The sequence below is a fragment of the Numenius arquata genome, chromosome 8 (genome assembly GCF_964106895.1).
Source record: "Numenius arquata chromosome 8, bNumArq3.hap1.1, whole genome shotgun sequence".
Classification (NCBI taxonomy): Eukaryota; Metazoa; Chordata; class Aves; order Charadriiformes; family Scolopacidae; genus Numenius; species Numenius arquata.
In genome coordinates, this window is record NC_133583.1 from 56,551,635 (window position 1) to 56,611,463 (window position 59,829).

The window sequence follows — 59,829 nt, forward strand, 5'->3', positions numbered from 1 at the left end:
GGGGGAAGGGAACGTTGAGGGGGGAGCGGGGACGGGGACAGCGCGGGCTGCGCTCGGAGTAATGGCGCCCCCTGGCGGCGAGCGGCGGGGCGGACGGCGGCGGTAACGCGCGGACAACCCCCCCCCTTCCCCGCTGTCCCTGTCCCCGGGTGCCCCCCCCACTCCCCCCCCCCCCCCTCCCCGGGTGGCCCTGTTCCTGTACACCCCCCCGGTGTCCTGTGACCCCATGGGTGTCCCTGTGTCCCCTCGGTGTTCTGTGCCTGTGTACCCCTGGGTGTCCTGTGCCACCCTCCCCCCCCGCCCCGGGGGTGTCTTGTGCCCGTGTGCCCCCCCCCCCCAGCTGTCCCTGTGCACCCCCTGTGACCTGTCCCTTTGTGCCCTCCCTGGGTGTTCTTGTGCCTATATACCCCCGGTTTCCCTCTCCCCATGCGCCCCCTGGTGTCCTGTGCCCATGTGCCCCCCCAGAATGTCACAGTGTTCATGGATCCCGGGAGTGTCCCCATCCTCAGGGACCCCCTCCCCAGGCAGTCCCTGTCCTCACATACCCCCTGGCTGTCCCCGTCTCCACACACTCCCTTGGACTGTCCCTGTCCCCATGTACCCCTGGGTGTCCCTGTCCTCATGGCCCCCCCCTGGGGACTCTCCCTGCCCTAGTGCACCCCTGGGGCTGTCCGTGTCCTCACTCCCTGCCCACACGGGCCACCAGCAGCAGGCCCGTTCCTGGAGACCTCCCAAACCTTCTCCAGAAGGTCCTGCTCCCCGCTGGCCTTTCCCCCCTGGTGCTCCCCATCCCCGTCACAGCCAGACACTGCACCGGTGCCCCATGTCACACGCTGTCCCCTTTGCCGACCAGCCTTCGAAACAACCGGTTTTGAATTAAAACCAAACTAAACCCCCCGGTGAAGCCCGAGCCCGGCATAGCCTCACGGCACACGGCCTCTCTCCTCCTCTCCGTGGCGGGGCGGGCGAGCCGCCCTTCGGAAATTAAGTAAATACCACTGGAGGAGTTGAAAAATAGGTTACCTTGTAATTGAATTTTTTTGCCTGCAGCTAAAGAAAAATTAGCCTTCCTGCTATCTTCTGCAGCCCGTGTGTTTGAGAACTTACCGGGGTGTGTAGTAGCTGAAAGGCTGGTGTGACAGCTCCTTGGCCCAGCCTTTTCAGCTACTTTCCTTCTGAGCTCGACTTTTTTTTTTTTTCCCCATTTTTTTCCTTATTTTTCTTTTTTTTTTTGCCTTTAAACTCCAAGAGCTGCCAGGGAAACGTAGAGCTTTGAGAGCTCGGAGGAGTCGAGAACAAGATTCCTGGTAGAGCGGTGCGGCCCCGATCCTGCACCAGGAGCTGGGGGACACCCCCTCTCTGGGGGAGATGCCAGCTCGTGGGTGCCACCACCCCATCCCGTCACCCCGTCACCCCGTCCCGTCACCCCATCCCATCACCCCATCCCGTTGCCCCGTCCTGTCACCCCGTCCCGCAGCGGGTGCTGCTGCAGCCACCCTGGGGTAGCAGAGGCCATTGGGGTAGGAGGGTCGGATCCCCCCCGAGTGGCCGGGGGGGGTTGTCCTCTCCTGCTCTGACCCCCAGCCTGGGCAGGCGATGCGGCCGCAGCGTGGCTCTCCTCCCCGGCGATGCTGCAGCTCCTGATGCAGCAAACCGACGCGAGGGTTTGATTTATTAAGCCGATGCATTAGTACCATTATTTTTACCCCTTTTCCATAACAGGCCATCGGCACAGCGGTGCCTGCCGGGCTGCCCTCCCTCCTTCCCATCGGCACCCAGGTTTTGGGGGGCATTTAGAATCATAGAATGGTTAGAGTTGGAACAGACCTTAAAGATCATCGAGCTCCAACCCCCCTGCCATGGGCAGGGACACCTCCCACCAGAGCAGGTTGCTCCAAGCCCCATCCAGCCCGGCCTTGAACACCTCCAGGGATGGGACATCTGCATTTCCCAGGGAGAAGAGACCTGCAGCCCAACTTTGGGTACCGCACCGTCATCCTGCAGAGAGGGAGATGGGATTGCCACCGCCGGAGCCAGGGATGCCTCAAGCACCAGCCTGGGGCACCCTCTCCGAGCTCCCGACATCGTGGTCCCCTCCCGGCAGCTGCTTGGCTCGGTCTCCACCGGCCTCATCCCTGGTGTGGGTTTCACCATGGGGCTGCCGGGGTCAGCCATGGCTACGCAGGTACCGTGTCTGCACTTGCCACCCAAAAAAAAGCCAAGAAAACCCAAGTTTCAGCAAAAATCTGATTTATGCCGCAGCCCCTTTCTCACCAAGCCAGCGAGCCATTTCTCCTTCCGAGAAGAAACGAAACCAATAGGTCACTTTTTTTTACTTTCCCTCAGCAGTAATTAATGGTTTAATTAACACTCACGACATCCGATTCCCATTGCTTTGCCACGAGCGGGCTCCACCGCAAGCTCTCCGGTAACCGGGGGTGGAAAGGGTTAGCCGGGGAGCCGGCGGGAGCTGCCGCCGCCGCCGGCTGGAGGCCGCCCATCTGGCCGGGATTTCATCCCAAGCTGGAATCTTCTCCTTCTCCCGAGCGGCGGCGTTTCCAACACGTTTCGCCACCCGCTTCGCTTTCGCACGGACTTGTTCGTGGTGCGGCGGCTTTTGAACGCCGAGGGAAGAAGCCGGGCGCCATGAGCGTGCGCTACGCGCGGCCCTCGTTATTTACCCTTAACGATTTTACAGCGTTTTAACACTCAGTCCCCGGGAAATTTTAGCTGTCCCAAGGAGAATAGCCGCTTGTACCCGGTTGCTAATTGTGAGCGCGAGTATCAATTAATTCATTTAGCTAATTATCCACTCTCCGAGCATCACGCACCAAAGAACTGTAAAAGACGGGCATACGGTGATGGATGGGAAGGGAAGGAGCCGGCGCCTGCGTGCGCTCGCTGGGTGGCCGGCACCGGGCGAAGGGATGCAGTTAGCGCGAGAGCTGGGGGAATTCGGCCGCTCCGCCAGCCGTAATTACAGCGTTATGCTAATTGGGCCCGAAAAACATCACCCCCTTCTCCTCCTTGCAACTTTTGTTCGGTGGCTCGAGCCAGGGGTCAAGCACCTGAAGTGTTTCTAATTGTGCTGCTCCCTCTGACGCAGAGCTGGGGGGAAGAATCATTTTCCCTGCGCGGAGAGCAAACCTCCTGATCCTAATCACCGGTTGCAGAAACAAACAGTCCTAAGGAGGGAGGGAGAGATCCCTGACGAGCCTCTCTGCTAAAGGTGGGGAGTATCCGCCGGAGGATGCCTGTTGCAATCTGGCCTCCCGTGAACCTTCCAGGGCACTTGGGCTGCTGCAAGCGGGTAGAAAACCATCGTGGTGAAACGTAATCTTCTCTGTTGCCCCCCCAAAAGGAGAATATTCTAAAGGAAATGTTCTTTTCTGAAATGATCAGAGTTAATCGCACCTGGGTGTGCAATGTTACCAATCAGGCATGGAAGAGATTGTGGGGGGCAGAGCAGACGCCCCCTCCTCACTCTCAGAAAGCTGATGAAGAATTCATAGAATCATAGAATTGTCCAGGTTGGAAGGAACCTGTAAGATCATTGAGTCCAGCCATTGACCTGACACTGACAAAAGCCATCACTAAACCATGTCCCTAAGCACCACGTCTGCCCATCTTTTAAATACCTCCAGGGATGACGATTCCACCGCTTCCCTGGGCAGCCTGTTCCAAAGCTTGATAACCCTTTCAGGGTAGAAATTTTTCCTAATATCTAATCTAAACCTCCCCTGGCCCAACTTGAGGCCGTAATTGTGGATGTTATTCTAGCAGCTGAGCAGTGAATCCTCAGAGGGATTACTGTCCTTGGTCAAAGTCCTGTTTCCAGAGGGAATCTTCGTCACAGTGCCGGGATCAATCACCTGGTGCCACGCTGCCTCCTCCACCTCCCCCCAGACTCCTAAACCTCGGTGGGCAAGCATCACCCTGGGCTGGGCCACCAGCTCCATTCATGCCTGGCCCAGTCTTTGCAGAGGGACCACCGAGGGGCCCCTCCTGCACCCAGGTCTAGGGTTTGGATGAGCTTTTCCCATATCCAAAATCTTCCCATGTCCAAGCCTAAGATTTGGGCCACTGAGGCCCCAGGGCTGCAAGGGGCAGCAGATACCGATGCTCAACGCCCACCACAAGCATTTCCTCGGTTCCAGTGCCTGGTTATTCTTATTTACTAAAAAAAGTGAGGCCTTATTTCCTGATAAATTTGCTTAATTGTTTCACCCCTGGCTTTCCAACGGCAACGCTTGTGCTGCCTGTGCTGGCGAGGAGCCGTGATCAAACTCCTCTACGTCGATTACCAAGGCTCAGTTAAAAAAGCACGCAAATAAGATACAAATAGAGACACATCTCCCCCCCCCAAAAAAAAAACCAATAGGCAGCATCATTAGTGCGGTGACATGGCAATTTGCATTTTATTTCCTTATTATAAAAAACAAAAGGGTTTTGTTACAAGCCCTGTTAGAGGTGCTTCAAAGGCAGCAGGGCCGGGGAGCAGCCGTGGAGGTTGGAGCGGCTCCGGGGAAGTTTGCAGAGGTTTTCCCGGCCAGCGAGCCCGGCATCGGCACCTGCACCTCTGAGGGAAAAAAAAAACCAACCATATTTTCAGGCAAGTTTAACTCGGGGGGAAGAAGATCCTAGTGCTCATGCAGGGCTGTTGGTACCGGGTGGGCTGGGGGAGCAGCCGGGCACCCCCCTGCTGGGATGATGGGGGGAGAAGAGAAGGTGATGCGTGGGGCTGGGGAGGGGACCCGGGACCCCGTCACCGGGGAGAAATGGATGGAAAAACAGCTGGACCCTGCCCCACAGAGCCGTCGGCATCGCGCCGGTGCCTCCCACTGCCATCCCCGCCTTTGACGATGTCCTGGCACGTTGGCTCCTGCGGCGTGGCATCGGCAAACACGCAAAACTCCGGAGCACCGGCCATTTTCCAGGCGAAGAGCAGATTTGCCGAGCGCTACCTTAAGAAAAGTTATGCGTGACTATATTTAAGGAAGCAGGGGGTGTGCGCTGGCCCCGTCCCAGGGCCCTGAGCCAGCCTTGGCCTTGACGCCCGCGCCGGGTGCCGGCCGCGCGCGCGCAGGTGTCCGGAGGCTTCTCCATCGAGCCAGCCGTCCCCTCGCCGCCGCCCGCAAATGCTCAGCTTCTTCTGGCTGAGGTGAGGGCCGGGGGGAGGCTGGGGATGATGGGGACGAGGCAGGGGGGGGACACCCTGGGGCTGGGTGAGCAGGAGCCAGCGTCCGGAGACTTCCATGCCTGGCAGTGGAGCGATGGCTTGTCCTGGCTTGCGTCGGCACCGGCAGCATCAACCCCCTCACCCAGGTCTTTCTGGGTGTGCCGGGAGGAATGTTGGGGGAGGTTGGCTTGAATCAGCAATTTTTCACTTAAAAGGGGCGGGGGGGGGGGCGCCAGATATTTGGGAAGTGTGGGCATAGAGCTTCCAGGAATGCTGGTGTTGTGGGGAGGGCAGAGGGATGCGCCAGGGTTGGCGGAGGCAGCATGGGTGGCCGGATGGGGTGGGTGGCACGACGCTGTGGTGGTCTCCACCCTGGTGATCTCCACCCTGGTGGTCTCAACTGAGATGGTCTCGACCATGTTGACCACCACGATTAAGACCACCGGGGTGGAGACCACCAGAGTGGAGAACACTGCACCACCATGGTGTCCGCCCTAGTGGTCTTCCCCCTGCCAGTCTCAGCTGCAGTGGTCACTATGATTAAGACCACTGAGGTGAAGACCACCAGGGTGGAGACCACTGCACCACCATGGTGTCCACCCTAGCGGTCTTCACCCCAGTGATCTCAACTGTAACGGTCACTATGATTGAGACCACCAGGGTGGAGACCACTGAACCACCATGATGTGCACCCTAGTGGTCTTTACCCTGATGGTCTCAACTGCGGTGGTGACCATGAGTGAGACCACCAGGGTGGAGACCACCAGGGTCTCCACCATGGTGGTCTTGACTGTGGTGGTCTCGACTGTGGTGGTCTCGATGCTATGGCAGTCTCCTCCCTGGGGAAGCTATGGGTGGCAGTGCTTTGGCCGGGCGATGCTTTTGTTGTCCCCACACTCCTGAAGTTTGGCCCTGGCAGTGTTTGCAGCCGTAACGGGGTGACACTTGGCTTCACTCTCGCCCTGGCCTGGAGGCAGTGGTGCCAGGGGACCTTTGTCCTCTGGAACACTCCCTGGGAGGACTTTGCCCTGGGCCAGCAAACTGGCACCAGCCTTCTGGGAGCTGCAGGAAGTGGCTGGGCAGGGGCATGGATGGGGCTGGGGGCTGCAGGCATGGCCAGGGCTGGGGATGCTTCACCCAGCGTTGAACCAAGCGGCAGAGAGGTATGCGAGGGGGCTGGAGGGGACCCCACTGCGCTCGCCCTGAGCAAAGGTTTCCCATGGGTGGTGGATGTAAAACCAGAAGCCCCTCATGAAGGGGACTGTCCTCGCAGCCCCCCGCTGCCTTTGGCCCTCGGTTTGCGCTTTCCTGGCCCCATGCCTTGCTTTGCTCCATGAAACCCTAGAGAAAGCGTGACACGTGGTCCCAAAAATACCACTCACAGGGCGCCCTGGCCTTTCTTCTGGGCTGGCCACCCTCCTGGGTTCCCACAGAGAACTGTCACAGGGAGCTGCCGCATGTCCTCACCGTGTCATGACCTGGCAATTTGGTCCTTCTTGTCCTTTGGTCCTTCTTGTCCCATCCTGATGGGACCTGATGGGACCACCATCCTGATGGCCCCTCGAAGGAGCTGGCACCCCACACCCGAGCGAGTGCTGTGGGTCTTGTCCTGGGGATGGAACTGAGCCTGGCTGGGCATGTCCTCCACCATTGCTCACTGGGGGGGTAGCCTGCTGGAGGGGACATCTCCCCTTGCACAAAACCTGCCCATCCCATCCCCAGGAGCACTGGGGCTTTGCTGGTGCCAGCAGTGGGACTGGTGGGCTGGGTCTCGGGGGAAGGAGAGCCCTCGCTGCCCCATCAAGACGGCAGAATTTCCCAAAGTAGGTCAGGTTAATTTTTTAACGCGTGCAGATTTGCTTGTTACCATGGATATTGCTCAATTATACACCAATAATCCCCCATGAGAACTTCGTTGTCGCCGCTTTCTCCCCCCCCCCCCCCCCCGCCTCATCTCCCCATTTTTTCTTTAAATACTCCCAGGGAGGGGTAAGGATGCGCCGAAGGGCTGGGGTGGGGATAGAAGACCGGAGAATGGGGATTAGGAGTTTGGGGCCGGCTCGAGGTGTGGGGCTGCCCCGCTCTGCTCAGAGCCCCCCCACAGCCCAGCACCCGGAACCCCCACCCCAGCTTCACCCTCATCCCTCCCTCCCTCCCATATGTTGCTTGGGGACAGCCTGCTTCCAGAGGGCTCAAGGATTTGGGGGAACAATTGCTCTCCTGCATCCCTGCCTGGCAGCATCCGCAGGGGCTGCAGGACCCGAGGGGGTTTTGCCACGGAGGTTCCTCGGGGCTGATGGTCCCCCGGTGATTTTCCAAGAGGCCAGCACCCAATCCAGTAGCAGAGACCATCCCTGGAGCTTCGGTGCTGTGGGACACCCCTCTGCCAGGGTATAGAAGAGCAGTGGGGTGCTGCAGGGTCCTTCTCCCCATAGTTTTGGAGCCATTTGGAGGCATTGTGTCTAACCCTTCCGTGCTGCCCCCACCCCGGTTCTCTCTGCAAGCTTCTTACGCCTTCAGCAGCGCAGGAAGCGAGTGTGGCGGGAGGCAAGAAAAATATTCTGCTGGAAGGGTTTCTGGTTTTTTTTTTTCTAAAGCAAACTTTTTTTCTTTTTTTTTTTTTTTTTTTTTGGGTAGAAGTGGGTCACTCGAGGGGTGACAGAGTAAGAGCATCATCGCCTGGGTATTGCATCCCGTTGCCATGGTGACCCGAGGGCTGCATCAGTCAACAGCTTTAAAAATGTGACAGTTGAGTGAAGCTGAAGACTTTAATGAGGACAGGCACTTGCTCGCTTAGTTTCGATAACCGAATACTCTATAAATACCCACCGGCTGAACAGTGCCGGGTCTCTGGAGCGCGTTTGCCGTGTGTGGCCGGGGTTCTCCCCTTCCCCGGGGCAGAGCCCCGCGCTCTGGGGTGGGAGCCACCTTGGAATTAATGGGGGGAAATGGGTGCAAACCAGGCAGCTCTGTTTTTTGTTTGTGGGTTTGTTTTTTTTTTTATCCCCTCCTGCTAACCCAACCCAGGGGACAAGGTGACACGATTGCGGAGCCAGGAGAAGGTTTGGGTTTCCACGGTATGGCCTGAGCCGTGTGCCCTCTGGTGTTGGCAACTGTGGCCATGGGGTGTGATGCGGCCACCCCCAGCCGCCGCCACCGCCTTGTGCCTGCAATAAAGCAAACCCGAGGAGCAAACCCAGCTTGCTAAAGAGGAGATTAAGTCTTGCATCGAGCTCTTGCAGGGGTGGGTGAGCCGTAAGCAAGCTCCCAAGCCTCGGTAGCCAGCCTGGAGAAGTCATGGCGCTGGGGAAAGCAAAGCCCGGTGCTGCCGAATCAGGGGTGGGAGGCTTTGCAAGGCTCAGCGGTGCTGTTTGCACCCGTCGGTGCCCCGAGCACCCTCGTTTCGTGCTGACCACAACGGGTGTGCTCCCTGCGGTACCCCAACGCCGGCTCCTGTGGGAGGCAAATCTGCAGCTTCCACTTTCTTTGACCCAGTGCCAAAATTGCTCAGTCCCACGCCTCGGGCAAGGGGCTGCCGCCTCGGGCTGCCCGGCTGGACCCGCGTGGGAGAGGGATGTTTGCTGGCTCAGCTGAGGGCACGCCGAGGGCCCGTCGGTGTTGTGTTTAAAAGCAAACTGTAAATATCAAGCCTTTTCCACTCGTTTTTGCTGCAGCTCCCACGCTGCCTTTCCTTGCAGTGCCACCACCGTGTCCAGCCGGGACCCGGTCTCAGTGCATGTGGCCGGGGAGCCCGCGGGGACCCAAGGGCACACACGATGCCCTTGGGGGATGCCAGGGTTTGGCGGGCAGAGGGGCCGGTGCAGGGCGCAGCGGTGTTGCCGGCGATGGACGCTTCCCATTTGCTGCCCCCGGTACCACCCGCAGCCCGAGTCCTGCCCGCTGCCAAAAATACTCTGCCGCCTGTCTTGTGACCGCGGCCGTGTCACCGTGCCGGCCGGGGGAACTTCAAGACACAGCCCTCTGTCACGTGTAGCAACACGGAAAGTATTGACAGGGCGTCACCGGCCGCGGGATGGGCCGCGTCACCGCATCCTGGGCTCCATCCAGCACCCTAAAATAGCTGGGAGCCTTTCCATCACAGCCGGCAAGCGCTGGACCTGACCCCTGAGGAATGGCAGACGTGAGCCTCGCGTCTGCCCTTCTCCCTTTCAGCTCCGGCAGCCGCCCCGATAGGTGCTTGGCGAGGGTCTGATGGCGTGGGGAGGGACGTCAGCATGGGGCAGGGGGACAAGGTGTGACAACCCGCCGAGCAGGCGGCTGCGGCAGACGGTGGTTCTGCGGCACCACAACACAGGCTGCCTCGTCCCCGCCGGGGGGGACAGCCACGAGTCCTCCACCCCCCCCGTCACTGCCAGTCCTGCTGTAACCGGAGCCACTCTTCTCCTTTCCAGGTGTCTCTTAAAAATGGTCAAGGGGAATATTGTAGTCCCTGAAGAGATCTTGAGCTTCTGTTGCAATGGCCTCCAGGTACCCCCCCCCCCCACCGCCCCATGCCGTACAACTAACCCTGGGGCTCCCCGTTGTGCCGGTGGCTACTAACCAAGGCTGTGCCGGGCAGATGCCACCCTGTGCCAGGACCTGCTCCAGCTGCATCCACTCCCAAGGCATTCCCCATCACCATCCTGGCCTCTTGCTGGCTACCACGGGGGGGTCAGGGCTGTTCCCACGGGGTGCCAGCTTTTTCCCTGAAATTTAGAAATGGCAAACACCGGGAAAACGGCCGGTGGGATCTCCGGCCGGGCTGGCTGCTGGCTTTGCAACAGGCGGCTTTGGAGCTCTTTGCGTTTCTGGCTCATGCCCCAGAGCCTGCCGGCTTCCCGAAATAGCTCCGTGGTACTCGTGTAGGCACCTCGGCACGCTGGGAAGCGGCTCGGGAGGCTCGCAAAGGGGTTCGGAGCCCACTGGAGGGGCTCCAGTGGCTGGGGGATCTGTCTCTCAGTGGGACGGGGGGGTGCCTTTGCCATAGGTTTGGTTTGCCCCATTCACCGCCGTCTCTGCTAAGCCGAGGTTTGTGCCGTTCACTGGGATGTCGTGTAGCAGTAGCTATGGAAACAGAGGTTAGACCCGCTAGAGGAAAATGCTATTCTGAGCGGCGGTGAGCTCAGGGTAGTCGGGAAAGCTTCGTTTTCAGCATAAACCCATCTTTAAAAGAAGCCGGGCAAACCAAAGGGGCAGAGCAGCGGCTGCAGCGGGGCTCTCGCAACAAGTGCTGCCAACGGGAGCCACGGTGGGAGCAGAAAGCGGAAGGAAGGGCTGTAACGAAGCCCAGACGGCTCCTCGTGTCTCCTCAATTACTCACGGGGCTAACTGAGTTCACCCCTTGTGTAACACGGCTCGCTTGACATCAAATCAGCTATTTTTCTTCCCGCAATACCGGCCCCTCTCTCCCAGCCCACCTCCCACCGGGCCGGCAGGCAGCAGCGGCTCCGTGCCCAGCAAACTGGGAAGCCCACGAGGAACATATTTGACTGGGCAAACAACCCCAAACCAAGGATGTTTCCTCCCTCCCTCTGCTTGTAGCAGCCAGGAAAAACTGCTTTTAGTGTTTCCTTTGGCAAAGGGGGGTTGTTGGTGGAAGGTGTGGAGCATCGCTGCCTGCCCAGCCCCAGGTACATGCCCTGGGAGCACAAAACCATCCTTGGCTGCGGCACCCTAAAAATGAAGCTGTGGGGAGAGCAAAATTCCTTCCCAGAGAACTGGTTGACTTTGGGAGGGGCTTTTGCACGGTTTTTGGGAGGAAAAAGCAGGGTTGGGTGATAAAGGGCCTGGAAACCTTCAGTGATCACCCACGGAGCTCTTTTTAGAGGGATGTTTTTCCTTTTGGATGTGGGCATCACATCTCTGGGGAGGGCCGGGTGGGTTTTGGTGATGCCTGGGGCTGTGAAGGGCTGGGGGTCCCACTGGCTCTGTGTGGGGTGGGAGCTGCGTGGGTCACTGTTACCTTGGGGTTTTTTTCCTCCTGTTTGGGTAAAATGGAGTTTTCATTCCCCACAGGGCTCAAGTTCTCCGCCACGTGCCCAGGATCCAGGGGAGCGGGAGGAGGCACCGGGGGCCATGGCGAGCCCCTCGCCCCCCGGCAACCCCACGGAGGTGCAGATGAGCCAGCTGGTGCTGCCCTGCCACACCAACCACCGCGGCGAGCTCAGCACCGGGCAGCTGCTCAAGTGGATCGACACGGCCGCCTGCCTCTCCGGTAAGCCGTCCTCTCCCACCGGAGCCATTATCCCCCTGGGCCGGGAGGGAAGGGACATGGACATGGTGGTGTCCCTGGGAGCCAGCTCATCGGCGGCGTGCCCAGCGGTCCAGCGCCGTCCCTCGGAGCTGACGCCAGCTGGGGACCCGCGTCATGCCGTTTTGCTGAGTAATTAGAGAGCAGGACGAGAAGGGGAGGAGACGTGCACGGCAGCACGCACGCTCGCTCGGGGACAGATCAAAATCGACGCCCGCTTCTTCCCAAACGTTGCCCTTTTCCTTGCCTGCTGCGTGGGGCACGGCGAGACCGGGCTGGCGACATCCCCGGCATCCCGGCAGTGTCCGGAGGGATCTGCCGGATGGCGCTGAGCTCCTCCTCTCAGCAAGGAGCGATGGAGCTCGCCCGATTGCCCACCCTGCCAAGCACGCTGTGGGGAGGTTCTGGCAGGAAAACGGGTGCGATTTTGCAGTTTGAGGAGGTTTCCGGTGCAGTTTTGCAGTTTTGAGGTTCCCAGAGTCCCAAGGGAAAGCCGGAATGGCAAGACAGCTTTAAAATATTTACTGTGTACGGGGAGATGGTATCGGCCGCCTGTGCATCCCCGCAGAGGCTGAAAGGGTGGAGGGAAAGCAAACAGCCGGGCAGCATCCCTTCTACCTACAACACACCCTTCGAACCCCTAAAACGTCTGCAAACCCACGCTGCTACGGGGTGGAGAAACCCCAAACTCCGCTCTCGCCCCCTGCGAACGCGGCAGGTGGGCACGGGCAGGGAAAGGGACACCAGCCAAGGTGTCACCGGCATGGCCAGCCCCGGGGACAGAGTCTCGGGGGCGGAGGAGCGTGCGTGCCCCTCGCACGCTCGGCGTGTTGCTGCAGGTAGCTGATGGAGCTTGTTTTTCTTTTTTTTCCAGCCGAGAGACACGCCGGCTGCCCGTGCGTCACAGCTTCCATGGATGATATCTATTTTGAGCATACCATTAGGTAAATACTCGGCTCTCCAGCGGGGCACGCGTGGGGCTGGATGGGTTTTTTCCCGTCTGCTGGGTGCGATGCGGATGGTGGGGCTGGAGCTGGGACAGGGAGCAGCGTGTTTGGGAGGGGAGGAGATGTGGTGGCAGTGCCAGGGACTGAAGCTCCGGCTCCGCCGCAGGGCTGCGGAGCGACTGTCTGCTCTGATTTATCTGCTGTCTGGTCGCCTGGGGAGCTCCTGCTGGGTTGGCTTCCCAGTATTTCCCCCGACCCCAGCTCCTCCCTGGCTTTGTTCGAGAAACAGCTCTGACTTGGCACTCTGGAAAACTTAAATCTTGCAAATCGTGCCTCTGTGGCTGCCGTGTGGGTGGCTGCCGTGCGGTGGGGCTCACCCACCCACCCACCCACTGGGTGCTGGGGACAGTGGGACCTCCCTGCACTTCTCTTTGTGAGATGCACCAGGCTGAGTTTTGCCTGGCCAAAATCCCCTCCCCAGCTTGTCCTGGCAACCCCTGGGTGCTGCCCTCACAGAGGTGCCCAACTCCGTGGACGCAGCCCCTGGGGACGATGTTTCTCCTGACCTGAGGGTGTTAGGGTACAGAGGGGTCACCCACCCTCACAGGGGTCTGACCTCATCTGCCACAGCTCCTGGTATTGATACCATTTCCACCAGGCGCAGGTCTTACGTGCCCAAGGTGGTCTCCTGCCCTACCACCCCCAGTGAGCCCAGGTGCTGCCACCCACCTTTACTCAGCTCTCAGAGCCCCCAGGTGCCCCTGCACAGGGCGATCTCCATCTGCTCACCATCTCAGGGGGTTCGGTGGGTGTTTTGGTGCAGGGCTTTGGTGCACCTACGAAGGTGCCCATGTGCTAGCAGAGGGGGTTTTGGCACCCCTGTCCCCTGGGGACCTGCTGGCCAAAGGCAAACTGTGATGTATAGGATTCATGCTGCCAAGCAGCTCACCACCATGGAGGGGACACGTCTGCTCGGGGGGGACACGTCTGCCCGCTGAGGACAGAAGCCAGTGCGGGCACCCAGGGCTATCACTGGGATCCCAGGCTGTTGGCACCCTTCCTTTGGTGCCAGGAAGCCTGACTCGCTCGTGGGTTTCACCATCATCCCCAGGAAACGTTAAACTCCCATTTTCTCCATCTCACATCAATGTTGTGGAGCTGGTGGGTCAGGAAGCCACCAGCAGAGGCTGGGGTGCCCGTCAGGTGGCACCACCAGGGTCGATGCCCTGCACCAAGTGGGCTCTGTGGCTGCCATGCCCGGCACCACGCGGCTCCAGCTCCCGGGAGAGCTTTGCCTGGGAAGCTTTTCCCCATGATTTCAGGAGTGGGAGGACAGACCCGAGCCGTGTTGTAGAACGTTAAATCAAGCCCTGCAAGGCATTTGCCCTTCCTCGGGGGAGAGCTGGGCACCACTCCAAGGGGTCAGGGAATTTGTGCTGCTCCCGGCTCCGATCCCGCTTGCTGTGGCTGAATGCTCTGCACAAGGGTTTTCCCACAGAGCTGCACGAAGGGAGAGGCAGCTTAGGGTGGTGTTTGCATTGGATGCTCCCCATCCCTCAGCCCTGCCGCGTGGAAGTGCAGCCTCCTGGCAGGGTTGCACGTGGGTTCATGTGGCTTTTATGGCACTGGCTTGTGCCTTTTGGTATGGAGAGAGAGGATAAAGCATTTTTGGGATGTAATATAGACATCCAGGGCTGCCAACGTGCCTGCCCTTGCATGCCCCTTGCTGCAAACCCAGCTGGAGCATCCTTGCTCCAGCCTCACCATCCCACTACCTCCTTCATCTCTAACTCTCTCCCCCCGTCTTGCTTTTTTCTTTTCGCACCAGCCAGCCGTTTATAAACCCTCCTGGGCAGCGGGACGGGAAGAGCGGTGTCTGGTACGGACGTTTGCAGCCCTAGAGCAGCCGGCCTAACGCAGCGCTGCCGTGAGTTGGGAGCATTAACCCCACTGACGCCGCACGGCCCGGGAGGTGCACGGAGGCTGCTCGCGTAACCCCGCTAACGTTTCGGCATGCCATGGTGGGCACAGGGTTGCCGCTGGGCCCCGGGGTCCGTGCCGGAGGGTGGTTGGAGGCACCGTCCCAGCCTCGCGCCATCCCTGCTCCAGCCAGAGCCAACGTGCGAAGGGTGTCAAGTAGCCGAGATGATAACGGTTATTTGGAGCCAGAAGTCATGTGTGGGGGCGAAGGGGGAGTTACGGCGCTGAAGCACACTCTGACTCTTCCTCGCGTCTGGTTTTGAGTCCTCTACAGCGCAACCCAGCGGTAGCAGTCATAGGGTTTATTTTTTCCACGGAGTTTTCTATCATTGGTCTCTTTCAGGGGACGGGGAACGTTCCTGATTTAATAACACATTTGGTAAAGACTCTGTTTGCTGTGGGTGTTGCCAGTTAGCTGCGTTTGCTCATTTGGTCAGTATCAGTCTGGAGTAGGTCAGGCTGCAAAGCTGAAGCTGTCTGTGTGTTTACTCTGAAGCCTACTGAAGGCACAGAGGAGAGCTCCTGGACTCTGTGAGCAGCAGTTTGCTGCTAGCAGATGTTTCGTGTGAGAGATGGTGCAAAATGCTCCTGGCTGGATCCTGCCTCCTCCCATCTCCCAGTATCTCAAGGTGTCTGTTGCTGGGAGGCCCTGGAGAGGAGGAGGGATGGAAGCAGTCAAGGTGCCTACAGCTTCGGGGCTGCTGCTGCCAGTCGAGGGCCCATGGGGAGGCCCACAGGTGTCCCCGTTGTGCAGGACAACTCATGCGGGGCTGGAGGAGCCGTTTGCTCTGGCGGGAGCCTGCATGCCCACATGGCGGGGAGTGCCAAGCAAACCTTGGGCACCTCTGCACCCCTCAGGTGTCCCGGCAGCACCCCAGACCTGGGCACCTGTTTGCATGCAGCTGCTCGGGGGTGACACCTCACTGCCGGGCTGGACACCTGCAGGCTCTCATGACTGTGGAGTGGCTGTCCCCATGTCCTGCTGGCTATCCTGGCATGTCCCCGCTGTCTCAGGCAGCCACCTCTGCAGTGGGTGAGGAGCCACCTCAGTGGGGAGATGCTCGGTGCCAGCACGTGTGCTGGATAACCGTGGTCCATCATCCCCCACTAACCCCCATGTGCTTTCTCCTCTTTGTGTTTTTCAGTGTTGGGCAAGTTGTCAACATCAAAGCCAAAGTGAACCGAGCCTTTAACTCCAGCATGGAGGTTGGTGTGCCACCCCCACAGCCCTTACCCCTGCCCCAGCCCCTGTCCCCCTTGGCATGTGCCCATCCCCACCTGCCATGTGCGTCCATTCACCACCACCAAATGCAAAACACCCAAATCCTCCCACAATTCCCAGCTTTGATCCCATGTCGGTCCCCTCCTGCCGTGCTTGGTGGGATGTGGGTCCCCGGGGAGCAGAGCCAGCTCTCAGGGGTGCTCTGCCTTCTCCCAGGTGGGCATCCAGGTGAGCTATGAGGACCTATGCAGCGGGAAGCACTGCAGTATCTGCAAGGCGTACGCCACCTTCGTGGCTCAGGGACCATCCGGCAGCAAGGTGAGTAGCAGCTGGTGGCTGTGGAGGCTCGGTTGGCCCCCGAACGGAGGCAAGTGGCCTCTCTGGGGAGAGTTGGGCTGGGCTCTCCATCACGGCACGTGCTGTCACTTCATGGCTATCTGCACACGATTGGGTTGGTGCTTCCTTATCCCACCTGTGTGAGGTACCAGGGCTCTTGGATTGCTCTGGGCATGAAGGGCACCCATCTGATGCTGCCATCCCCTCCTCTGTTCCCGGGGAGGGCAGGGATGTCCCTCCCCCCCAGCACTGTGGGACGGTTCCTTAGCATCAGTGTCTGTCTCTGCTGTACAATGCCTCCCAGGGGATCCCTGTGCAGCTGAAGGAGCCATTTGCCCTCTGGCCCCTCCATCGGCAGCTATAATATAACTCAGGAGGAGCATGGCTGCCCATGTATGGTGGGACATATGGGGCTGTAGGACCACGTACTGGTGCCCGAAGGAGCCCTGACTTCTCCCACCATGGAACCTCACCCTGCCCGTGTCCTCCCTTTGCAGGTGAAGCTGAAGCCGCTGACCCCGCAGACGGAGGAGGAGAAGATAGAGCACAGCATCGCCGCCGAGCGCCGCCGCATGCGGCTGGTCCACAAGGACACCCTCAAGGACCTCCTCACTCGCAGCCCCCGCGAGAACGGTACTGTGTCCCACAGCCTGGGCTTCCAGCCCCAAAACAGCCCCGACACCCACTGGTGACACCCTCCTTCCTCAGTGGGATGCTGAGGGGGGCGTGTCAAGAGTAGTTTGGGATGCTCTGGCCATGGAGGGGGGTGTCAGCCCCACCATCCAGCACCCCATAAGTCCAGGGGAAGGGGAGGTTGATGCAGTGGGTGACTGTGGGGAGAGGAGGTGAGGGTTGGTAGGTCCCACTGGCTGGCACGCTGACTCCTGGTGTCCCCCCCATGGCAGAGCTGGAGACACGGGACGGCAGCGTGGCGGTGCCGGCAGAGAAGACGCGGGTGGAGAGCGTGGAGCTGGTGCTGCCCCCGCACGCCAACCATCAGGGCAACACCTTCGGTGGGCAGATCATGGCCTGGATGGAGAATGTGGCCACCATCGCAGCCAGGTAACTCAATGGGGAATCAGGGAGTGGGGGAATGCCATGCCTGGAGGGGACACACAGTCAGGGCAGCATCCACCAGGTTGGGTTGTAGGGACCCTCCAAAGGGATAGTCCCCAACACATCACCCTTGGAAGATGCTGTACACAGAGTCCCCTGGGTGAATGGTGCTGGAGGACCCCAGGGAAAGGTTCACACTCACCACACTACTTATTGTCCCTTCTCATGGCTGGTTTTGGTGGTTGAAATCCAGGGGTGACATTTTTTGGGGTCTCCTCAGCTCTGGCTGGGACAGGGAGGGGTGTGCAGGGCTGCCAGAGTGCCATGGCCGGGGGGTGACACCTGCCCCCCACAGCCGGCTGTGCCATGCCCACCCCACGCTGCGGGCCATCGAGATGTTCCACTTTCGGGGACCATCGCAAGTCGGGGACCGCCTGGTGCTCAAAGCCATCGTCAACAACGCCTTCAAAAACAGGTGGGTGACAGTGGCAGGGGGTCCCCATCCCACCCTCCTGATGGGTCTCCACACCCTCACCCCTTCTTCTCCCCCTACTCCCCCTTAGCATGGAGGTGGGGGTCTGCGCCGAGGCGTACGGCCAGGAGATGTCCATCAGCCGAAGACATATCAACAGTGCTTTCATGACCTTCGTGGTGCTGGACCAGGAGGGCCGGCCCCGCACCCTGCCGATGGTGGCACCCGAGCCGGGGGTAAGGACGGGCAGGCCTGGCTTTTCCCCACTGCCGTGGCCCCCAGGGATCCTGCTTAGCCCTGAAAGGCTCTCGGATTCATGGCAAAACAAATGCAGTTTGATGATGGTGGAAACCAAATTGCTCGATAGCAAGTGTGAATTAAATTGATTGCTCGGTATAGCTAATAATAAAATAAACCACTTGCCCGGGCAGAGGTGGGGACATATTAGCCACGCAAGGCTTAACGGAATGTCGCCTGCAAGTTTGAGCTCATCTTTTCTACAATTTAGGGGGAAGAATGCAAATCCCTTGGGTTGTTTTTACCTTTCAAAGCACCCTGATCCGTAATTTGCTCAGATAACAAATATTTAAGAAAAATCTGTGATGTGAGCACGGCTGTGAAGCAAACAGCCGCGCGTCTCAGGGCACATCATAGCGTGAGCAAGCAGCGGCATCGCCTTCCCCTTGGCTGATCCGTGCTCCCCTGCCCGGTTTTTTTCATGCCTTAAAACTAGGGCTCTTCTCCCACCCTGCGGGAGAGCATCTCGTGGCTGGAGCCGGGCTCCCTGGAACCGCTTCTCCGCCTGCCTTAGAGCACTGTGCTATCGCTTCCTTTGAAATAAGCTGCTTTTTTGGGGGGGGGTTGTTTCTCAAGAGGGGACGTTTGCACATGGTAGGGGATGCAGTTTGTGTTTCAGGAGCTGTTTGCAGCTCCGCAGCGAGGGTTTTTTTCCTGATGTGCTGGTGCCTGTTGTGTGATCACAGCGAGCGGCAGCGATACCGAAACAGCTCGTGGTTAATCGCTAACTACCACTGATGGTGTAGCTGGGGTGGCAGCCGGCGGGCACAGGGGCTTTTCATGACTGAACGTTTTGCCCACTCCCCAAAACATATCTGGGTTTGTTTTTTTTTTTCCCCCCTTCCTTTTCCTATTAACCTAATGTGCTTCTCCCGTTTATCAGGATGGAGAGAGGAGGTACAGAGAAGCCAGCGCTAGGAAAAAAATTCGGCTGGACCGGTGAGTGGAAAAAGCAAGTGGGATGTGGGGATGGAGGAGGGAGGAGAGGGGAGGGCTCAGCACTGGGGTACAGGGACAGTCTGTGGGTGGTTTGTGTCCCACCATAAGGGAAGTTGTTCCTTTCTGGCAGAAAATACGTCGTCTCCTGCAAACAGACGGAGGTGCCGCTCTCCGTGCCCTGGGACCAAAGCAATAAGGTAGGATGCTCCCAAGGTAGGGAGTCGCTGCCTCCTGCCCCCCGCCCTTCCTTCCTGCCCCTGACGTGCTGCCCCTGCCCCAGGTTTATCTGAGCTACAACAACGTCTCTGCCCTGAAGACGCTCGTAGCCAAAGCGAACTGGGCCCTCGCCAGAGAAAAGGAAAAGGTACTAAACCCTGCCCCGTCCCCCCGAGCTGCTTCTCGCCCCCAAAGCGTGGGCAGCCTTGTGGCTTGGTGGCAGTGAACGCGTCCCAGCCTGTCCTCTGTGCTCCCCGAGGTGCGGATGTACACGCTGGAGGAGGACAAGTTCCTCTCCTTCCGCATCGAGATGTCGGTCCACATCGCCGCCGGCCGAGCCTTCTCCCTGCTCTCTGACCTGCGGCGCCGGCACGAGTGGGACAGCCACTACGCGTGAGTGCTGCGGGGCTTCCCGGGGGGCACCCGGCCCCTGCCAAACCCCACATCCTTAAATCCCTTTGGCCTTTCCTGGGAGCAAGTGTGTTGCTCCAGAGCCATGATTGCTCCTAAAGACCTTTCACCATGCATCCCCGTCCTGGCTCCACCTGGGTTGGTGGCTACACTTTGCTGCAGAAAACACCGGTCCCCTGAAATATTTTGGGTATGGCGGTGGGCTGTAAATGTGGAAGCCACCGCACTTGGGGGCCACAGTGGGGTTTCTCTGACCGGTCCCCTCTCGCTTCGCAGGAGGGCTGAGCTCGTCCAGCAAGTAGACGAAGATGACATGATCTACCACGTGGTGAGCCAGACCCTCAGCAGCGAGAACAAGCCGCAGGACTTTGTCATCCTGGCGTCCCGACGGAAGCCCTGCAGCAAGGGGTAACCATCCCTGTCCCCGTCCCCGTCCCCGACCCCCTGCTCCTCACCGGTCGGGCTGTGCCAGCTCACCAGGCTCTCTCCTCCCCAGGGACCCCTACGTGGTGGCCTTTCGGTCGGTGACGCTTCCCACCCACCCAGCCAGTGCCAGCTTCACGCGCGGGGAGACGCTCTGCTCTGGTTTCTGCATTTGGCCGGAGTCGGAGGAGATGAGCAAGGTGGGATGCTGCGGCCATGTCACCCGCACCCCATCAGGGGGGCTGCCCCATCCCCACACGTCCCTACTAACCATCTCTCCCACCTCACAGGTGGCTTACTACAACCAGGCAACACCAGGGTACCTTAACTACGTCACCACCAACGTGGCGGGACTGTCCTCCAACTTCTGCGCCACCTTCGAAGCCTGCGAGAAGTTCCTGCTGAAGAACAAGGAGGACCTGATCATGCGGCTGCAGGACCTCTAGAGCCACAGCACCCCTGCTGACAGACGGATGGACGGATGGATGGACAGATGAGGGAGCACCTCTGTGGCAGAAGGGGACATGGGATAGTGGCGCCCAGATCCTGCCTCCCTGGGGGCTTTGGCCCAAGTGAGGTCCCAGGAGCTGGGGGTGGAGGGACGTCACTGTTTCACCTCGCCCTTTGCACTGACGTGTCGTGTCTTTTCTTCTTCCTTTTCTTTTTTATTTAGAAATTTTATAAGCTGATGTACAGGACTTGGTTTTCTAGTTCACTTAATGCTACTTGAATCTTTATATGATCCAAAGTCTTCCTAAAACAGATTTTTTTTTTTTTTTTTTACTATTTCTTTATGGGGGAAACTGGTTCCCTCTGAGGCAGCAGAGAGGGAGAGGGGGCAGTGATGTGGGGAGGGTGCCATACCCCTCCCTGGGGTGGAAGCATCCTCTTCCCAGGTAAGATGCTCCTCTTCCCAGGCAGGGCTGGCAAACAGCTTCTGCCAGGCTGACATCCCACCCTACGGGGCGAAGGAATGACAATAAAAGTGCATTAAAAGGAAAAAAAAATATATCTCTATGTGCTTTAGGTGAGTGTCTGCGCCGGGGGGTTGCTGTGCCTGGATGGTGAGTGTGGGGCAGGGGGTCCCTCATCCCCATCCACTGGGTACAACCGACACCTTGAGCCGTAAACCCCAAACTGCCTCAGGGGCACTGGAAAAGCGAAAAAAAAAAAAAAAAAAAGTCAAACCCAAACCTTGTTTCCCAAAATCAGAGTAAGGCTGCGGAGGACGTGGGGAGTAGGCGTGAAACCCAGAGTCTCAAAGGCTTGGATATCGGCCCCTAATTGACCTCGTGCTAATGACCTGAGTGCCTCCAGGGGTGTTCCCCCCCTCCTCCCAGCTGCTTTGAGAGCTGTTTGGCAGATGTCTGCACCAGCAGAGGATGGGGTTAGGACCGTTGCAAAGACCTTGCTGCCATCCTGCTTCTCCCCGAGAAGCCCCGGCAAAGCCACCCAAACGCAGCACGGGTGCCGGTGGAAGTGCTGCTCATCAGTCACCCCCCGGGGGACATCTGCCCTCGGCCACAGGCCAGCTGAGAGCCCCCCCTCCCCCCCCCCCCCAGGCTGTCCTGGCTCAGGTGGCCAGAGGCTTTTGGGTGGCACTGAGATTTCTGAAGGGCTTGTTGCCTGCCGGGAAGGGAACAAGCCCCGGGAGCCCTCGGGCACGCAGAGCTGCGGGCACAACAGGTTTAACGCGCGGTAGCCGTGCCCTCGCCTTTGCCAGCAGAGCCCCCGTGTGCTTAACCTTTCTTGCAGAGCTTTCACTGAATTTCACTGAATTTTTTTAGAGTTGGAAGGGACCATATAGATCATCTAGTCCAACTCCCAACTTGCTTAACCATGAGCAAGCGATGCCGATGCCAGATGAGACCCTGGGGTACCAAAAACGAGCACAAAGTCTTTCCCAGGGTGTTTTCTCCCTTTCTGCGACACCCAGTCCCTAGAAAAGGACTTTTCCACCCAAACCCGCCCCCCCCCCCCCCCCCCCCCCCCGTTTATAAGCGGAAGGAGCCACTTGCCCCTCTCCCGTGGTTGCCAGCCACCCCCGGAGCTGGCCACAGGCTCCTCATCTCTGCCCCATCTCCGATCATAAACGTCTCGGTGCCAGGCCTGGCACGGGGCCGCCCCGGCCTCCCCCCGCTGCGCTATCGCCACCAGATAAAGCCGTCTCAAGCTGAACATGGTACAAACCCCTCAATTTTTATAGAGCCCTCTTATCTCCCGAAACTCGGAGCAATCCCGCCTTTTTATCACCGGGATGCGAGCCATCCTTTCTACTTATCGTTACAAACTGCTGCTGCTTGATTAAGTGGAGGGAATGATGTATTCGCCGGAACATTAAACTTTAACTGACCTCTCCTCTCTCCTTCTCTCTCGTGGTTTTTCCCGCTGCGAGGTCGCGGCCAGCCCTCGCTCCGGCCCGGCTGGATCCCCCGGGGAGCAGGGTGATGGATTTGGGAGCAATGGGAAACGGATGGGAGCACAATGGAGGTCTGCAATGGTGGGAAGAATCTTGTGGTTGATGTGCAGGTGGGGGGAAAAAAATAAATCACAGTCCTGCAGCATCTTCTGCTGGAGGGAACGATGGGGGAGCATCCCTGGAGCTCCATCTCCAACCGCCTCGTCCCACAGCCAGCTCCCAGGAGAGGAGGGACCTGCTGGTGGGTGCTTTGGAGCCTGTTGGGAGCAGCCTGCTCTTCCCAGCCTTTCCCAGATTCCCTTTCCCTATTTGCCCTCCCCACCAAACGCATCGCTCTAGGGCCAATTTAGCAATCAACCGCTATTTTTCTTTTTCCATTAAAAAAATAAGGGAGAAATCCCTGCAGGGTGTTACCCCCTGCTCTGAAAAACCCTCCCGGATGCCTTGCTGCTGCTCTGGGCTGCCAATTCCTGCAGGGAGGCAAATGATTTGGTATGGCAAATCTGGGAGCCCGGGAGCAGGGGGCTCCGTGCCGACTGCCCGCAGCCCCCACCGCTGCCTTCCTGCACAGGGTGACGCAGGGAACAAAGCCCCACCAAAGGACCACGGCCACCGGGCCGTGCCATCGTGCGGTGGACAGGGCAGCCGGAGGATGGAGCGGAGAATTATCCCAGAAATGCCAGGAAGCTTTTGGCAAAGAAAAGGCCGTGAAGATTTCTGGGGATTTACAAGCCAGCCTTCCAGGTGGGATCCAAACACCTGCTCCAGTACCCGATGAGAAGGTTTCTCCAGTACCATCACGAGAAGGTTTCAAGGATCTGATTTTACAGACGCCTAAATAAATACATTGGAATCGATATACAAAACTACAGTGTATATTTATCTATTTAGCGGGGGGGGGTGGGATGTAATTAGACGGCAGCGTCTCTCTCAAGGCTCTCCCTGCTGTAACTCATGCCCTGAGGCGGTTGGCTGAGGGGAGGAGGAGGAGGAGGAGGAGGAGGAGGAGGAGGAGGAATAAAGCAGGCAGCAGAATTGATGGGCTGCTCCCAGAAGCTTTGTTTTAATTAATTTCCAAAGCGCTCCTCGTAGCAGAGCTGGCAGCTCCTTCAAAGCCTCCTTCTCCCCATTGCTGCCCGTGCCAGCGTGGGGTCTGGGGCAGTGGGGTGACCCCGGGAGCCAGCCCGGCTTTTTTTAGCCCCCAGGCTTTTTGGTTAAAGAGTGCAGAAACTGTTGCTGTTTTTAGACAGAGCCTCTTTGACGGCCACAGCATGGGCAGGCGTATCGGTCAGGACTTTTCCTTTTCCCCTTTTTATTGACTTTCTGCTTGTTCCTGCTGCCAGGGGTCAGCCGGGGCTTTGGCTGGACTTTGCCGAAAGTCCACCCAAAAAGGCCAGTTACTGGGTGGTGACGCGGTGCCCTGCCCCTAAAATATAAGGGGTCTGAGAACCGGGTTTGCAGCCCCAGTGGGTGCGTGGTGGTGGGGCTGGGAAGGGGCTGCACCAGCTCCAAAGCTCTTCCTGAATAAGCGGGCCTGTGAATCTAAACTGCATTTGCCACATCCATCAAGGTGACAGTGGTAAGAGCAGCTCAGCGCCGAATTTTGGGGTGGCTTGGCTGACATGGAGGGACCCGTCCCCGGCCAGGACACCATGTCGACTGACACAGAGCCCTCCAACACCATCAAACTGCTGCACCTGGTTTTCCTCTCCACCAGCTGGGGAATGCAGATCTGGGTGACCTTTGTGGCAGGTAGGTTGCCTTCCGTGCACACCACCGTGGCTCCCTGCCCAGGGGGAGGCCCAGGGGAGGGGGCTTTGCCCCAGGACCTACCTGCTTTCCAGGGAGACCTTACAGCAGCCTTGCAGTACCTAAAGGGGGGGCTACAGGAGAGATGGAGAGAGACTCTTTATCAGGGAGTGGAGCGATAGGACGAGGGGGAACGGCTTCAAACTGGAAGAGGGGAGATTTAGATTAGATATTAGGAAGAAATTCTTTCCTGTGAGGGTGGTGAGACACTGGAACAGGTTGCCCAGAGAAGCTGTGGATGCCCCATCCCTGGAGGTGTTCAGGGCCAGGCTGGATGGGGCTCTGAGCAACCTGGTCTAGTGGGAGGTGTCCTTGCCCAGGGCAGGGGGGTTGGAACTCAATGATCTTTTGGGTCCCTTCCAACCCCAACCATTCTATTGTTCTGTGATTCTCCCCCCTTGCAGGGTTCGTGATGGGCAGCCGCCTCCCCTGCCACACTTTCGGCTTCATCCAGGGCGAGCTCTTCCCCTACTACTTCCACATCGGCTCCGCTTGTGCTTTCCTCAACCTGACTCTCTTTGCCATGTGCCACCCCAGCGAGCTGCTCAGCGACGAACAAACGACCCAGGTAGCCTCCCGCTGTACAACATGTGCTGGCCCTAGCCCAAATTCCTTCCTCGGCGGGGTCCCGCCCCGTCCACCGAGGTCGGTTTGCAAACCGGTGACGAGGTCCACACACGGCTCTGGTTAAAAGAAACCAGTTAGCATCCAGATTGCAGGGAGGGGCTGGGGGAAGAATTCGATCCACCACAGGTGTGAGATGTTCACGGGCGGGTGTTGCTTCCCTGCAGATCATCGCCTTCTTCGTTTGCGTCGCTGCTTCTGTGCTGAACACCCAGTGGTTTGGGCCGGTCACCTCCGACATCATGGTAGACCTGCACCTCGTGGAGCGCAGCCACGGCCTGGGCCAGGAGGTCGGGCTGTTGGCCAGCAAGTCCCGCGGGGAGCTGCGTGCCACCAACCCCAGCTACAGGCAGTTGTCCCGGCAGTTCGCCCTCTACCACGCTCTGTCCTCCCTCTGCAACCTCTGCTGCATCGCCTGCAACGGCCTGAGCTTGTACTACTTGGCCTCCCGACTCTCTGCCCTGTGAGAGCCAGGGCTGGCCAGGACCAGCGCTCCGGGAAAAGGGAGCCATCCTGCTGCCTTGTAAAGTCACCCTGAGCTCTGGAGATTAAATCTCAGCATCCTCAGATGGAGATACTCTTTAACTGTATTTGTGCAGAAAGTTAGGAACAGCGAAATGAAAACGCTTTCTTTAGAGCTGTCTGAATCCAGAGTGTGAAAAATCCTGCATGGTCTGAGCAGAAGGCTTTATGGCTGAAGAGCTTTTCAATGCCCTGTGCACTAGATGTGTCTAAAACTGCAGTGTGTTTCTGCAGTCACAGAGATTGCAGAAGAAACGGGAGATTTAGAATTACCTTTAATTAAATGCTGAAAGTGCAGAAGACCCTGTACATTGGCTTTACCAGTTCGTGTAATGGATAAGGTTACGTTTAGATTTAGAATCGCTGTTTGTCATTCTCTTGTAGTATTTCACTGGAGGAGAATTATCGTCTCATTTATAAAGCAGAAATCAGTCTACTTAAAATAGACATGTTTATTTCCAGGTTCTATGGGACAATCAGTAAGGTAGCAAAAGGGGTCGATAAAACACAGCGCTCCCAAGGAAAGAGCTCTGCTTGAGCCTGGCCAGCAGCAGAGCCGGGCGGTGAGAAACCAGCAGCCGCTCAAACGGCAGGCGGGAACCTGACTGCATCCATCCCGCTGCAGCGGGGAGGTACGGCCCCAGAGCGCTGCCGTTAAACCCCAGCAACTACAGCCCTCCTCCAAGGAAACCGGTGATTTTTTTTCACAGGTAGGCAAGCGCTTTCCCAGCTGCGGCTGCTGCTTCAGCTGCAGCCAGCCTTTGGCACTGCTTCAGGTTTATTTCAAAACCACACACGGCCTATCACAGAGGAGACCTTCTGCAAACCAGCTGGATTTCTTTTTAAACAAATAATCCCCTCTTGTAAGCCCTTCGCTCTCCCGTGCCGCTTTCCTGGAAGTTTCCTTGCGTGCCAAGCTTAAGCTCCCCCCCGGAGCGCGCAAGGTGTTTTTGTTGAAGAAGTTTGCCATCTGTAGCTGGGGTAACAAACAGCAGCCTCTCACACAGGATCCCTCTGCTTTCATTCTCGCTCGTTACAGTTGATGCAGCTTCTTGCCAGAGAAGTACTTCTTGGAGAAAGGAGAACGCTTTACAAACGCCAAAACCGTTGGAGTCCCGGCCTTTACAAAATACCTGCAAAGATTAAAAGGAGTCCTTCGGCTTCCTTGTAGCTGGCCAAGCGTCATGCAAAGCCAGTGGCTTCCGCCCGGCTCAGTAAAGACCAACATCCCCGAGGCCAATGACGAGCTTTTTTGCTGATTAGCAGAGCCTTTCGTAGCCGGGGCGACACACATCCGAGGAGGAGCGTTTTATGAATCAACTCCTCTCCCAACAGCTACTTCTGATTAAAACAGCTGTTACTCTCCCTCTGGAAGGAAGTTTCTTTTGTGATGAACTGCCCTTATAGCCCGAAACCTGAGGGTTTTTATGCAGGCTGCTGAATTTTACAGAGTGACAGGTCAGACGCTGCCCGCACCAGTGGACCTAGAGTTCTGCTCCCACTGGGACAGCCCCGGCCACCAGCGCTCCGCAGCAGGCCTTCTCCAGCCAGCTACAAGACAGTGCAAGTTAACAGCACGGGCTTCACAGTGATTTTTGGGCTTCACAAACAGCAAATTCTTCTCTCTCAATAACTGCACAACACTTTAAAGTCAGTTTCGGAGTGAAACTGTGCTGCATGCTGTGCTGGGGGCCACTCACGCAGCATCATGAACAGTGAGAGCATTGTTAACCTTCAACATGCTCTCTTTATGTGCTGCTTTTTTTTTTTCTTTTTCTTTTTCTTTTTTTTTTTAAAGTAGCTCTGCGTAGGCGGGATCTGAAACAGCCCTTTTGTGCTGCTGCTTGTGTGCAGCCCAACTCCACCCAGTCCTGGAAAGAGTCATCAATCATTATTTTTTTTAGGGAAAAAAAATATATAAGTCACTAGAATCAGGCACAAAATCCATGCAGTCCCACTGCTTTACACCTTCAAGAGTTAGGACTATTAAATCAGAGAAGAGTTAGGACAACCAAAGTCCGAGAGTTAGGACTATTAAATCAGAGAGCAAACCGCATTTAAAGCCCAAAGCTCATACTTTCTCCCTTCGTGCTCTCTCTGGACACGAAGAGGTACGGCCTCACCTTTGGTGCTGCAGCACTTGTAGCAACGTGTGTTCTGGGTTCAGCTCGTACATTTCTGCTCTTTCTTCGTCTTCAAAATAGAGCTGAAAAAAAATAGAAGGGTTATTAAATATTTAAGATACATGAAGGCAAACTACTAAGCTGTTAAAAGTCCACTATATATCAACTGGAGGTTTATCAAACCTCTGTGGCTGGAAGCGACATTGTCGATGATAACTTCAGAAACAGTTTTGTGTAAATTCCAATTCTTCCCCGTATAAACCAGTTCAGCTTCTCATGGCAGTGGCAGCAGGAAGGCAAAATACACTGGCTGTTCCTGTGCTTTATTACAGAGAAGCAATCCAAATCGACAGGCTGCTTTTTTTAACAGGTGAAATGCAGCAACGGTATGAGCTAAACTGAGTAGGTTCAGAGATATTTGAACAAAACAGAGTAGATTTGTTAGATTCGAATGCAGCAGCTGTGCCTTAGACTGTACACAGAGCTACAATCCCAGTATTTAACCTGGAAAAGTACACAGCCGCTGTCCTTTTGGACCTGTCTGCTCACTGCACCAAGGGCTGCGCTGTTGCCTGGCACATGTGACACTGAAGTGGAAAACTGAACATGAAACAGCTGTATGTATCTTTCTATGTACAATTTCTGAAAAATCCTCCAAACCTGCCGTAGCCACAACCAACTCCCATCTCGCACGTGCTAAAGTCTCATTAGACAGATACTGTCTTGATGGGATTAAGTGTTTAAGCACCACCGGTTAGAGCTGAAAATAACCTTTCTTTTTAAAAAAAATATTTTCTCATTTGTATTGAGCAACTTCCCAACAACGCAGTTAAAAAAACAGCAGCCTACCAGCTTGATGGCCTAAATCTTAATGGAAATGTAAGCAATACCTACAAATACCTCCTGTCAAATACAACGTAAGTGGAAGACAAAAGAAATTCCATTTTAATTAATGAATTCTGTGTCCATGTCAGCACATCTGGAAAACGTTTGAGTTAATAAACAAGTGTAGCTCTCCAAATCCTTGTTTCACATCTGTGTATGGTAAACAGGTAATGCTTTCATACACTCCAAGCTGCTCAATCTCACTCCAGCAACGAAAAAAAAAACCAAATACCCAAACCAAAACACAACACAACAACCCTGAAAGAGAAGGAAAATCAAACTTCTCACCTCAATATTGCCAGGAAGGTATTTTTGTTCTAAATCCCAGGGAGGTAACTCAGCAAACATCACCATTAAATGATCAATAAACCTAAAAGCCAAAACACACTTGGTTGGCTTAGATGAAACGTTCAGCTTCTGTAATTTGCACAGCTGCATTTGATTGATGGTAAAAATACATTAGCAAATTAGACAATAGACTTGAAAGTACGTTTAGATCACTAATAATTCCTTCCCTTCAAACTCCCTGCTTCCCCAAGGAGACCAAGGCCCGGTTGTAACTCATGCTATTGGTTTCAAACTTGAGCAGCGCAACAACAAATTATTTTTAACTTTTCATTTTCACACCGAAGAATATGTCAAAATAAACACCCTCCATTTCATCTAAAATTGATTTTCTTTCTACACGGTCCCACCAGCACCACGCTTCATCAGATCAGAGCGCTCAGAATATGCTTTTGTGTCAGAGGCTGATTTATTTTCGTACTGCAAGAGTGATGGTGGCCAATGTGTTCCAAGAGCCCATTTTCATTTCTTTCGGTCATGAAAAGGTGTAGTAAACGCTACCGTGTAAGAACCACAACTTTACTAATCTGCTTGCACTGTAATTTTAAGTCCTAAACTTATTAGTACATCTGAGGAACAGGTATCTCACCACAAAAAAAAAAAAAAAAAAAAAAAATTACAAATTCCAAGTTTGTTGTTTAACTTTGCAAGATCAGAAACTGAAGGTACCATCAAGAGAAGCGGAATTCCCACCTTGACAGTCACTTGCTTATAGTGTGAAAGGTCTGTAGCACTTCAGCCTTCAGCCAGGCCTGCTGTAAGCCCTCATGAAAACTATGGGGTCACTGGTGGTTATGAGAGGTTCCTTCTGGAAGCTTTTTAGAATTTTTAAGTTTAATCCTCTTTCCGAGACCCCATATTTGGTGGGCTTTGAAACAGCACCTTAACGAAACTCTAAAATCCATGCATGAGGATGTGTCACTGGTGTTACTGGCCACTGGTCTGAGCCTTCACTGCAATTCCCTCTAATCACACTGGCTAAATATGACGTATTTGTCTGTGCTATAGTTTATGTAACGTTGAGATTTTGGCCCTCGTATTTTAAAGCGTAAATCACAGAATAATTCAGGTTGGAAAGGACCTCAGGACATCGCTTAGTGCAACCTCCTGCTCAAAAGCAGGGTCAGATAGGAGATTAGAAATCTGGAATTATTTCATGATCATGGCAGCTTTTCACTTGCTGCCTGTTCTCGTCTACTCAAACATCTCCTTTATGCAGGAACACTGCTGACCCTGCATTTACCTGGAGTTCTCATGAAAAGCCGCAATGAAGTCTGTTTGCTCGTGCTCAGGGTACAGGAAGAGGACAGGCCAGTGTAGGTTGCCATCGGCATCTAAGTGCACCTTTGCCCCCGTGGCGTTGTCAGAGTGGAACCCGTCTATGGATAACTCAGCCAGGCCGTCTGATATTTCCTCTTCTTCATTTGAAGGCTCAATAACCAGCTTGATATTTCTTTCCTTGAGGGGAGGAAGGAAAAAAACCAAAAAACCCAACCAAAAACCAAACAGGTATGGTGGGAAGAATAAGAGCAAAAAATTAGCAGTCAGTAAAAAGACACATTGTGTCATTCTTACTAACGAGTCAGCTCTTAAACATGCCATCAAAAGCCTTCCTACAGTATCAGACTCAGGTGACCGGTCTTCCCAGCAGAATCCAGAACCTCAGCCAGACACCCAGACTCCTCATAAAACGCATGAGGAGAGGTGGGAGTCCAGAGGAGTTCACACGCTGAGAGAAAAGCCTGAGAAAACGTGGGGGATGGGATGCATCTGAAATCCTGTTCTTCGGGACCTAGCGGGCATAACTTCAGGGTGCAACGACATGCACGAGCTCCTGAGAACATCCACTCCTTCCAAGAACTAAAGAAAGCTCACTCTCTCTCTTTAGAAAGACAGCTGCAGAAGAGGAGATCAGATTTTACATAACAGCCCAAAATATTTTAACATAGATCAATCATCTGCAGAGGAAGGGAAGGATGGATTCTATCCTCCACCCTACTGGTTATCTTCCACCCTTCTACGGAATTAATGTCCATTAGCAGCAAACAAAGCAAGGGTAATTGGGCCAGTGCGATGCTACAGCTCAGCAGCAAGAGCACTCTCTTGGATGCCGGGTCTACCTCCTAACACCGGGTTTGTGTTTCCCATTAGTTGTTACCTGAAATATGGAAACCTGGGAGGTGGGGCTAGAGCCAAGCAAATAAGGAGTATCATGGTTTTAACTCAACTTTTTGTCTCTAGTCCTCAAAAGCCTGCATGTGAGAACAACCTCTCAGAGACAACCAAGAGAGCTCTTAAAACCAAACTCCGTCACTGACCCACCTTTATCGCTGCAAGCAAAATTTCCTTTTGACACTGCTCTTTCTTCTGCATCACCTTTGCTTTCCTTGCATCCCGCTCCTCGGCTCGCTACATGTAAGAAAAGGTCACACACAGCAAGTCAATGCCCATCACCGCCCTACCCTGCCAACGGGTGGAGAAATCAGTTCAGATCTCCAGAAGGGTTCCCTCCAGCTCTCTCCCCTGCACATGTCAACACACGCTACGTGGAACCACCACTCGATTCTGTTTGGGGATATAACACCCAGAACCTTGCAGAGAGCACTCTTCAACCAAGGATCCCAAAGTGCTTCTTGACACAAAGCAGGCGACAAGCATTGTAGATGCTTGTAGACTACCTTAATATTTACCTTTAATTTGTCAGCTTTAGCTCTCATTTCCACAAGCTTTTTCTCTTTTGAATCTATTCGCAAGCCCTCCTCACACCATGCTATCGCTTCAGAGAAATTCTTTAGCTCCATGTGACAGAGAGCTCCTGGAAGGATTAAGATTTTTAAGTTTCTAGTATGGGAGTCAGAATACAACTGCTACACAAAGTGGTGGTTGTAAAGACAGCATTAGCCCTAGTGCTTTCAGGAGGAGTACGCAGCAGCACACACTGTTGTCTGGCAGGGTCATATTCAATAAACTGTAGACTCCCAGCACATCAGCTGAGGAGAAAATCTAAAATATTTCAGCAGTTCCTGTATCTTTTGCTCACCTAGCCACAGAAATCAACAGAATGATGTTAAAAGTGTCTGTTACAAGCACGATTTTTAGCACTGTAATTAAGTATTTGTCTCATAAGGAAAAAATTAAAGTGGCCATTTCCATGGAGTGGGAAAGGCTGTGGGGGACAAAAACCCCAAACCCCAAAAAACTAGTATTGTGGAAAACAGCACAAGTTACGCTGTGCTCTACAGAAACAGGTCCAAAGCCTCTTTGACAGATATAGAAGCTGAAGAGCAACGAGCAAAAAGACAATGTTTTGACTGAAAAGCCAAAGCAAAACGTAGAGCTCTGTTTTGGGGATAAACAGCAATAACAAAAGAAAAGAAGAGATCTGGTACAGTAACTGCTTTAACTTCCTGAAATGAATGAGGTCCTGAAATAAAGTACAAATGCACACTCAACAATCATTTCAGGTTTAGAAACACTGTTATTTAACACATAGACACATTCAGCGAAACAAAGCAACATCCAACAACAGTCTGTTCCTGGGCTTGTAACAATAACAGCATAATAAGCAAAAATAACATGTGCAAAGCTGTTTTGAAGGGATGTTCCTTGCGCTCCACGTGGTAACACCTGCTTTAACTCTTACCTCTTATGATTGCTTTGAGATGGGTGGGCTTTAGCTTTTTCGCTTGGAGGGCATCATTGAGAGCAGAACGGTAGTTACCTGCAAAGCGAGCGACACTGCTCAGAACCTTCCATTTATATTGAAAATCCAACCAGATCCGAAGGTGACAAAATAGCTTATGTGGAGACTGCAATTCACTGTTTCTACAGTCACTGTGAGGCGAGCGGAGGAAGAAAGAGCAAACTAAGAGGAAGGACCGAAAGGAGAGGAATGCCTCAGACAGGTGACAGCCCCGTTCCCAGCCCTGTCTGAGGAAGAACAGTGCACGTCTCCTTACCCAGGTAAAACTGTGCAGCCCCTCGGTTTGTGTGCAGCACGGCATTCAGCTCTGTGTCCTCACATTTCTTCTTCAGCCCCTCGGTGTAGGCAACGACAGCTCTCCTGTAGTCCTTCTCCCTGAAGTACTCGTTCCCTTCGTTTTTGTACATCTTGGCCAGCTCTGCAGGGGATGGAATGGGGGAGGACAGGGCCTGAGCTGGGGGTGCCGCTCCGCAGCGCCTCAGGGGCGCCCCAAGCTCTCTCCCCCAGCCGGGCAGACCCCCCTCCCGAGCCCGGCATACCGCCCCCCCGTGCCCCGGCTGCCCACCTGCGGGGCCCTGCTCCTCGTCGAAGAGGAGGGACTGCAGACAGGCCAGGTCGGGCTGCCGCTCCGCGTCGATCTCGGCCGGGCACCGCTTCATGAACATGGGGATGGCCTCCAGCTCCTGCGGGCGGACACACACCGACCCTCAGCCCTGCCCGGCCCGGCCCGGCCCGACCCCCTCCCCGGCCCCGCCGCCTCACCTCCTCCCAGGTGTCGGGGTGGAGAGCGCCCCGGTACCGCGCCGCACCGCCGCCCGGCCCGTCCTCCGCCATGCTGCCGCTCCGCACCGCCCCGCGCCTTCCGACCGACCGCCCACCGCCTCAGGCCCGGCCCCAACCCCAGCCCCGGCGCCTCAGGCCCGGCCCCGGCGCCCTCAGGCCCGGCCCCAGCCCCGGCCCGGCCCAGCACCTCAGGCCCGGCTCCAGCCCCGGCCCCATCGCCTCAGGCCCGGCCCCAGCCCCGGCCCGGCCCAGCACCTCAGGCCCGGCTCCAGCCCCGGCCCCATCGCCTCAGGCCCGGCCCCAGCCCCGTGTGCCCAGCCCCGGGCTCCGGCGCCTCAGGCCCGGCCTAGCGTCCCCAGGCCCGGCTCCATCGCCTCAGGCCCGGCCTCAGCACCCTCGGCCCCGGCGTCCCTGAGCCCTCAGGCCCTTCCCCAAGCCCGTCCCCAGCGCCCTCAGGCCTGGCCCCATTCCCTCAGCCCTGGCCCCAGTATCCCCGGTCCCGGTCCCGAGCCCACAGGCCAGCTTTCAGCAGCAGGTTTAGGTTTAGGTGGCATCTCCCACGGGGATGGCAGGTGGAGCTGATCCTGTCTGGGACAAGGAGAAGGTGGCCCAGGTGACCTCCTCAGGTGCGGGAACACACGGGTCTACCAAAACCCTACATGACAGTGGCACTGCTGCGGCTCATGGTCTCCAGATCTCAGACCCAGAAGCTGCGGTACGGGGAGAGGGGAGTCTCAGGGGACAATGGCACCCATCAGTGCCGCTGGGATGGCAGCACGGCATCACCCTGCGGGATAGGGTCCCTTACAGCCTAAAAACAACAAGGCAGCCTGGACGTTTTTACCCCTTGGCTTTGCAGGTCCTCAAATTTCACATTTCCTTGTTGTTTTTTTTTTTGGCAAAGATTTTCTACCGCTCTGAGGTTGCATCCCCAAAACCACATTGTCACCACCCAAGCCTGGCAGATCCAGGCGCCTCACCAGCCGGACTGATCCGCAGGACTGGGACACGGGTGCTGGACACCATCCCTCACTTCAATCCCTGCAGATTTGCAGCGCTGTGGCATTTTCAAGGCAAACAAGGCTCTAGGGTTCACCATCTTGCTTTAATTAAGATTTGCCTCCACCTTCACGGAACCTGGGAGTCTCCACAGAGAAGGTGCCAAGGGAGGAAAGGTGCCTTCCTTTCTCTCCCTCTTAAAATCCCTCATGCTGGCAACTCAGCACCCGAGAAGGGCGAGGGAAGGCTCTCCTCTCCCCGCTCCTACAGCCCCAGCTGTGTGGGCTCGGTTGAGGCTATTGCTAGCCTGTCTGCCATGGCTGGGCAGCGAGGGGCTGGCCCTGTCAGTACTCCCACAGCCGTACAAGTCTATACATGCTGGTAAAATCAGCCTGTAGCCAGAGGGAGAAACACCCCTGGTCCCACAGCAGAACGTGGGCTGATCCCAGATGAACCCCAGCACCACTGCAAGACACCGAGGCCAGTTCTGAAGTGAGCTGGATTCTGCTCCACTCATCCAGGGCCATTGCCGACAACCTGCATGTCCCGGGGCTGTTCATATAAACTCAGTGCAGCAAAGAGGAGAGATTCAGAGACGGGGGGAGTTTAAGGGACTTGCACTTTACTCATCAGCTCAATGACACCTTCCTTGGTGAGGAACAAAACCTCGCCGGCGTTCTGATGCCAAACCTCGAAGACCGGGGGGTCCTCGCAAACCCTCTTCCCGGCGATGACCACGTAGGGGTAACCCAGTTTGTTGGCGTCCTTTAGCCTTTTGCCGATGGTCATCTGCGTCCTGTCATCCAGCACCGAGTCACGGGCGAGGTGGGGCAGCGCTTCGGCAAGGTCGTCGTACGCCCGCTCCAGCAGCGCCGCTCCTTCCTCCTCCTCCTTGCTGCCTCTCTTGGGGGGGATGAAGCAGAGCTGGTAGGGCGCGATGAGGCTCGGCCACCGGATGCTGTCTTCCGTAGACAGCACCTCGATGGAGGCCGCCAGGATGCGAGTGACCCCCAGGCCGTAGCAACCCATTTCTGCCAGCTGGGGTTTGTTCTCAGGGGACAAGAAGACGGTGTTGGAGACAGAGGAGTACTTGGTCCCCAGATAAAACGTGTGCCCCACTTCAATTCCCTTAGTCTGGGTGAGCTTTTCCCCACAGGTGGGGCAAGATGTTTGTTCCCCGTTTAGTGTTTCCACGTTGGCTGCAAAATGTCCTTCAGGGCACAGCACCAGCCTGTCCTCGCCGATGTCTGCCGGGAGCTGGAACTCGTGGGACATGGTGCCACCGATGCTGCCCGTGGCCGCCCGCACTTTGACGAAGGGAAGGCCCAGCCGGTTGAAGAGGCTGCAGTAGGCGCCGCACACCAGGTCATAGGTCTGCCGAGCCGCCTCTTCGGAGGCATCAAAGGTGTACATGTCCTTCATGTAAAACTCCCGGCTGCGCAGCAAGCCAAAGCGGGGCTTGGGCTCATCCCGAAACTTCCTGGTTACCTGGTAAAGGCGTAGCGGGAGCTGCTTGTAGGATAGGTTGCTGTGAGCGGCCACCAGCTCCGTCACCGCCTCCTCGTGCGTGGGGCCCAGGCAGTAGCCCTTGCCATGCCGGTCGGCCAGCCGGAAAAGCTCTGGCCCCATCCGCTCCCAGCGACCGCTGGCTCGCCACAGCTCCGCCGAGCTCAGGCTGGGCATGTTCAGCTTCTGCCCTCCCACGGCCTGCATCTCCTCATCCATCACCTTGACGAGCTTCTCCATGGCACGGACGGCGGGCGGCAGGTAGTAGTAGCAGCCGGGGCTGGCGGGGTGGATCAGCCCCCCTTGCAGCATCAGCTTCTGGCTGCGGCAGAGGGGCTCCCCGGCCCTGCCCTCCCACCCCCCCTCGCTGCCCACCTGCAGGTTGAGGGGCTGGAAGAGCTGCGAGAGCAGCAGCCGCCTGGCCCTGCCCGGGCCGCCGGGGCGGGGCCCGCAGCTGCGCCGCCGGGCGCCCAGCGCCGGGAGCCGCCGCCATCCCCTCAGCAGGCCCGCCATGGCGGCGCCGCCCTCACACCTCCCCGCCGCCAGGGCCGCGCGCCCCCCGCCGCCACAGCCAATGGGGAACCACAGCCTTCTATCACGTGGAGGGGAACGGCGCCCGCCGCCGGCCGGAAGCCGGAAGTTGTCGGGGGAGGAAGGGGGGGGGGGGAGGCCGGGACTCTATGGTTCCGCCGGCATGGCGGTGGCGGGGTGCCGAGCGCCACCTGCCGGGCAGACAGGGCGGCTGCAGAAGGAGTCCGCCAACGCGCCGCCGGGCTGGGGCTGGGGACACGGCACGGGGCGGGGGACGGGACGGGGACGACTGGGACACTCCGGGCTCTCTGCCGCCTGCCCAGGACGGGAGCTGGAGGCTCGGAGGGAGCTCAGGAGGCAGCCAGCCACGGGCAGATGATGGCGGTGGGTGGCCACCAGTGCCGGGGCGGCGGGGCGACAAGGGGGCTCTTACAGGGCTAACGCCACAAGGGAGGACACGGAGATGATCAGAGGCTGGAGCCGCTCTGCAGTGGGGACAGGCTGAGGGAGCTGGGGATGTTCTGCTTGGAGAAGAGAAGGTTCCGGGGAGACTTTTATAGCCCCTTCCAGTCCCTGAAGGGGGTGCAGGAGAGACGGGAGGGGGCTTTTTACAAGGGCATGTAGCGATAGGACAAGGGGTAATGGCTCCAAACTGGAAGAGGGGAGATTTAGATTAGATCTCAGGGAGAAATCTTTCACTCTGAGGGCGGTGAGACACTGGAACAGGTTGCCCAGGGAAGCTGTGGATGCCCCATCCCTGGAGGTGTTCAAGGCCAGGCTGGATGGAGCTTTGAGCAACCTGGTCTAGTGGGAGGTGTCCCTGCCCATGGCAGGGGTTTGGAACTCGATGATCTCTAAGGTCCCTTCCAACCCAAACCATTCTGTTGATTCTATGATTTATCTATTACTTTCTTAATTAACAAGGTTTTACAAAACTGATGGTGCGGACAGCTCGCAAGAGAGACAGCCCCTCTGCAGAACCTGCTGCCTCCCCCACAACGCGGAGGGACAGTGACAGCACCTTCACTGTCCCAAACAGCAGCTTCACCAACTCCGTCCTCCCCTGGGCGACCATGGCTTTGCCGAGCTGGATCACCTCTGGTGCGCGGTTGTGGCATAGCACCCTCACCTTCTGCTGCAGGTGCTGGTGGGGGACCCCAGTCTCCAAAGCGTGACCCCATGGTTAGCAGTACCAGGAAAGGTGGTGCATGCCCCTGAGATGCTGCTCATCCTGTTGGCCTTGGCTGTAAATTTGGTTCCTGGCGATCACGGGGTCCTTGAAGGCAACTAGCCCATCCTCTGCCCCTTCCAGGCTCAGGCACAGGGGCAGCATGTCCTAACGTGTCCAGAGGTTGAACCACTTGGCTGTAGGAGTGTGTCTGAAGAAGGGCTGAGAAATCAAAAGCCCATTTTTCTTAGGTCTTTTCAGCTTTCTCCAGTCAAACCTGGTAGACAGACACCGCCCGGCGTCCAGCGACCACCTCCCCACTGCACTTTTCAGCCTCCTGCCTCGAGCTCAAAGGAAGTTAAACGTCTCTGAAGAGCGGTTGTAGGCAGATGTTGAAGTACTCCACCAGAGGAGGAGATTTCCCTTCACTGAGCCTCATGTTATGAGGAGTTAAATAATCCTGTTTAAATATAAGGAAGTAAGAACGAGTCCTTATCTTATTTAAAAATGGGATTTGAAGAAATCACCATGATTCTTCTATGATGAGAAATACTCACTAACTTGCAGTCTTGTTTACAGGAGGCTGGAAATGGGCAAAATCAAGGGATTAAAGGACTCGTGAGTGATTTAGGAGCATTTAAGTCCTTAAATAGTGGAGCCAGTTCTGCGAGGTGATGCAGCACCTTGTAAAACGTTGCCCAGAGGGACCTGGGGAAGTCCCTCGGCAGCTCAGCGCCAGAGTCAGGATTTCCGGGCTGCCAGGGGACAACTTGGCTCCCAGACCTGGCCTTCACCGGTTTCATCAGGCAATTACTTCCCCCTACGTGTTTCTCACTGTAATTAAGCGAGCGATGCAAAAGCCGCCTGGGAGAGGCGCTGTGGTTGTCTCGGAGGCTGGAGGAGCAGGACAGGCTGAGAGAGCTGGGGTTGTTCAGCCTGGAGAAGACAAGGCTCCAGGGAGACCTCATAGCAGCCTTCCAATATCTGAAGGGAGGCTACAGGAGAGCCAGAGGGGGACTCTTTGTCAGGAAATGTAGTGACAGGACAAGGGGTAATGGTTTTAAATTGGAAGAGGGGAGATTTAGATTAGATATTAGGAGGAAATTCTTTCCTGTGAGGGTAGTGAAGCACTGGAACAGATTGCCCAGAGAAGTTGTGGATGCCCCATCCCTGGAAGTGTTCAAGGCCAGGCTGGATGGGGCTTTGAGCAACCTGGTCTAGTGGGAGGTGTCCCTGCCCATGGCAGGGGGGTTGGAACTCGATGATCTTTAAGGTCCCTTCCAACTCTAACCATTCTATGATTCTGTGACAGGTCCCCATGAGAAGGGGACCTACCTGTGCCCAGGTACAGCACATCTGCCAGTTGAGCTGTGGGTCCTGCAGGACCTCCAGTGCCGTATTGCACATCCCTTTGGCCATCTCCTGCTTGCCCAGGAAGTGGAAGATATTCTCTGGGCATTTCGGGATGGAAGGGTTGTCTTTCACCGTTTCCATCGCCCGTTTGAGCCACAGAAGCGGAGCACGTTTCCGTCAGTGACTTATTGCCTGCTGTGCTGATCAAAGGGACAAAACCATCTTGGATTGATTGGCCGGGGCGGTGTTTTAACCGGGAGGGTTTAAGGCCGTACAAGAGACACGGTCTGTGGGGAAAGCCGATATCTCTTATTAAATCATCAGACAGGACTGAACGTGGGGCTAAGCTCGGGGGTTATGTGCCTGAAAGCATGTCTGTGCTCCTTATTTTTTCCAGCTGTGCTGGGGGAATGTAATAAAGGTACTGCTGTCCCTGCAGCCTTTCACCGAGCTGCTCGCCTGCTGCTTTGCCAGGGGCTGATTTATGCCATTGGGGCCAACATCGTGGCCTGGGAGGGGGGTGCTCTGTACGTGGGAGGATGGAGGGTCTCGGCTCCTGTCTGGAGCCTCCGGGAGATTTCCAGGAGGAAAAGCACTGAGGAAGGGGGGGGAAGGTGAACAAAGGACCTGAATCAGTCCCTGGCGCAGCAGTGCTGGGTACAGCACCTTGCCAGAGCAATCGAGGGAGTCAATCTTGGAGAAGCCACAGTCCTGTTTTCCCCTGAGGGTGGTGGAAAATGTTGCTTTCCTTTCCAGCAGCATCTCCAGGTAGCACCAGGCCAGGGTCGGGGAAGAGAAGTCAGGACAGGTGGGAGGCCAAGTTATTCAGCGGCTGAACCTATCTCCATCCCGGGGAGGATTTGCAGTTTGGGGGCTCGGCACAGAGAGGTGGCACATCCTGACCCACCCTGGACACGCTCTTACACAGCTTGTAGGGTCTGTGAGCCCACAGCACCGGCTCACACACCAGGTCGATGAGCTTTCCCGAGTACTTTCATGCCCTCCAGTGATGTTACTGTGACTGCACAACTGCAGGACAATGTTTTTGTGCCCAGTGAAGCAGTAGGTGCAGGGCTTATCTTAGGTTTGCTTCTTGGGAAGTTACTGGGGGATGTAAAATTACCACACATCCCCTGCACCCTCAAGTGCCTTCAGACAGCTCCTGCTGAGCAAACAACACTTCTGAAAACAAACAACACTGATAAAAATACAGTAATTAAATCAATCAGAAGAATGCATATCATCATCACAGGTTCAGAGCTACCTTGGATGTAGGCGCACACAGTGCTGGGTGCATTACACCGTGGTGTGTAGGGACTGGAGGTGGGTTTTTACACAAATGGGTTTGGGGTCCCCCTCTTGCTGAAATAATCATAGAATCATAGAACGGTTTGGGTTGGAAGGGACCTTAAAGATCATCAAGTTCCAACCCCCCTGCCATGGGCAGGGACACCTCCCACAAGACCAGGTTGCTCAAAGCCCCATCCAGCCTGGCCTTGAACACCTCCAGGGATGGGGCATCCACAACTTCTGCCCCCCCTGCAGAGATAACAGGCAGGGGTCTCCTCGCTCAGACTCACCAGCGGTCACAGATGCAGCAGATATGGTGCTACAGAGGACACAAGCACCAAAAGCAGCATTTTATTACCCCAAGCCCTGAATATGTTGCTTTAGCCAGGTTGGGAGCCTCCATTGCAACCAGGATCCCTGCCTGGACCCTGCTGTCTGCCAGCCCTGTCTGTTCCTGGAAGGGGATGTTCCCTGGGGAACTTCGATGCTGGCTGCCACGGTGACAGCTGCCATGGTGAGGACTGCTGCCATCCCTACAGCCCTTGGAGACCAGAGCTGCCAGCATGGAGCTGCAGGTGGTCCTCAGGGACATGGGCAGCCAGGTGAGGCCACCAGCCGGGCTTGCCTGGATATGTGGAGAGGGCTGGACTCACCAGTGTAGCTCTCCTCACCTCCCAGGTTGTCTGTGCCAGGTGGGAAGCAGCTTCTTGCACGGGGACATTTTGCACAGGACGGCTGGGACACCCAGATCAGGCTGGGAGCCTGCCAGGGTGGGAAGTGTGGGACGGTGGCTGTTCACGCTGGAGGTCGCTGGTGCCTTCCTGGTGCTCAGCAAACACGGAGTGGGACGTAGAGCAGCAGGTCCCCGTGTCCAGATGCCCTGATCGCATCTCTGTGCCCGGCTGCGGAGTCCTGGTGCTGCTGATGGCAGTGCCCTGTCTCTGCGTTGCAGGAAAAAGCATCAGCCTCTGGTTTGGCCAGGGCAGAGAAGAACTGTCACTTGCCCCATTTCCAGTCCAAGGAGATAATGAAGAGGCGCAAACGCTGGGTAAGAGCTGGGTTTCATCTGCCCCCCTGGGCACATTTGCTGGGGATGAGCTGGTGCGGGCAGCGCTGCCCAGCCCCGTCCTCACCCTCCCCGATCTCTCCTCCCACAGCACGAACGGCTGGGCCCGGGAACGTACAACATCAGGGACTTTCTGCAGGAGACACGGCCCTGCAGCCTCCGGGGGATCTGCGACACGAGGGAGCAGCGGTTCAGAGATGGCCGCAGGGTACGTCACACCCCGACATGGGAGATGCTGGGCAATGGTGCCCGCCGGCTGCGGGACTTGGCTCCAGGCTGACACCTCCAGAGAACAAGCCCTTTGCAAGGGCTAGGAGGTACTGCGGGTGCCATCTCCTCCTGCTGGGCTGGGGACTGTCCCCCTCACCGAGGCTGCCCACGACCACCCCACCTCTCCCACAGGACTGCTTCCCCGGCCCTGGAACCTACGGCCCCCAGGGGAACCCCTACATCCCCCTCCAGGAGAGGGACAAGCGCTACGCCAGCACGCGAGGGGTGATGGACAGCAAGACGGTGAAGTGTGGCCTGCCAGCAGTCCTGGTGAGTCCTTGCCCTGGGGACATGCTGGTGGGGTGGGCCTGTCCCCCCGCTGAGCACAGCCCCTGACGCCTTTACCCCCATACCTGCAGGGCAGCGGCCTGGGACCCGGCACCTACCACCTGTGGAGCAGCATCAACGAGGGGCTGCGGCGGGCGATGGACTCCAGACCCTGCCAGACCTTCTCGGGGCACAAGTCGAAGCCCACCGTTGGTGGCCATCACGCCTTGGAGGTGCATTGCCCCGGGGTCCCATACCCAGATAGGGTTTCTCAGTGAGCTGTGGCATTGCCACCACATTGCTGCAAGGATGGAGAGCTGCCTTGTGCCAGCTTCTGTCCCGCTTGGATTTTGCTCATTGGCTTCCCTGGAATCCTGGAAAACCACACTGCTTGGGAGCGAGTGGGTTGCAGGCACCGTGCAGGAGAATGGGCTGGTGCCCATGAGCAGTGTCAGGTCTGAGCTCTCATGGCACAAGATGGATGAGGTGGCCTGAGAGACCATCAGCAGCTGAGCCTCTCGCGCCGCTCCCTTGTCTTGGCAGAGGAAAGGCACCAAGCCGAGCACTGGCACTGTGAAGGGTTTCCTGGACGAGCTGATGTTGAGGGAGAACAAGAAGAAAGGCGGCTTCAGCACCCTGCCCAGGAACCCGGGCTGCCCCACGGAGAGGATCTTCTGGGCCACGCTCAGCCAGTGCCCGAGGGAGGCGGTCAGTGGGAGCATTAACACTGGCACTGACTGGTGTCACCGGCATCCCCGGTGGTACAGTGGGTGCCCGCAGTGGGGACTCATGAGGCCCCTGGTGGAATGGATGAGTGGGTGGGTGGCTCTCCAACATTGTGCAGCTCTTTTTATGAGCTAACTGAAGCGTAACAGGTTCCCTTCTGCACAGTGGGCGGTGGGGCCGGGCTCCTACAACCCAAAGCCTGTTGAGAAATCAGCGTACTCCAGCCAACCTCCATTCCGGTCATCTGCCAAGAGATTTGACAGAAGGTCCTACCGCCTCTTTACTGGGAACGAGGTGAGTGAAGGGACAGGGCAGTGAGAGGGGGACGCAGGAACGGCCAGGCTCTGAGCTTCCTCCGTGATCATCCCCAATCCATTCCCAGCACCCCTGGGAAAGGATGAAACTCTTCTGAGCCAAATTCTTTACTGTGAGGGTGGTGAGACACTAGAAGAGGTTGCCCAGAGAAGCTGTGGGTGCCCCATCCCTGGAGGTGTTCAAGACCAGGCTGGATGGAGCTTTGAGCAACCTGGTCTGGTGGGAGGTGTCCCTGCCCATGGCAAGGGGCTTTGAACTCGATGATCTTTAAGGTCCCTTTCAACCTGAACCATTCTATCAAAGGGTGGGGACTTCTCTCCAGCTTTGGCCAGCTTCCTGAGGGGTTGTCCTCTGAACGGAGCAGCACCCCAGCAGAAGTCCCACCTCAGGTGGCTGTCTGTGATAGAAGGGCAGCCTGACCTCAGGAGGTACTTTTCTCTCCCCATTGATTATCAAGGAAACCTGGGCAACTTGGCCAGATACCCATCCTTTAGAGAGATGGGTCCCTCTCTGAGGGCTGTTCTTGCCCAGAAATGTTGCTAAACAATAAATGGTGAATACAGGCCCACGGCCCAACCTCCTGCCAGGTCAAGGGAAGGTGCCCTCTGCACAGAGCAGGATGCTGAGCACCAAGCATGCGCTGCCCCAGGGCAGGTAAGCTGGGCTGGTGCTGAGCAGAGGGGCAGGAGCTCAGTGGAGACCGCTCTATCTCTGCCTGCTCCTCAGGCCTTTGCCCTTTTCAAGAGATGCTCAGACAACCCCTTTCCATTAGTTTTGCTCTGCATCAGCTGCAAGCAAGCGGATGCGCTTCACGGATGAGGGCAGCCGGGTCTGAGTCTTTTTAAGGTGCCAGGAGCTCTTTACATCCTCCCAGAAAGTCATAGTTTGCTGCTTGAAAGCCAGTTTTAGCTCTAGCAGCATCAGCAGCACGTTGCAGAGCCAGTGCAGGTGGGAGCCCTTCCCTTAGTACCTGTTCCTGGAGCTGTATTCATCTTGGCAGCTTCCCCACGGAGAACCAGAACAAAGCCTAAAAGGCTCAAAGCCGACAGGGAAAGCTTTAGTCTGAAATAGTCCACCTTGGCTAGGGATGAGGAGCGGGCTTCCACGAGGCTTCCTCTCCTTTATCCAGCCAGGTGGGGAACAGGCAGCTTGAAAGAGGTCACAGATTAAGACATCTTCATAATTGCTGGGGAACTGGACAGATTAGATTTCAGTGGGGAGGTTGTGACAGGGCAGCCCTTCACTGCAGCTGGCAATAGGGGACTGGTGAGCATCCTCCAGCCCACAGAGCTCATCGGCTTCTTTATGGACCTCTGTGACAAGAGGAGCTGCTGGTGAAGGGGACTGGCTGGGCTAACACCGATTTGTGTATCTCCTCCTCCCTCCCCTGCAATATTGGGCTGGTTTGGTTAAGATAGGCCACATATTATTGTATTTTTCACAACTGAAGGCCTGGCCACATGAAGGCACTACCTGGTTTTGCCCCACTCGCATCCCCTACACTGCCTCTGGATGGGGAAGCACATGAGACCTTCTCCTTCCAGAACCCTGTAGGTGTTGGCCGCTACGACATCACCAAGCATGAAAAATACCCTCCGAAGACGAAATACCAGTCCCTGTACCAGTGTGACACGCAGCGGTACCTGAGCAACTTGAAGCGGGACGCCTACTTGCTGTAAGTCTGAAAAACAAGGGGCTGTAGGTGGTTTCACACTGGCTTACAGGAAAACCATCTTGAGCAGGTCTGGGGAGACTTAAGTGCATATTACTGACACAACAACTGATGTGAGATGGGATGATCATGTAGTTAAAGCACTGGATTGGGACTGAGAAACACTCACCAGCCCCACCACAGGCTCCCTCTGGACAGGGAGGTCCCTGTCACCTCTCCCCACCCAGGAGAGCAAGGAGACCTTCGTGCTTTCCTGCTGTGGAGGGGCAGTGGGAGGGTTAAAGAACTGCTGGCTCTCAAGGCACTTCATAGACGCCAAGGTGGCTGCTGTATCTTGAGAAATGCAGTTTGCCTGCGGCGGAGGTGTAGGCAAATAGTTTCCATCAAGTTTGAGGCGGCAGCCTGGGAAGGAACGGGGAGGTGGAGGGATAATCAGGCTGCCTGGACTCATTCCCAGTGCCGGCACTGGGCTGCTCGAGGGGCCCCCAGCAAAAATCACCTTCTCTGAAGAAGGCAGATAACAAGGCTCACTTCCACCGCAAAGGGCTTTGAAATCGCCAGCGTGAAAACCTTGTGAAGCAGTTAGGAACTAGGCTAATGAGAGACCGCAGGACAGCTCTCCCCTCTCACCTTTGCTTGTGGCCAAGATTAGCGAACTGCTGCGGTGGCACGACGGGCTGGCAGCTCTGCCAAAGCTCCTTCTTGATCTCCAGAGAGTTGCTAGAAATTGGTCTTGGCCGAATACAACCCGGCAGCTTTCAGCGAGGCAGCCAGAAGTTAGTTAGCTATCCTACGATGGAGAAAGCATAATGAAATCTAGCTTTCAATATTTCAATATTACACCTCCAGTAGTAATAGACAAAGAAACCTGAACAGTGAGCAGGACGTGGAATTCAAACACATCTCCCTGATCAAACAGCACTAGCTCCAAAATCACTTTCCAAGCTACAGCGGTGCTTTCTAGGGAATACCCAGGCTTTTAAGAGCTCTGTTCACCTCCATGCTTGTTAAGGCTAATGAGATTAATCCAGCGAATAATTTGAGCCCACTGAATCGCATCCTCTTTCCGCAGTGAGCGGATCAAGCCTGTTGCTAAAAACAACTGGAGTGATTTGATTTCTGCCCCACGTTGTCCGGATACTTCAGAAGAAATCGCTGCTGTTTTCTAAACGTAAGACGGTGCTGGGAAGCCCAAATCAGTGAGTAAAGGGCCAACGCGCCGGCGGATGAGACGGGGGTAGATGAAAATACAGCGCGCTGGCGCACAAGTCAAAGAGATAGGAAACTGCTCAAGTGTTGTTCTGTGGTAATAAAACACTCCTGGACAATCAGCAGTCTGACTTTTCTGCCGAGCAATTAATTATTTCCACCTTGGCCTTTATAAAAACGACACGCTCGAGAAGAGGATGCCGGGTACCGCGTATCCTCTGGAGGAAGCTTCCCAGGCACACACAGCTCATTCCATATTAAACACTTCCCTTTCAAACAACGCTACTTAAAATAGTTGTACATGCCTGTAATGGGCACGGTGGTGTTGTTACCACAGCTGAAGGCCTCCAGGTCCACCAGTACAACTCAACGGGGAACTAAGTCTGAGAAAGCAGTAGTTCGTTAGAAACTAACGTATTAGGGGGAATTTTGGTGTCATCGCTCCACATTTTGTAGGAGATTAAAACCTAGAGGCAGAGGAGTAAGTGGAGAGAGAGCCATGTCAGTGGTAACAAAGGACAGCTATAAAAATGTACTCTAAATACACTGGTTCACTCAGCATTAACCTTTGTGAAGTCTTGCACTAGTGTTTAGACCAGACTGGAATAATTAAATCTAGGTGTAATTACACGTTAGTTGTGGCTGATTAAGTATGCTAATTAATCTGCAATTATCCTTTGGTGGGGGAGATAATTGAACACAGGTAAAACTACAGTGATTTAAGGAAATGCTGATTATTGTTCTGGAGAGGTGAGCAAAGGAGGAAGGAGGTCTCTGAAGGGCAATGTCAGGTGTGGGTGAGTGTGGGCTACAAAAACGCTGCTGGGGCAACAAAAAGGGGATTGTGAAATGCAGTTTACGTCAGGGCCAGCAGGGAATGTGATTAAAGGAAAGCAAGGTTTTGGCACCTGAACTGCAGTTTCAGCAGGGCTGCGACATTTGGCAGCCTGGATTTCAGCAGAAAGCCTGGGTGCATCTCTCTGGGAAGAGAGGATTGGAAGAGGATGCCCCAGCTGTGACCAAGGGAGGGCAGGAATTTCTCCGGCTGAGCCTACAGAGCTGCTGGGAAGGCATTTCTCAAGGAAATAGAAGATGTGGATGTCACACTCCTCGGGCTGAAGAAGGCACTGGATCTTCATCCTTGCTTCTGTGGCTGATCATTAAAACCAGGAATTAGTTTCATTAGCATAAAGTGAGAAGAATAAGGTAGGTATCCACGTCAGCAGCTATAGCACCTAAACCTAAAATGGGGTTTTGTCCTCCTTGGACAAAACCTCAGAGGGAAAGAATGAGGCAAGGTGGGGGGAAAAAATCAAGGTAATTGGCATCATGAGGCTGTGTGGAGTTAGTGGGGCGTAATTGAAGGGTTAATGCTGAGCTATAAGGTGTTTGTTTTGTATGGGTGTGTCTTGGGGCAGAGATAAGGGCAGACTCACAGACTTCAAAGACATTCCTTCAAAGCTGTTTGCAGCTTTGCTGGGCTCCTCAACTCCAGCCTGAAAATGCCTCTGGTCTCTTACCCAGACAGCAGCTTCTCTCAGTAATCACTGACCGCTTGTAACAATACAAGAAGCACCAGAAATGATAAATAGATATGTTGAAAAGTAAGTACCCATTCATCAAAAGACACCACTTTGAACAGTACGCTGGCTAGATCTTTATTTTAAGCAGCCCGTACAACCAAAAATTAAGAGCAACAGCAATTATGCATGTGCGTGTGTGTGACTGATACAGTTACAGTACACAATCATGTCATACAAAGTTTGCCAATAAATTAAGGAGTGAAAAAAAACCAAATACAGTGCATACCTAAAGATCATCAGTACATAAGTGAGAGATACATGGTCTAAGTAAAAGTATTTGCATATGCTCTAGCTGTTTTAACATCGCCCTTTAAAAGCTAACCAAAACCATTCTTGCTCTGTGCAGATTATCTTACAAGCACTGGGCTAAATCGTAGCTTTGCCCCAGGGAGAAGGAAAGGGCTCTTGTGCAGCCTCCCTCGGAGGGGCAGAAGGGCAGGTGGCACGCCGAGAATCAGCGTTTGCCATCCCGCAGCCTGGAACGGTGTAGCAGACACTCCTGGATCACTGACACAGCTCTGTGTTGGCTGTGTCTCCCCGTGGCAGGCTGCTCCTGCTACCAATCCTGCAGGGTTTTTAAGGGGTACCTTCTTCGCACACAATTTGCCCAGCGGGCATCACTGAGTAACAGCTCAAGCTTATTTGTGTCACTGCTTTATCATTGGTTTCATCTGGACCTTAAACATCCATCTATCAATAAATAAAATCATTGGTTTAGCACTCATATAAAAATTACAATGCCTCCCACTGGTAACTATTAAAAAAAGTTCTTCGTGTTACCCCCTACGCAAGCCTCAAGAAAATAACTTTTTTTTTTTCCCTCAAGCTCAGTAAGGTTTCAAGTAATAATTTTAAGTACTGCTTGGACAAGACAGGCTTGGTTTGGAATCGTGTTTCTGGCTACAGGGTCAAAACATCTCCACACTTCTACACCTGACGGTATGAAGCGCGTGACTGTGCCGTTTTCACCAGTGTACAGCAGAAGGGGAAAGTGAACAACACTTACTGTTGTGATTTCCTCTCCAGGTGACTGAAACAGTCCTTTTACAAAGCCTATCGATCTAATCCAGCTCAAATGAAAAGCAAAAATGTCCCTCAAGTCAGAACCAAAGCCTCTGTGTATCAAGATTCACAAGAAGAGTTCTTCTTGTCCACAGCCACCTGCTTTAACAAACCTTGTATAAATAAAGCCTTGACTTCCTTTTCCTACCGGTCAGGACAGAACGGTCTGAAACAACGCACATCTTCCTCCAACTCAGTATTTATAAGGCACTAAAATTAAACAACAACTGAAACACAAAAACACCCCCAAAAACCCCAACAACAAAAAAATCCAAATAAACTGATGCACAGCGAGTAAAAACTGAAATTAAAGCTTGGCTATATGAAATAGCAGCAATTTTTCCTGTAGTCTACAAAGCCAGAACATTGATATTTTGGGGCGAAAACCAATGCACTTTCAAGCAATTCAAAAGTACCTAAAACCTATATCCACTTACACTTCATAATCAAAATCAGTACAAATCCGATAGGCACAAGTAAAAAGCATTTTCTTCACACCTCAATGCTCAGTTTTGAAATGGAAGCCACCATTGGGGGTTTAACTGCCCTGCTGAGATTATAGCGCGGTACAACCCAAGCGGTACGGTACCACACAATGTCATGCAGCACCGTACAGCCAGAAGATTCCGGGACCATCGCTATGCTGTTCCACAGGTTACCAACTGGAGGCAAATGTTTTTAACATCACGATTAATTTGACAATGCATTCAGCTTTGGCACCTATTTCTGAGCCCTCCTTACCACTTTCAAAAGTAATGTTAAATATAGCTGTAGTATACAGCTGGTATAACTCCAGTTTCTTCATCCTTTCCAATTATTTTTCTTACGCTTGGAAATAGGTGAATTCACCTGTGTCATGACATTAGGTACAAAGGCTAGCACTTAAGATTTCTTAAAAACAATCACTTTGAGTTTGGAGAATTGATTTTAAAACATATGAAGAAATACTAAACATAAATGTATAAAGCAGGAATTCATACCTTTAAACATCAACAAGAATAAGCTTATTTGGAGAGCAATAAAGCTTTTTTTTTAAGGATATACTAGACTAGCTATAGGTAAATTCATCTTTCCCTGATTGCTTGATTAGATCATTCAGGCTCAGTGCCTCGCAGCTTTGCAGATTTTGTCATACACTTCTGGAAAGGCATCCTTGCAATTCATCTGCTCCCTCAGCTTGTGGTATAACGAACCATCAAACATATCCCAGAACTCCTCACGGGTCATGTAGCAATCTGCATACAGCATCTGGAAACTGGAGGGGAAAAAAAGAAAGGAAAAAAAAAAAAAAAGAGAGACAGAGATTCAGTACTCATTGTGCCGCAAGATTTGAAATAGAATATAAAAAAAAAAATCAGGGCAAACTACAAATAGAAAACATTCAACAAAACCCCATCAAAAATGCTTTTTAAAAACAAGAAAATATAATTGCTTACATGGATTACATTGGGACACTCGACCAATTATATTTTGTGGATTTAACACCACCATGATCTCTTTTCCAAGAAGAAATAACATTTAATGGTGAAAGCAGCAAAACACTGCTACAGTCATTTTGGTGAAGGGGAAGATGGGAAAAGAAAGCAATTAAAATAACCGTTGCTTTTAAAATTTGGTTGAGAACACTTCTTTAGCCATCAATGGATTGATACTTTCACTAGTTTTGCTATGACGAAGAGAAAAGAAAGACTAAAAGATGTGTATAAAACAGTGATTCATTTTCAGACATCCTAACCATGCACAGCCAAATCTCCTGACACCTTGTACTCTAACCACTTGTGTTCACAGAAACACACGTCGAGAGAGAACTTCAATAGTTCCTCCAAATCAAAGAGTCTGGCCCCTTGCACCAAAACCCCCACATGGGCTAAATACTCCCTGACAAACACTTTTCTAACTGCTTTTGAAAGCTTGCTTTCCTTTTTCTTCCACTCAAAACCTTTCAATTCCACCTTCAAAAAAAAAAAGGTGCATTTTTTCTGCATGCTTTCTTATGAACCACGGAGGCACAGCCATGGCATCTCCTATTAGCCTGCATTACAAAATGCGTTCAAGGCAGATGTAGCAATGTGTCCCTTGGCTTTTTAAGGTTTCTTTGAACTGGGCATTGAGAATATAACTGGGAAGGCAAAAACCTGCCAAATCAGACCAGGCCGAGTTGATAAATTTATAGTGTAAATAAAGCACTGTGTAACAACGATCCTTTTAAAAAAATAAATAAAATCATTATTTAGCTGTGGACTCTTCCTTACTTTTACACTGCGCTCTCTAAAACGCAGCCAGCATCAAAGTACAGCAGTAAAACTGTTACATAAAAGCTCTATTGTTGTGTGCGATTATGAAACTGTAAGATTAAGCATTTATCCATTGTTAATTTCTCAGTGACAGGTAGAGAAGAGACAAAACTTTGTTATGTAAAGAGCTTTAAATTAAAAGCTTAATTTCAAGTTAATTAAAAAAAGCTTAAAATTAACTTTCGGTTGCTTTGTTCTCTGGCAGATCACTTACTGCAGCTAGAGGTCATTTACACTTTCCAGATCATCTCTAAGCAGACTCACCATTGTTACTCAGCCACATGGGATGCAATCACTGTTAGACTGAGAAGTAGGTCAAAATAGAAAAATGTGGATAAATTATACTGATGGTGTAAAAATACCACGTCGTCATTTTTTGTTCCTGAGAAACAAGCCTGTAGCTGCTCCTCCACTGACACTACTACAGCAAATCGGGCTGGCACGAGTCTGTGACAGATGGTGGGCAACACATTTCACGCCCACTGTGGTCCTGTGTAATGAGAATCAGGGCAGGGAAAAGGAAGCTATGGAAGGAGAAGTGGTGATGGAGGAAGGACTTCCACCACCGCACAAGGACTGCAAGGGGGAGTCAAGGATGACCTCCCTGCGCAAGGACGCCCCAGCGCCAAGGACGGGGCAGAGCCGCAGCGTGACGCTGTGAGGACGGCAGGCAGCAGAAGATTCCCAAGGGCAAGCAGGGAAGCTGTCCAAACTTTAACAGCCTGTGGGACTCCTGGAGGGACTGTGGCCAGAACCAGCACTTTCTCTGCCCCTGCTCTGAAACAAGCCCCCCTCAGCAGGCAAGCTCAGCAGCTGGCTTCCCGAGGGCTGGGCTAGCCAGCCTTGCTGAGAGCGGTCACCCACCCAGGCTAGCAATGCTTCTGGGCAGCAACTGGTTTATGCACAGTCAGAAAAGACCTGCTGAGGCCTTTCTGCGCCCGGCTGCATGGATGTATCTTGCTGCAGCAGAGACTCTACTCCCAGAGCAGCCTGGAGCTGAAAGGATGCACGGGTGACCTGAAGCTACGCAGCTCCCAAATACACTGCAAGAACTTGGGCCAGCACGCTCGTTTGTTTGGTTTTGCAATCAAATAGTGAAAGTAAAATAATATTTAAAAATCATAACATCTAAATTAGTAACTAAAATCAGTTTTCAGTTATTGTGGTTGTTAAATTATTGCAATATTAAAGTGCTGTAGGATGAAATAACTGTCAACAAACCACATGGGTGTAAACTATATGGCATTATCACTACTCTAAGGAGTGGGATCCTTACCCATGCACGCTTCTTACAAACTTTTCCATTTGCCTCATTGAAGCCCTGGCTTCAAATTGTTTCCTTTTGGGCTCTCCATAAGCTCCTATATCCACGTAGAGTTCTGCTTCATCCCCTTTGGGGTGGACCATACCAGGATTATTGGGCAATATGAAAGGACATAACCAAAGAGGGTATACCTGCAGAGGTAAGAAAACACTTTATCACTTATTTTTAACAAAAAAATCCTTTAAGCTGACAAACTGAAGAGTTGCGAGGACTTCTTCCCAATTTGGGATTGAAACTTGCACAGCTCTTCCTTTTCAATTCTCTTGCTGTGGTTCTTAGCTGCACTTTCTAATGACCGTAACACAAACAGAATGAGATGCTCAGAATATGTGCTGTGTCCTCCTAGAATTACATCTCCTCCCCCTTAAATATTTGAAAGGAAAAATAAAAATACCCCTGATCCCACAGCAAAAACTAAATACACATTCTGAGTAAAAAGAGAACGAAGAGTTTTCTTTTCCAGGTCAGCCCAAAACTGAAATTGCCAAGTTTGTACTTCTTATACTAACTAAAATAAATTCAGAAATGAAAGCAACAAAGGGAAATAAATTCCCACAGTTTGGGTTCAGTGGGACCACCAGTGATTTCAGATTAAAGAAAAACCAGTTCAAGTTTTACTAAGTGACGAAATCTTTTAGAAATGTTTGCCTTCTACTAAAATTTGAATCTCATGTTTTCATTCTTTTTTCAGAAAGCTGCGCTGATTTCTTCTGCTGCCTTGCGACATAAGACTCGTAAAGCACAGTACTCCTCAGGATAAGATAACAACCTTTTACACAAGCAGATTATCATGCCTTAAGATCAACAGTCACAGTTGTTATTTCAAACAGTCCAAGATTCACTGCATTTTAAAACTACGTGTTCTTACATTAAGGTCAACATGGAAGGTTTGGATAGACTTCTCAAGGCTCTTCATTGGGACCAACATGTCCTGTACAACATGGTGTTGCTCGTACAGCTTCCGAATGGCTTCTCCTTGGGTGAGTTTTAACAGAGAGATTTTTGGAGGAACCATCCAGCCAAACAGGTAACGGAAAACGGGGTTATTGCCAAAAGGAATTATATCCTTTAAAGGGGAAAGAAAACAGTTTGACTTAGGAATGTGTAAGTGAACCAAAAGACCACACTTCAGAATCCTCAGAGCAATATTAAGCCAGACTTTCACTAAATTTAACTGCTGATACTTTTGCTAAACTACTATAATGCAAATATGAACAAGTAAGAGAGGCCTGGACTGAGCTCAGCTCCACAGCCCTGCCCTAACCCTCCTCTAGTTACAGTGATTGATTTTCAGTCATATGAACCACAACATACTCAGCCCCAAATACTTTCAGAGAACGAAGTTCAGAGAACAATAGGCTATTATCTTAAAACAGCTAAGAAAGGAGCACCTAAGAAGCTAAACTTACAGAACTCTTGCAAGAATAAACACATACAAGATCAGGTCTTAAAAGAATTTTAAAGCTGTAAAATTTTAAATACTTCCTGCACAGCCAACTCCCATTTAACTTCTCAAGGAGATGATGGGATCCAGTATTTCAGAATGCCCAATAAAGTTTTGCGTAAATGCACATCAAAACAAATGCATTTAGGAAATTCAAAATAATGACCTTTCTATATAATTAGTATTCTCAGTTTAGGCAGGGCAGATTTTCAGCCATAGTTTCACATTCATGTTTTTTTCCATTGTCTGCCTTTGGAAATCACTTAGTAGCTATAAAAACTTAACACTGAAATATGTACTTAAGGTCTAAATTCAGAAATGCACTAAAATGGAAATTAGGAGGTTACGATATAATATGTAATGATATAATACATAAAGAAGTGCCTTTGGATTTGTTTTGCCCAAATGCAGGACTTTTAAATTGGCCGTAAACGTCACTGTTTTTTTTTCTGCCATGTAAGACAGAAGCTTTGCCAAGAGTAAGAAGGTACAATGTACCTACACTGGGAAAGAGTACACTGGGTACCTTCCTGCAGATATTATATTAATTTTGGAACTGGTCTTACTTGGAGTTCCCAGAAGATACTGCGGGTATGTCTATGGTAATAATGTCTTGCGGGAATGTATTCTACTCCAGTCCTGTCGGCTTTCAAATACTTCTCCACATGCTTAAAGAACCATGGCTTGTAGTAGTTGCCAATTCTGTTTATCTACAAGAAAACACGCATTCATCAGCAAACACCAACACAGATGGCAGTTACACCTTAGTAGACAACATTAAGTATGTCCCCAAACTCCCCAATACTGTGAAGAATCAATGTTATACCCTCTGTGACAGCTTGAATGAGACTGTCACAAGAGATCTAGGCAGCCTTCATTTCTCCACACGCATGGTTGTTTCTTACATTTCTTGCCATTAAGATCTAATTTAAATAAGGTTACAAGCTAATTAAGAGACCATGAATGTGACAGAACTAGATTCCTAAAATACCAATCTCTCAACTCATCATTAATCCAAAGTCTCACTATGGCAGAGGAGAAACATCCAGGTTGAGGGACACAGCGAACATTTAGCACGTCGCTACTATAAATGTTTCTGATGTGTTTTACCGACATTAACTGTATTAAAAGCTTGCTGGAAGAGAGAGTTACTCTGAATAATGGACTGAGTTACAGGCTGAGAGAGTTGGGTTTGTTCAGCCTGGAGAAGAAAAGGCTCCGGGGAGACCTTATTTCGGCGTTCTAGAACTTAAAAGGGACAATGCAACATGTTATAAGAAAGATGGGGACAAAACTTTTTAGCAGAGCCAATTGCAATAGTACAAGGGGCAATAGCTTTAAATTAAGAGAGGGTAGATTTAGACTAGATATGAGGAAGAAATTTTTTACGCTGAGAGTGGTGAAACAATGGCCCAGGTTGCCCAGAGAGGTGATCGATGCACTTCCCTGGAACTTTTAATTCCATATTAAGAGACTGTTCCAACCTTATAACGATTCTGGTTTTATATTGGCATATAGTACAGCTTCAGTTAAACTCTGGGGGTATTTTTTTTCTTTGTGAGTAACTTCTCTTTAGTTACCTTGCTTTGCTCTGCTTCATCAGTCAAGACTCCTGTCATGATGACTGCTTCTTCCAAAGAATACACAAGTCCTTCCACAAAACTATTCTCCTTTTTCTTAGATTCTTCAGTGAACTTTTCACAAATCTTCTGCAGTCCTCTCACAGGCTCATAATGTATTTTGACATATTTCTTGGCAGGAATCATTTTTATTTCTGCTGCAACCAGGAAACCCAGAGTACCACAAGACCAAGGCACTGCATAAAATAGGTCTGAATTTTCAGTCTGCAAAAAGTATGTCATACTAAATCATAAATCCATACCGCATAACTGTCAACGACATTGTAAATGATAGCAAAATAACAATTTTGTCTTACTGGTGAACATCTCACAAGGCTTCCGTCGGCAAGAACAAGTTCATAGGCCACGCAGGTATGTTGAAAAAGCCCATAGATATGGGACGAAGACTCAATGCCAGTTCCCATGATCAGGCCACCTTATCAAGAGAGCACATAAATCAAATGAAACACACTCCAGAATAAAGAGTTACAAGAACAAAACCCCACTTTTAAGCTCTGGGCATGGCTTTTAAGACTACTACTTTTAAAAAAAGGAAGTTCTTATAACATAAATACCACAACGGAACATAAGGTTCAACAGAATGTTTCAGGAACCTTTAAAACAATGTAACATGTTACTGCATAAGAAGCTAATGAAAATGCAGGGAAATCAGAGTCTCTTCTCATGACAATTACCCTTACCTACTGTAAGATCATCGAGCTCTGGTACCACAGGAATAGTCCAGCCCATGGGATTCAGGTGCGCAGTCAACTGGCCCATGGTGACCAAAGGTTCCACACGAACAACCTAAAAAGCAAAAAAACCCCAATTCCCCCCCCGCAACAAACATAAATTAAGTATTCAGCATTAACGATGACAAAACATTGCTAACTAGACTGTACTTCCATCTGTTATCAGAACTCAGAGACTTACTTTCCTAAGAGCACTACTAAAAATAGTCGAAACTGTTTAGTGATTCCTCCTCTGCCTCAACATCTTGTTGCTCAGTCCCCAAAACCATAAATCAATCTGGTCTTTTAGACTTCAGCACATAAAAGCTAAGCAATTCCATATGCTGGTTTTTTTCAGATAGAATGATCCAAGCACACATTGTAAAACCTGAAATTTGGTGGGTCTACTGCTACAAAAATCCTTTGTTCTTTATGGAATCTAATCTCCTCTTCAGCTACACAATGAGTAAACAAAGCCATAGACTTCATTATTATGAAAGCTTTGTGATGAATTTGTTACCTGTCTTTCACTGTCCACTTCCAGAACATCCATTAAGTTGATCATGATGTTCTTATGAATCTTCTTATACTTCCCGACACGAAGTGACACAGTCAACCAGCCAGGCCGGCCAGTGCACATGTATCTTTTGCTGCCTTCGTTTTTCCATTCCCGAACCTGCAAGAGGTAAGAACAGAACTGACGCTGTAAGGCATACACATGTAGTCAATAATGAATACCAGAAACGTTTTTTCCCTCATGGTGAAAAAATGTTCAGAAATATTGTTACTCCTCTACACGCATGTTACCTGCCAGTAACAACATCTGTGTGTCTCTATGTTGAGCAGCGATGCTTTGGAAGTCTCTCTGTAGACCTCCCAACTTTTAAATAAAATACCATCAGAGGAGTCTAGATATGTAGAGGAAGCATTTCTAATACCCTGTAGCTTTGGGGTTTTTTTTTGGAGACAGGATTCGGAAAACTAGCAAGAAACTAACAGAGTTTTAAAAATCCACAGGAAAACCTATTCTCTAAGGGAGGTGTTATCGCTGTCATAATCTTAGTTCTGTAAAGGTTAATGAAGTAATGCCTCCTCCTAAACACACACACAAAAATGGTCTGAGCCTGCAAATGAACAAGCAAAGAGAGAAAAGCTGAGAAGGAAAATGTGTAAGCCATCTACACGATCCACAAATTTTGCAAAGCCACAGTGGTTAACATTTAGAGAACAAACATCAATTACAGCCTTTTCTTCAAAGCTCAACTGCTATTACAGCTGGTGATAAAAAACCCAACCCCTCAAAGAACAACTCCATGCATGTTAATATACATCTCTATCTGCAACGAACATGAGAGACAAGGAAGAGAACAGAAGTAGACGTGACAGAATTATCATAAATATTAGAGAGCACAGAAACATTGCAGAAATCTGCATTTCTGTGCGGAAGAAAAGTTTCAGCTCCCCCGTCAATCATCTCTTGGAACTAACAATGCCGAGAAGCCGGATGTAAGTGGTATGAAAACAGGGTATTAACCCAGCCATCCCAAGACCAACATTTCCATGTTCCACACGCACACACAGGTACGTGCCCAAGGGGTGCGATGGCACCGAGCGATGCTCAGCGCACCTCCAGGGATGTCACACTGACAGCAGCCGGGCAGCCCCACCGGGACTTGCCAACGGTTGACGCCGCAACTTTCAGAGGAGTTCCAGACGGGAAAAAAAACAACCCCACATGGGGGAGAAACACCCGCTGGAATTTATTCGTTTTCTTTTTGCCGCAACCGGATTTACGGCCGGATTTTGCCCCAGCTCCAGGAGAGGCTGAGGCGGGGGGAAAGGGGAAGGCGGGGGGGGGGGAGGGGGGGGGAGAGGCTCGCCGCCAGCATCGGGACCGGGTTTAAGCTCCCCTCCCGGCCCGGGGCGGGGGTGCGGGAGTCCGGCCGGCCCTCACCTGAGCCTGGATGTGGCGGACGCGCTGGGCATGCTGCCGCGGGGCGCTGTGGAGGCGCCAGACGGCCCAGGCGCGCAGCTGGTAGTAGACGTCGAAGAGGATGGAGAGCGGCAGGAGGAAGAGGCAGACGAAGACCCAGCGGTGGTGCACCAGCACGGCCTCCAGCCCCCGGTGCCGCACCCACAGCAGCAGCAGCAGGAGCCCGGCGCCCAGCGACCACACCGGCGACATGGCGGCCGCCACCCGCACGCGCTCCCTCACGGCCGCCGGGACCCCGCCATACCGTGCCCGCCGCTCGCGCCCTCGCCGCCCGGGCTCCGCCCCCTCCTCCCCGCGCGCCCCCCACCCATTGGTCGCCGCCGGCCTCCGCCGTGGGGAGAGGGGAGGGGAGCGGCCAATGAGGGCGCTCCGGAGAGATCGGACCAGGCGCTGAGGCCGCCGATTGGCTGGGCGCTGCGCGAGCCCCGCTCGCCCCTCATCGCCGCGGCCGCCGGCCCCCGCCCGGACCGCTGCACCCGCCGTGGGCTGCCCCGCTCCCCCGCCATGGGGCAACGGGATCCGGGGGAGCCCGGCCAGGGCTGGTAGGGGAGCCTGGGGCGGGGTGAGACCCTCGGCAGGGCTGGGACGGGGCCCGGGGCAAGGTCGGACCCCCGGCCAGGGCTGTCGATGGGTCATGAGTCGGGGGACAGGGCCTGAGGTGGGGGCTGAGGAGGGTTGTGGGGCAGGGGACGGAGCCCCTTCTCCCCCACCCCAGAGCTGAGGGGGGTGTGTGGCAGGGGACAGGACCTGAGGCAGAGGGCGACACCCCCCCCCCCCCCAGTCAGGGCTGAGGGGGATACGGGGCTGGGGACAGGCCCTTGGCAGCTCTGTGGTGGAGGTGATGTGGTGGCCGGTGTCCTTTGGGCGAGGGTCTCGCGCTGGTGCCTTTGGGTTGGGGGACAAGAGCGAAGCACCTCTGCACCCTTCTCTTGGGCACCCTCACGGTGTGGTTCTAGGTATCAGGGAACCTGGCAGTGCAGGTATCTCCCACAGAAACTCAGAAGTGCCATGCAGTCTGATTTCTAGAAGGAAGAAGGAGGTAATCCTCTCCAAAACATGGTGGAAGAGGTGGTAGAGAGGAATAACCCCCTCTTTAAAACCCTGGTGGAAAATTCCTGTCCGCCCACTCTCCACAGTGGAACAGCAGGAGGGAAGATACAGAAAGTCGATGAGGAAGATAAGACTTTTTTTTTTTTTTTTTAAACTAAAATCTGTTATGTCCCTCAAGAGGTGTGCTGTGTGAGAGGACAGTGGCAGAGGTGCCCTGCAGGCAGTGGCTGCCCCAGGACACGCTGACACAGCCTAGTGTCGTCAGGGACCTCCGGGTGGCACAGAGAGACCTGCTGGGTTCACAGAGGAACATGGTGTCACAGTGTTTCGTGAGGGCACTGCCATGGTGACACAGCACACTAAACATGTCATGTGGTGCCTCTTCCTCTTTGTCAGCAAGACAAATAGTCATGTTTGCCTTTAGCTGCCACAGGAGATACTTGGGAGCACTGGACTGGCAGGGATTGCTGCATCAGGGTTCAGAGATCGGCTATGGCAGGCAGCCACACCTTGTAGACTCCTTCACACAACTCACAGGCTTTGTTTTGAACCCAGTTTGTTTTTTGTCCCACCGCTTTTATCGAAAGACTGCTCTGAAACTTCCCTGCTCTGGTGTTTGAAAATGGTTTCCTGATGTCCAGCCTAAATCTATTCACGGCCAAATTATATTCGTTGCACTTGTGCCTAGTCTGCCCACTAGCTCTTCTCTTTCTTACGTCCGAGTTATGTTATCTGCTTTTGTGTACCAATTTGTCTGCTGACTGGAATTATGCATGGCAAAGAAGTTTCCCATGCCCTAGGAGAGGTTATTTTAACCTCTCTGAAGGAGCTAAATAGTTATTCTTGATCTGAGTGTGATCGTTTATTGGACAACAGCATCATTTATTCATAAGGGGATATTTATACCTTCAGCGTAAATACTATTTTGAAATTGTTTTTATGAAGACCCATTAAAAGCGCTTATAATGTTTTCCATGTTCTGCTCTTGTTTTTTTACCTAGGCAGCAAGAAAGGGTGTAGGTGAGCTCAAAGATTGCGGTGTGAAACTGTGCTTTAAAACAGAGGAGTGAATCAGCATTGAGATGATGGTGAAATTGCCTGTGTGCCTAGCAATGCCAAGCACAGAAAACACAGGAATCAGAAGGGGATAAGGGAAGGGGAGACAGATGTTTTAAATGCTGACGTTTTTCAATTTTAGTTCTTTTACGTGTGAGCAAAACATCATCCAACAATCTATGTAGGCTGAGGAAAACATCACCCGCAAATCTGGTTTGAAAAGCTAAGATTCCCTTGGTGTCTTTGTAAGACTAAAGTCACCGGTCTCTTCAATTAAATTATCATTTTAAGTGTGTTTAAGCTGTTAGTGCTTCTTAAAAAAGCAGTCCTCTTCCCTTCTTCTCCTTCCCACTCCTGCCA

At 53.4% G+C, this 59,829-nt stretch overlaps 6 protein-coding genes across 8 annotated transcripts; 3 read left to right on the forward strand and 3 right to left on the reverse strand.

Moving 5' to 3' along the window:
- The first annotated feature begins 5,080 nt into the window (after positions 1-5,080).
- On the forward strand, positions 5,081-20,720 carry ACOT11 (acyl-CoA thioesterase 11). 3 transcript variants are annotated; one of them, XM_074151666.1, is made up of 17 exons: positions 5,081-5,161; positions 9,592-9,667; positions 11,195-11,393; positions 12,304-12,373; positions 15,502-15,562; positions 15,795-15,896; positions 16,412-16,547; positions 16,820-16,976; positions 17,326-17,445; positions 17,534-17,678; positions 18,623-18,678; positions 18,809-18,875; positions 18,959-19,042; positions 19,154-19,287; positions 19,582-19,713; positions 19,802-19,928; positions 20,019-20,720. In XM_074151666.1, the coding sequence occupies exons 1-17, from the start codon at positions 5,139-5,141 to the stop codon at positions 20,172-20,174; spliced, it is 1,845 nt and encodes a 614-aa protein (XP_074007767.1). In that variant the 5' UTR covers positions 5,081-5,138; the 3' UTR covers positions 20,175-20,720. The 3 variants fall into 3 exon arrangements, with proteins under 3 accessions (XP_074007767.1, XP_074007768.1, XP_074007766.1); XM_074151665.1 differs by lacking the exon at positions 5,081-5,161 and adding an exon at positions 14,205-14,255 and having other exon boundaries at positions 9,466-9,667; XM_074151667.1 differs by lacking the exon at positions 9,592-9,667 and having other exon boundaries at positions 5,085-5,161.
- Positions 20,721-23,769: 3,049 nt separating this feature from the next.
- Positions 23,770-25,047, forward strand: TMEM205 (transmembrane protein 205). The gene is made up of 3 exons (XM_074152574.1): positions 23,770-23,899; positions 24,361-24,524; positions 24,748-25,047. Exons 1-3 carry the CDS (start codon positions 23,770-23,772, stop codon positions 25,045-25,047), a joined length of 594 nt encoding a protein of 197 aa, XP_074008675.1.
- Positions 25,048-25,362: 315 nt separating this feature from the next.
- On the reverse strand, positions 25,363-33,013 carry TTC4 (tetratricopeptide repeat domain 4). Its single transcript, XM_074151966.1, has 10 exons — positions 32,921-33,013; positions 32,724-32,841; positions 32,415-32,576; positions 32,099-32,176; positions 31,146-31,270; positions 30,778-30,864; positions 29,699-29,913; positions 28,399-28,480; positions 27,226-27,308; positions 25,363-26,235 (listed from the first exon to the last, which is right to left on the reverse strand). The coding sequence occupies exons 1-10, from the start codon at positions 32,990-32,992 to the stop codon at positions 26,136-26,138; spliced, it is 1,122 nt and encodes a 373-aa protein (XP_074008067.1). The 5' UTR covers positions 32,993-33,013; the 3' UTR covers positions 25,363-26,135.
- Positions 33,014-34,546: 1,533 nt separating this feature from the next.
- PARS2 (prolyl-tRNA synthetase 2, mitochondrial) lies at positions 34,547-35,959 on the reverse strand. The gene has a single exon (XM_074152546.1). It carries the CDS (start codon positions 35,957-35,959, stop codon positions 34,547-34,549), a length of 1,413 nt encoding a protein of 470 aa, XP_074008647.1.
- A 4,392-nt stretch (positions 35,960-40,351) lies between these two features.
- On the forward strand, positions 40,352-45,273 carry CIMAP2 (ciliary microtubule associated protein 2). Its single transcript, XM_074151819.1, has 10 exons — positions 40,352-40,390; positions 40,741-40,836; positions 40,946-41,062; positions 41,257-41,394; positions 41,484-41,624; positions 41,935-42,099; positions 42,283-42,411; positions 43,348-43,380; positions 43,977-44,107; positions 45,177-45,273. Exons 1-10 carry the CDS (start codon positions 40,352-40,354, stop codon positions 45,271-45,273), a joined length of 1,086 nt encoding a protein of 361 aa, XP_074007920.1.
- A 1,676-nt stretch (positions 45,274-46,949) lies between these two features.
- Positions 46,950-57,623, reverse strand: DHCR24 (24-dehydrocholesterol reductase). Its single transcript, XM_074152404.1, has 9 exons — positions 57,325-57,623; positions 55,891-56,046; positions 55,341-55,446; positions 54,957-55,075; positions 54,601-54,864; positions 53,587-53,730; positions 52,445-52,642; positions 51,529-51,707; positions 46,950-49,213 (listed from the first exon to the last, which is right to left on the reverse strand). The coding sequence occupies exons 1-9, from the start codon at positions 57,553-57,555 to the stop codon at positions 49,060-49,062; spliced, it is 1,551 nt and encodes a 516-aa protein (XP_074008505.1). The 5' UTR covers positions 57,556-57,623; the 3' UTR covers positions 46,950-49,059.
- Positions 57,624-59,829: the final 2,206 nt, after the last annotated feature.

Bases quoted from the DNA above. Each gene is read 5' to 3' on its own strand.
- PARS2 (XM_074152546.1), bottom strand. From the start codon at position 35,959: ATGGCGGGCCTGCTGAGGGGATGGCGGCGGCTCCCGGCGCTGGGCGCC.
- TTC4 (XM_074151966.1), bottom strand. From the start codon at position 32,992: ATGGCGGAGGACGGGCCGGGCGGCGGTGCGGCGCGGTACCGGGGCGCT. The intron at 32,842-32,920 runs GTGAGGCGGCGG...GTCCGCCCGCAG, and splicing joins ACCCCGACACCTGGGAGGAG to GAGCTGGAGGCCATCCCCAT. The intron at 26,236-27,225 runs GTGAGGCCGTAC...TAATCTTTGCAG, and splicing joins CAAGTGCTGCAGCACCAAAG to GTATTTTGTAAAGGCCGGGA.
- DHCR24 (XM_074152404.1), bottom strand. From the start codon at position 57,555: ATGTCGCCGGTGTGGTCGCTGGGCGCCGGGCTCCTGCTGCTGCTGCTG. The intron at 55,447-55,890 runs GTAACAAATTCA...TTTGCTTTTTAG, and splicing joins AAGTGGACAGTGAAAGACAG to GTTGTTCGTGTGGAACCTTT. The intron at 51,708-52,444 runs GTAAGAACACGT...TTACCTCTGCAG, and splicing joins CCTTCCATGTTGACCTTAAT to GTATACCCTCTTTGGTTATG.
- TMEM205 (XM_074152574.1), top strand. From the start codon at position 23,770: ATGGAGGGACCCGTCCCCGGCCAGGACACCATGTCGACTGACACAGAG. The intron at 23,900-24,360 runs GTAGGTTGCCTT...CCCCCCTTGCAG, and splicing joins CTGGGTGACCTTTGTGGCAG to GGTTCGTGATGGGCAGCCGC. The intron at 24,525-24,747 runs GTAGCCTCCCGC...GCTTCCCTGCAG, and splicing joins GCGACGAACAAACGACCCAG to ATCATCGCCTTCTTCGTTTG.
- ACOT11 (XM_074151665.1), top strand. From the start codon at position 9,605: ATGGTCAAGGGGAATATTGTAGTCCCTGAAGAGATCTTGAGCTTCTGT. The intron at 16,548-16,819 runs GTACTGTGTCCC...CCCCCATGGCAG, and splicing joins TCGCAGCCCCCGCGAGAACG to AGCTGGAGACACGGGACGGC. The intron at 19,714-19,801 runs GTAACCATCCCT...TCTCCTCCCCAG, and splicing joins CGGAAGCCCTGCAGCAAGGG to GGACCCCTACGTGGTGGCCT.
- CIMAP2 (XM_074151819.1), top strand. From the start codon at position 40,352: ATGGAGCTGCAGGTGGTCCTCAGGGACATGGGCAGCCAG. The intron at 41,625-41,934 runs GTGCATTGCCCC...TTGTCTTGGCAG, and splicing joins GTGGCCATCACGCCTTGGAG to AGGAAAGGCACCAAGCCGAG. The intron at 43,381-43,976 runs GTGGGAGCCCTT...TTCTCCTTCCAG, and splicing joins ACGTTGCAGAGCCAGTGCAG to AACCCTGTAGGTGTTGGCCG.